The sequence below is a fragment of the Molothrus ater genome, chromosome 2 (assembly GCF_012460135.2).
Source record: "Molothrus ater isolate BHLD 08-10-18 breed brown headed cowbird chromosome 2, BPBGC_Mater_1.1, whole genome shotgun sequence".
Classification (NCBI taxonomy): Eukaryota; Metazoa; Chordata; class Aves; order Passeriformes; family Icteridae; genus Molothrus; species Molothrus ater.
The window spans coordinates 48,692,509-48,763,764 of NC_050479.2; the positions used below are offsets into that span (position 1 = coordinate 48,692,509).

A 71,256-nucleotide genomic window follows, 5' to 3' on the forward strand; every position below is an offset into this window, starting at 1 on the left:
GAATTTTTTATGCAATCACCATCTCACTCCTTCCTTCCTGCTCCCCACTAACCATACAGTTTTTGTTTATGCAATGAACAATAACAAGCCTGTTAATTTAAAAGTACTTTTCACATACCTACCTATATGCAAATACAGGGAGGATTATTTAATTCCACAAAATCTGTTCAAATCGCCTTTGCCTCCTATCTTAAAGGCATTTAGAAGTAACAAGAACATGTTTAGCTCAATAACTGGTCTTGAAAGGTATGCACAGAAGCAAGTTAAAGAAATCAATTTGTTGTCTGAAAGTGGAAGTCATTATTTATACTGGGTGGGCTTATGAGAGACCCTGTCTGTCTGGCACATGAAGGAGGTCATTTGTTAAGTCTGCCAGCCATGTGAAGCTTAACTGAAGATGCTGTAAAATTTCAAATGAGAAGATAAGTAAAACAAAATCAAATAGATATTGAAACTACTGGGTGAAGATTAAACAGGAATATTCCACATGAGTGCAAGAGAAAGAAGGAATCACAGCCAAAGTGCATTTAGACAGACTTGAAAAAATTTCCCCTTGCAAAACCCCTGAAACTGAAGAACATAAAACTCCAGAAAGAAAGGGCTTTTGGAGTCCAATGCACTCACCATTAGGAGAAGTTTTCACTGCAGCTTGGCACCTAGGTTTCTAAAATGTCTTTTTGTCATCTGTAATAGGACATGGCAGTACAAATTAACAAATAAACTCCACTTATTACCATAGAATGAGCTGGAAGTCTGGTTACAATCACTGTGGCTAAGCATATAACCTTGCCACCAGATTCATCTGTGTATTCATCTGTGTTTTTACAAGAATGAATATGATTTTAGGGAGGTTTTCCTTCTCTATTTTCTTGTGTTAACTACATAGTGCTGCAAAGCCACAGGTCCATCAGAAAATCAGATACACCCTGGGGCACTCACTTGTGCTGCGGCCAACCTGCATCACATAGCCCAGGTAACCATGTTTAAACCCAAACCCCACTATTCACTGTAACAAGGTGGCCTTCCTATCCAAGCTGCCTGCTGGGAATCAGAGATGCCCTTCACAAACTCTCATATCACCCCCAGGAGCAGTTTGAGAAAGCATAACTCACCATGGGCCAGAACCATGGGCAGAAAGATTTCCAGTGACATTTACCAGTGCAGATGTAGTACTAACACAATTTGCTTCTATTTGAAATAAATGTAACAAATTTTTTCAGGTTAGTGAGACCTCCAGAAACACATTAAAAATAGTTATCATCCTGCAAAGCTACTGTAAGTAGTTCAAAAAAGTAGTCTATAACTAGGTTACAGATCTCTGCAAAGCATTTATGCTTTATTTGCTGGCTCAATCACCTAAAAATAAATAAAGTTTGATATCATATGTCATTGTGAAATGAAATAAAAAAATGAGTTTTCACAAAATGTAACTTGAATATATGCTAGCTTTAAAAAAAAGTGTTTGGTTTACATCTGTACAGTTTTATAAGTCCAACCCAAAAACCCATAAAATTTGGACTTACATGTGTTTGCATTTTCCTTCAACTAGAAGTACTCATTGATATTAGGCATGGCAGTAAGTATTTTGGTTGATAAGCATTAGGAGTAGGACAGGAGGCCAGAGTAAATAACCACAAAAAAAAAAAAGGCAGAAAACATATTTCAACAAATTTAGTCCTCCCATAATCTTCAAATGACACAATTCCATAATTCCATGGTTTTGTCTTGTTAGTAGCAATACAAGTAATACAAGTAATACATAATTTTTGCAAATTAACTGTGTCTTACTTTCATCATCCAGTGAGATATGAGAGACTGGTCTAATCCATTTGTCTTAGCCAGCTATTTTTGCTTGGGATGAAATCTGAAAATTCTTGTCTCTTGTTAAGATATGATTACTGAGAGATGCCTCTGCCCGAATTAAGCTGCAAACAAGACCATAGGCCAAAGTCAATAGTACAGATTTAATTTAACCATGAAGAGATGGTAGAAAGCAATATAAAAGAGAGGAGATGGAGAGGGAGAGACAGACAAAGCAGAAGATGGATAGTCTCCACACATGGATCCAGCAGTGTTCCATGGGTTCTTCTTCACTCTGGGCTTCTAAGTGGTGGGGGTCCCAAGGTTGTTCAAAACTTTTCACTATTTATACATTTTAGCAAACAAATTGCCTACACAGTTCTCCCACGCTATTAGCTAAATTATTTCCTTGACTCTAATGCTAATCATTTTGCATGTTCAGTCTTCTTTTTTTGAGTTGTGGGTTTCTTGGGTAGATGAATTGAGAGCTGGTGATCATGGTCACCCCTGGCTGGAATTACCTTTTACCCATTCTGATCTGATTTCAGCACAGTTGCTGAATTGACTTTCCTTGTGGCCCATAAATTCTGCATTCTTTGTGTCCATTATCAGTGATGCACTCTTCTCCCCAAGTTTTGTTATCCTCACCCTAGGTCTGAGATAGCGCTCAGACAATTGTATCACCTTTATCTCTTATCTTACAGTCAAAGTTCCAGGTATCTACAGAGGCACATTTGAAGGGGTGGGGAGATGGGGGCACAGTTCAATGCTTGGTGGTAGTTAAAGATGCCATCTGTCCCAAAACTTGGGGTGATCTTTGTTTGACCAGTGATGTGCACGTGAGCAGTTGCTTCTTTACAAATTTTGCCACAGTGGGAATGTTTGTCTGACTGCAGTACCCAAGTTGTGCTAGCCAGATCTCACCTCTGCTGGGCCTGGAATCAGCACCATCCTATCACTCCCTTCTGTGCTTGTCTCATGGCAGCCTCCTTCTGTGGCTTTAACAGTGTTTGAGACAAGCAATTGTGGTTTTTAAATCTGCATATGTCTCTGCAGAGGAAATCAAGTCAGCCAGCTGATTAGACAGCCAGAGTTAGGTAAAACAAATGGCCTGTTTCTGTTACTTCAATTAGATTTGGAAATTCTCTCTAGGCATGAGGTGTGCCAAGTGCCTTTAAAAACCCAGCTCCAGCTCCAAATCTCTACAAAATCCCAACCACCTGTGTTATGAGCTCAGTCTGCAAGTACTTTTTTGAAAGTACTTTTCCACGCTTAACAAAGTCCCTTGGCTCATGTTAGCAGAAAATATTTGCCACCAACCCAAATGGTTCAAAACTGCAGATGCTGCTGACAAGCTGTCTCACCCCTGCAGGAGGAGTTCAGATGGCACAATAGTGCAGGACACTGACAAAAAACAAAAGCAAAGCAAAACCAATTCCATGGTTTTGTCTTGTACAGCCAAGAGTACCCAACAGACCTGAGATGAAGAAAGATACCTCTCAAGCCTTCCCAGCACATTTTGGGATTGGGTACTCCACAGTGGCTACAGATCTGATGCTGAAAAACTTTCTGTTGAGTGTCGTAGAATCATAGAATATTCTGAGTTGCAAGAGACCTGAACATCCACACAAACAGAGAGACAAAATACCCCAAGCATTTCTGAAAGTGGGACTAAATATTTCTACCCTGCGCTGAGAAAGAACCTGGGATGTTACTTTTCCCAATGGGCCTTGAGCATCTAAGCTCAGCCATGCAACATAGTTGTCCAACAAATCCTGTTGCTTCTTTGGGGATAGCCAGCTTACCACTTTTACTCAGAAAGAAAGTAGTAGACAACTATACATTCATCCTAGAAGAACAAAATCCCTACATTATTCTGGATATAGCTCAGGACCAATCACTGAGTCTTAGCAGGTTAAAAAGAAAAATAAAACAAAACCAAAATACAATTAATGTCTTCAGTATTTGCACTGCCAAATAGTCTCCTGTCTTCTCAAAAACTTTTGGATGATTCTGAAAATGCTCTACATCTGTTATGATGCTTATCCCACATCAAAGGATTATATTTGCCAAACACAACACACCATTCACACACATGACCAGGAAGATAGTATTTGTGTGTTGCCATTCACAAGTTAGAAAGTTAGTGATAGGATTTTAAAAGAACCCCATACATAAAGAGGAAAATAAGCATTAATTGCCAGGAAAAACTGACATAACAGATACACTCCAAAGATGTAGAGATTTTTGTTTAGAAAAAAGAGAACTTGGACAATTGAAGAAAGCAGGATTATGATGTTAATTCCTTGGTGAAAAGAAAGCTGGGTCAGTTCTCACCATCTTTTCTGTTTCTGAATTGTCTAGTACCAGTAAATTTTATTCTCACCTTCTCTATGTTTCCTAATGCTGCCAGCATGCTGTGCCCAGTACACCTCCAGTTCAAGAATGAGATTGTGATGCTGTGATTGAGCTGGTTACAGAGGAAAACTGACTGTGATAATTCAGATTAATGTACACACATCGGTTTCCTTGGCAAGCTGTTAACACAGATGCAGGTCTTTACAGATGCTCAGCTCTCTTTTTTGCTTCCAGAGTTTTCCCTTCTCTGATTCCCTGTCTCCCAGTGAGAATGAAAGGGACAGTGCCATCACAGGTGATTTTGCTTCTTAGTTGTTTTCCTTGACATCCACTTACAAGCCTAAAAGCATATTTATTCACTATTTGTTTTGCTGTCACAACTAAAGGCTTCCATCAGATACCAGAACCTCACTTTGAAACATACCAGAAGATTACCTCTGTCTCAGAAAGCTCTAGGGGGCAAGTCTAATTTACTTCTGTAGACTCAAAGACAGGAGAGAAGCTACTGGTGGAAATGTCATTCACTGGAGGGCCAAAACCAATAACATTCCACAGGAATGGAAATATAATTCCTTCCAAACAGGAAACATAGGAATGCAACTCATACAACCATAACTCAAAAATTTAAAAAAAGTCAGATTTGGGAGTGGAACAGCGTGGAGCCAATTAGCTACTTTGTCTGAGAGATACAGCAAAAACAGTGGCAGGTCCTAGTTAAGTTATTAATAAAATAATTTCAAGTGGCACAGAAGGCTGATCCAAACAGCTTAATTTACAGCATCCCAAACACAAGTTTGCAGAATCCAGGAATTCAAATCAGGGCTGCTCTTTTGGTGTATGGAACAGTGCTCCTATAGTGGAGCAAAGGTTAGGAAACCATGGCTCCAGAGTTACATCCAGAAAGAGACTTGAGGAACCCTGTGACAAACAACACTGAATTAAAATCCTTCATAAAAAGATCGTTAATCCTGAATCCCAAATTCAAAGGCTGAAGCATCAAGTTGAAAATATGTGTGAAGTTTTACTATTGTGAAAATGCCAGAACTGAGAGTCACTGGAATTCATGTTGTACACAAGAAAATGTAAGGGTTTTCAATTTCAATTTCCATGCTTTAGAACCACTTACAAAGCAGTGTGCAAAGACAGCAAGTAGCATAAGGGAGTTGGAGCCACAGAAAAAAGCATGCTCAAGTTGTTTGCCCTTACACTGCTTAAGCCAGAACTTACAGCAAGAAATCACGACCTATAATAGCACTGTCCATTATTAAAGTCCAGGGACATGTTCTGGCTGTATCTCAACTACACACTGGGAGCACTAGGCCACTGCATGCAGCAGTCTCACAAGTTTTTATGCTGCTATTATTACTTTCAGTTCAATATAAGGAATCCCAGACTGCTGCCCAGGCAGGATGTAGATGGATCCAAACTATAATCATAGAACCATTGAATCATTTAGGTTCACAAAGACCATTAAGATCTTCAAATCCAACCATTAACTCAGCACTGCTGAGAACACCACTAAACCACGTCCCTAAGTGCCACATCTACACATCTTTTAAATACCTTCAGGTGACTCAACCACTTCCCTCTGCAGCCTGTTCCAATCCTTGACAACCCTTTCATTGAAGAAATGTCCAATCCTCAAGACACAAATTGAGGCTGTTTCCTGCTGAGCTGTCCTTTGTTACCTGGGTGAGGAGACCAACCCCCACCTCACTGCAACCTCCTTTCAGGAGTTGTAGAGTCATGTCACCCCTGAGCCTCCTTTTCTCCAGGCTAAACAACCCCAGCTCCCTCAGCTGCTGCTCATAAGACTTGTGCTCTGATGACCCTTTACCAGCTTCACTGCCCTTCTCTGGGCACTCTCCAGTGCCTCAATATCTTATTTGCAGTGAGGGGCCCAGGACTGGCCACATTTGAGGTGTGGCCTCACCAGTGCTGAGTATAGGAGCACAATCACTGCCCTGCTGTGATACATCATTGCTGATACAGGTCTGGATGCCACTGGCCTTCTCAGCCACCTAAGCACACTGATGGCTCATGTTCAGACAGCTGTCAAACAGGGCCCCAGGTCTTTTTGTGTCAGAGAGATGTCCAGTCACGTTCCCCCAAGCCTGTAGTGCTGCATGGGCTTGTTGTGACCCAAGCACAGGACCCTGAAACTTAGTAGATGGGCATCTTTCTGGAACTCTTGAACAGTCCAAAAGACCTCACAGTCAATGTTACCTAATATTGGATCTCAACAGTTTTCCTTTCTCCACTAGGTACCCAAGTACCTAGAATGCCATTTTTTTCAGAAAACCTAGATCACGAGTACCTTGAGGCTGGGACCCAGAAAGAAATTAGCTTGATTATTCTTCACATTTCATTTCATATTCATGAACAAAAGGTATTTGTATTCCCTATGTCACATATATGACAGTGTTAACTTGCACAACCATGTGACAGGCAATAGTCAATCAGGTCATATTTGCCTTTAAAAATATTTTACCAAAAGTGGACTTGTACCACAATTGCAAATGTCCATGAGTCAAATGAGAGAAATTCATCTCAAAGTGACAACAATTTTTTGGGCCTAAAAATGTCAGGCACTGTTTTAAGCATCATTTCCCAATCTTCTCATGCTAGAAATGGGAGGTCTGAGAGAAGGAGAACCTTGACTTTTCAAGGGAATATTTCACATGTTTTTTACCCTGTAGTGTAATGAGGTGACATAGTTCAAGATCATGCAATGATACACATTCACAGAAGAGCTACCAAAGATGACGTCACAAGGGGAGAAGTTTCAAACATACTGTAAATAATGTTGCTAAAAACACTATAAAATAGTGAATTCCCTTAAAATAAATTGACTTAAATTCTTTCCCAACATGTGACTGCTTGGCATCATCCGAACTTTTCACTGTTATTCATCTGCAGATGACCTGCACAGCTTATTGTGAGGTTTTGCTACCTGCTGACTCTGCAGCTACACTAAACACAGGTTGATAAAATTCCCCACTAGACCATCCTGCAGTTTGTATATATAAAGGCTGACAGAACTTCCTTCAGGACAGATACAGATGTTGGCTTCCTCACCTGGGGCACATTTGGCCAAAATCAACAGCCTTTCACTCTCCAATGACGCAACATTATTTCAGTTGTTGACTCCAGCCAAGGAAATTGGGACAGCAGCAATGAAGGGGTGCTTTAATCCTTGAGCACTGATCTCTAAAACAGGAAGCACAAAGGTGTTCCAAACATGATAGCTGACATCAGTCTCTCCTTATATACTGACTGGATTACTTTTCCAGGGAAGGTTATTGGTTTTCTTTTCGATTAATATCACCTTCCTAATGAACACCTGAATGCAGCATGCTACTGCCCCTAAGAAAGAAAACCCAGTCTTGGTGATATTCCATGGATGCCAGGGTTTTGTCCACAGTTTCTAAAGTATCAACAGAAACAGTCAAATAATATACACCAGACACCTGGACCCCAACTGAGCAAAACACTAATTTTTCTTGCTTAAGGTCACCCTAAAAACAAATTAATGGATCTTTCTTAACTGAAGTGCTATAGAAATAGTATAGCCACGTCTTTATTCTTCAGACTAGGCACCCTATTACCCACTTAAACTTAGCCTATTTATAAGGGAAAATTTTGGCATTTGATTTTTTTGCTAATTATTTCCCTGTTAAAATGATAATGAAAAATATCCTCTTATTAAAAAGGTAGGAACATATGCTGGAAAAAATGACTATGTGAAATATGAGCAGTGACAAACTTGAAAAGTGGTCTCACAACATGGCTATTGACATATGGTACCCTTGGCAGCATAAGCGGTCATTTAATGAGGCCCATTGTAGGCTGTACATGTAACTTATGCTTTAACTTTTGTAAACAGCACCTAGTTGCTATGGCTTGAGGCTCTGTATAAATCATTAAACAAATATATTCAACAATTTATACAAAATCAAGAAGCAGGAAATCTCCATTTTCATATTTAAATCTGCCTATACATACATCATTATTTTATTAACTTCCCAATAGAGGCCCTCCATCTCATACTGTATTGACAACAGTTAGCTTTTTTTAGCCTATATTCACAGAATGTTGTATGGAAGTGTGGAAGCATAAGTTACACTGTGGTTTGTAACCTTTCTTCAAGTATTCAAGTCAAAAGGGGTCCATGACCAGATTAATAAAATGGCTCCTTAGAAGGAAATGAGCTATGGCCACAAGTTGCCATCAAATCAAGAATTACAGAGCAACCATATACAACCTTTTCCAAGCTCACATCAAGCCTCTTTCAGAAATTGAAAGAGACAGTCCTACAAAGGCTCGAGAACAGTTTTTAAACTTAATGTGAGTAATCACATTAGCATCAGTTGAACTTTTCTTGTGCTTAAACACGTATAAGTCTTCATGGTATTGGTATCTAAATTCATATGGTTAGACTTTATGGAATACAGAAACTGCAGAGTGCATAAGTCTGAAAAAATGTACTTCTGTCGTTGATTTTACACCCAAACAGTTCAGAGTTCTAATAAAAGGCACAGAGAATAATGGTATAAAATTATTCTTATCCCTAATTCTCAGAAGCATCAGTCAATGAGAAGAAAAGACTATAGCCTATCCATATTTAATTATAAAGAAGGTTTCTCTCTGATTAATTGAATCATTAAACATGCACAGATACATTTCATGGTATTAAATATTAGTTACCTTCCAGTATATTAAGAAGTAAAAATCAGAGTGGATTAAATGGGAAGAATTACTCTTAGAGTACATCTTGCAGTGCATACCACCCCTCACTTGTTTCCCAGGAAACCAAATGAAAGCATAGACATTTCACACAGAACAAGAAAATGTGCATAGGCTGCAGAAAAACTGGCAAAAAATCTTGACTTCTTTTTAATTTATTTATGGTTTAGCAATTGTACTGTTTAGTCTAGTCTTTACAAATGAACAATTTCAGCACTACTCATAATCTGGTGCTGGCACTTGGTGTCTCCATTAAAAATACAATAAAAACACTAGTTCAGGCATTAGGAGACATGGAAAAACATACTGAACCAAAATATTCACAGCATATGTTCATAATAACAGAGGATTTATCAAAACATTTTTATCTGAGAACCCATGTTTTAAGTGGCAAGTAACAAATGGCATGCCTCAGTTCACAGGTTAGCAAATGCCATACCTCAGTTCACAGGTTTGTTTATATTTATTTATTTATTTATTTATTGATATACAATTTACACCCAGAGAATTTATTTCTGCCCTATAACTTAATTAAAAGAGACTATAAAGGAAAAGATTAAAAAAAAAAAAAAAGGAAATTAGGTGTCACTCAAAGAAATGACAAGGCTGAGAGAATAGTTTGGAGCAGAGGCTTTGAGCTGCCATGCTGTGCCTTTCACAGCTGCCTGCACTTCATGTCATTAATAACCAGTAAATAAGATCTGCAGGTGGGCATATAGGGCACCCTGAGCCAAGAAGCTGTAGCTAGGGCTTCTGTCTCTAAGATGGGTGGCCGGGCTCATTTGCACAAGGCTGCTTATGTTTCCATACAGAAGTGTAACCCTACTTAGCATAGCTTCAGGGAAGCTGCTACAATAGAGAGAATGCTAATTACTGTAACCAACTGGCAATGATGCATCCAAAATTAAATGGCCTGTGACTGAGCAGATGAACAATTTTTATAGCCCTAAGTTCAGGGAACATGGATATTCTGTCAAATTAACAGACAGTCTATTTGGTCTTAATAGGTAAATTGAAGTATTTTAAAACACATTTAGGTGTGCTATTAAGTGCATATCAGTTATTAAGTGCAGTTCTCCTTTCAGCTTAAAGGTATACAATTTAAATCTAAAATGCCTGTAGTTATTACATTTTAAAAAATGAAAACACACAACCAACCAAACAAAAATAAACCTACAACACTTTCTAGCCCCTAAAAGCTTAATTTTCAGGTGAAACTGCAACATTGCCTCTGCTCCTACTCTTAGTTCCTGCACCTCTCTTTGTACTTAGGCAGAATTCCCACTGAAGTCAGCAGCAGCTTTGAGCATAGAGGTCTTCAGGTACAGACACGGGAGGCTGCCTCTTCAGTCTTCAATTCCAGTGAATGCTGGGATTTTTTTCTTTTCAGAACACTGTAAAATCAAGGTTTTCTACAGTGAACATTTATAAGAAAATCAAAACCAAGGCCAGATATAAATAGTCCTTGATTTTTCCTCATTGCACTTAGCAAATTAATTAGCCATACATTTCAGCACAGATGACACAGCAGTCTAGGTTTCCTATAAGCATTTTAAATAAATTAATGTATTCCTCAATCAACTTTATTATACTCTTTAAAGTTACCAAAGATCTTTCTCTGCATACTAGAAAATACTTGATAAAATGAAAAAAAAAAAGGTGAAGAAACAACATACAAAAAAGTCCCAAAAGGCAGATTTTATTGCCAGAGTACAATCCTTTTCAAAGGATGTTTTGTAGCAAGTAAGACTCACAAAGAAAATTATTGGTGCAGTATATCTGGCAAAATGGTTCATTTAGAGAGTTTTCAGTAAGCAAGACTGGTTCATTTCGGGAAAATACAATTGTAAGCAAGTCTGCCTTAGTGTCCCCCCAGAAAATAAACAGCTGGCTCTAAAATCCACTGCACTTAGGATACTTTACAGAAATGTCACTGAAATCAAGATCTTTAGTTACTGGGCAGACTTCACTTTTTTTGTCAATTGAATTCAAACAGACATTTCTTCACCCAGCTTTCTAATACCAAACTGTGTGATTCACCTTGTCAGCCCTAAGAGAAATCTACAATGACTGGCCAACTCACTCCAGCAACCCTTTATAGGCCCTGGATTAAAACTAGACACTTGTAGAATATAATTCAGCAAATTTATTTAGAATGTTTATCTGAAAATATGATGTCTCATATCCTAGAAAGCTCTGTTTCTTGGCAGTGACTCCTAGATGTGGTTAGTGAGATCTGCTTTTTGTTGGGTGAAAAAGAATCTAAAAAAATTTCTGACTCATTTTTCAGACAGCCAAGATGGAAATTGTGCACACTGCACTCCCTCTTCAAAGGGCTCTTCATGAGTTCCTTGAAGAGAGCACACACCAGGGAGCCCTTCTCAAAGCTACCAGGACACCACCTCCTCCACCCCCATGAGCACAGAGGGGTGGAAGGAGCTGCAGGGATGAGCTGCAAGGAGCAAAGCTGGCAAGAAGAGTGGCAGCCATCACTCAAGCCAGAATTTATGGATATTGACAACATCACCACAGCATCGCTGCAGTTTTCTCATTGGCCCCTCACTCCTCCTATTCATTGTTCATTCCAATCACTTCTCTCTTTACTCTTCTGTTTCTCCATTTCCTTCCTAACATACTCCCCCCCCAGACAGATTTGAAAAACAATAGCACAAAGCTTATAAAACTGCAGCAGTTCCTGGATATATGTTACATCCTTCCCTCCCTTCTTCTCTTGTCAATTTAAGATCTGTACAGCAGCCTATTTCTTGACTATGTTTTTTGTGAAACTTGCCTCAGAGGCTAAGACCACATTTACCTGAACTGTGGTGTCCCAGGAGCACTCTGAAGTCACATCTGACAAGCTATTATAAAATACTAAAAACAGGGTGGGAGATTTCTGTTTTAATCCGGTGACATTACAATGACAGACAAGAAGAAAAAATTCTTGAATATTTAACATCTTTGCTAAACATTTTTGCAACGAAGAGATGGAGAAACTGGCATTACAGTTTTCAGAGGTAAATGAGGAAGAAAAGATCTGGGGCTGATTTGGATCTATAGCATCTTTTACATCTTTCTGGCAGACACCTGGTCCTGCGAGGAGCCACGTATCATGCCCTGGTTGTCACTTCACTCCAAAGGTCTCTGATTTTGAGCCAAGGATAACCATATATATATATATATATCAACAAAATGTAAAATTCCATTTTTTTATATTTTTAACAAGAAATGTTTTTCAAATATCAGCTGAATTTAATCAATTCAATCCACTTAATGGAAAATTGAAAAAGGTGAATCTACTGCATATACTCACAGGAAAGGCATTGTTTTTCTCTTACATTATTCTGAAGTTTAAATAATTTCATTGAAATACACAGCTCTGCATATTCTAGACTAAAGGAACTCTGCACGTTTAGGGAAAGATTGAATTTTTTTAGAAAAAGGCATTTTCATAAGCTTGTACCTTATATTCAACTACCATATCCATTCTCAGAAGTGCTGAAGTTGTTGAGCAGTGAATTAGTAACACAATACTTCAGTGGGAAAACACCAATTGGGCCATTTTGCAGGTGTCTGCAGCAAAAAGCCAGGAAGAGTTGGGGCACTGTCACAATCATCTCTCTCTATTGCTTTGCAGCTTTTCTTTTTCTTCTTTTCTGCCAAGAAAGATTGTCTGGGATTACCAAACTCAACATAAAACACTGCTGAAATTCACAGTAGCACCTGTCAAACCACTGGATAAACTGGATAACCTGGTTCCAGCCATCACACTATTGCAAAGAACTGGTCAGAGAGTGACATATTTACTGGATCTCCTTGGCAACCCTCCTGTTTGAAGATGTTAGCTGCAACTGGCCTCAGAATCCACTTCTGATCACACAATACAGAGAACAGACAAGCATTTTTTAAGGTTACAGCTGAAGCAATTTAACATGTCCCCAGTTGCATCCCCGCGCTAGCTCTTCTCTGCTGGAAATGACTGTGCCATAGCAGACAATGCCCTTCTAGATTTGCCATAATGCAAAAAAAGAAATTATGTCCAGCATGTTCATAGTCCGTGGATAATGAAAGTAAAAAATGGTCTAACTTTGCAGCAAACAGATAAGTAGCAAACAGCTCAGAGATGAAAATATCTTAAATCTTCACAGCTATTCATAAAATAAATGGGCTATCTGAATGCCCTCTGCACATGTTTCTGACATGATCCTTAAAGGCTGACTTTTCTGAAAGTGCAGAAAAGCAGTGTGTGTGACAGATTTAAAGGAAGGGGTCTGATAACTTGCTGCAGTGTGATTTAATTTTTTATGGTAAATGAGTGGTATATTTGATTGGGGAATACATCAGCTTTCTGCAACTTTAGATAAATGGATAGTCACAAAAGTGATCCATTCTCCATCAGCCAAAAAAAAGAATGCTAACAGGGGTCTGCATGACTCCATACTGATGCTGGAGAGCACACCAGGACACTCTGCTGCTCATGATTTGAAGCTGTATTTCAGAGCCTCTCAGAAGAGCTGTGCCAGAATAAATAAGAGTTTTGGAGTGACAACAACAGGCAACCAGTTTTGATGTCAGACATTAAAGATGAATCATAGAATTTTTCAGAGCTGTAAAAGATAATAGTCCTTACATTATCCCATTACTCTAAAGTCCTTAGTCAAGTGAGATTTTAGGAAACATTGACATGCTTTTTCTACCAGAGCATAGGACAAAGAACCAAATGTACTGCAGAAGCCAACAAAGAAATTTGTCAATCTCAGCGTGAAGTACAGCATTCAAAGTAAAATACAAAGTAGGGGGTAGAAAAGGATGCATCCTGCATGAGGAATGCTTCAGGTCACTCTTCAAATGTGTCCTGATATGTCCCTATATCTGTTTCTTAAACTACAACATCAGGCATAACCACAAACACACACACAAAAAAAAGATAATTAATTGTCAAGATGGAGATTATTAGGTGCAACTGGACCAGAAATGTTAATAAAGATTGCTTGTATTGCTTCAGTACTGCTTCAGGTGTGATGAACATGCTATGAGGAGGACTGTGTTCCCTCCAAATGCTTGGATTTTTTCCTAGGCAGAAAAGAGACAGTAGCAAGCCCCGCAAGAGCACTCCCAGGTACCCTCACCATCCTAGAATGACCCACAAGGTCATGTGTGACCTCCATGACAGGGACTGCAGCAGGGCTGGGGACATTCAACCTATGTACCCACAAATATACCCCTCACATGGCTTGTGGGATGTCTGGCAGAGGCCAAGGGGCAGCCAAGTGCTGTATGACAACCACGAACACACCACCATCTGTGATGGACTACCAGGAATCAGGACATGGCCACAGAGGGCAGGAAGAGAAATATCAGAGCCCTCTTTACTCCTCTCAGAGAAATCCACACTTAGTCACAAATTACTGCTGCCTGGGATGAGTGGTATGTAGCTTCAACATGAAGAGGTGGCAGATGCCAGTCAGCAAGCCCTAGAGGATGACCCGTGGGCACTCAGGACCTTCCAGGAGGAGGTGACAAACCTGCCGAAAGGTGGCACAATGTGCAGTGGCTGCACTGTTGGCTGGCTGCTCAAATTAAATTTTAATAGAACTTTTAAAAATAATTTCAGTGTAAACCACAATGTATGTGAGTGAGCCTAAATTAATAAAAAACTATCTTTCAAGAATGAAGAATAAATGTAATCTGAGATCAATATTTATGAAGCTGTGATTAATTGACTGATGACCAAATGATTACAAACTTCTGTCTGAGGCAACTACTCAAATGTATTAGCTTTGACAAAAAAAATTTAAAAAAATACAAACTGGGTCAATGAAAAAATGCATTCCTAATCAATTTTTAATAGCACTTAAGATTTTATGATTTTTTAAACTTTCCTTTTAATAATTAATCAGAAAAATGAATCTAATTTAAACAAGGTGGTGTAAGGTATTCTGTATCTGTTTAATGGTGTTCTTAATGAAGAAATTCAATTAGGGCTGACTTTTCACTATAAATCTCTGGTTTTAAGGAATGCTCTGATTGGCTGGTAAACATTTGAGACTGGGAGAATAATGGAGGTGAACCACACTGCTCAGCACAATCTACTCATTAAGATTTCACACTGTTAATTCCAGCCTCCCCTTGCTTAACAAAAGGGAAGGGAAGGGAAGGGAAGGGAAGGGAAGGGAAGGGAAGGGAAGGGAAGGGAAGGGAAGGGAAGGGAAGGGAAGGGAAGGGAAGGGAAGGGAAGGGAAGGGAAGGGAAGGGAAGGGAAGGGAAGGGAAGGGAAGGGAAGGGAAGGGAAGGGAGACCATGATTTCTGTAATCTCTGTAACTTTATCAAACTTTTCTGATGTTTTGCTTCATTCTTCACTACATCCTAGGGGACAGATCCTCTGCTGGCAGCAGGCACCACAAGATTTTCTGAAAGGCTTTTGTAATTACAATTTAAATCAAGGCCTGTTGCATCAAACCACCAAACACTTGGAGCAATGCCAGAGATAAGGTAGCAACCAAAACTTGTAGAATAATGGCCTAAATTTGAAGATATTCCCTGCAGAAGCAGTCTCCTAAGTCAGTTAAATCTACGCAGATGGGTTAGCAAGAGACCTTCTATGCATAAAAGATAGCTAAAATTCACCCCTCTTCGCTGTTATATTGCCTATTTCACAAAGGCTCTCTATGTACTAGCCAGTAAAACAAGCAAATAAGATTAGAAAGTCTGTTTATCCATACCTCTTGATGGTCAGCACCTCACCTGGTACATCTGTGGCTCATTGCAACCAGCCTTCATCCAGTCTTCTGTTTGGTGAAAAGTCCATGGAAACATCCTTAAGCTTAACTATATGTGCAGGGTAGAAGAGTACTTACACAGCACAACAGTTGTGGAGCTTCTCCCTGCCCTCAGATGTCATTCTAGTATAATACAGTTTGTTTAGATAAAATATCTGAACAAGGATCTAAAGGGAAATCAGCCTCTTGCATGACCCTCAAAAAGAAAGAAGGGCACAGCCTAATGTCCTGAGTATGAAAGCTGCACCGACTTCGGGTACAACCCAGCATTTTCTATTTACTTGTTTGGCTCCTTGCTGACACATCAAGAAAAATGGAAAACATCAGAACTGCAAGATCAAAAAAATCTAAAAGAGATCATGAAGAATGGGGTTTTTCTTACTGAACTTCAGATGCCTAGAAGCAAGATATCTACATTTGAGCTAGTTCTTGAATTCCTTTGTGGGTTTGGAACCTGAGAGGAGAAATATTCTTCTTTCAGAGGGTAAGTTACAGCAGTTAAACTCAAAATGAAAACTCATCTTTTACTATTTCTTGTGAAGAAGACTAACTGCACTAAGCTTCCACAAGACTGTCAATCTCAAATAGTATTAAATTAACAAGTTATTCTCTTTCTCTGTCCCAGTTCTCTTACCCAATGGCCAGAGATTAATCTTCTGGCCTCTAGCATTCATTTTATTTCCTTTCTGGAAATACCAAATTTTTTTTACAGCCAAACCCCAAAATACCCTTTTAAAGAGAGAGAAATTTGTTTACATTTTAAAATGAAAGCCACATGGGAACTCCCAAAGAGCAGGTGGCAAGAGCAGCCTACAGTCCTCAGGCAGCATAGACAGGGATATCTGAGAGCTACATATTTCCACTGAATGGTCTCTGAATGGAAGCAGGTGAATCCCCAAGATGGTATCTCACAACAGGAACCAGTGAGGCCACCACTCTGCAGGGCTCCTCAACAGTAAAATTCTGAGCTGGGGGAACCTGTTTGCACCCTTTTATTACCACAGGTCTGATTTAGGCACCTAGAATCCAATGCTTCTTTACTCAGTTTGAGGCAAATTTCACTCTATATTCCCCTAAATCATGCAAAACCACCTGGGAAACCCTTTTATGAAAGCTGAAGATCCATCCAGTCTTGTTCCTGAAGAAGAAACTTTTCAAATCCAACTTGAACAGACTTCACTGTTGCAGAAGTGGCCACTGAGGGTGGATATCTATTTGGCTGTCATATCTACTTGTGTTGGTACAAGAAATGTCCTTTAAGTTAGGTTTTCATGGCATAAAGCCCCACATCCAAACGTATATATATATTTTCAAATTATTGGAAGCAATGTGACTGCATTATTTGTCACTGGGCTAATCAGCCAAGAAGACAGACATTTCATACCTACACCTGCTCCTTTCTGTCTCTACACACTACTGGGAAACATGCACAGATCCAAAATAAAGGAATTTATGTACTATATGCCAAAAATATGGTAACTTTATTAATCTTTAGAAAAGACTTAATTATCTCAATTTAGTACTCTGATCAGTTTTTCTTGTCCTGTATTGGTTTTTTCCAAGCTCTCATCAAAGACTTTTCACATTTTGTGACAGATGCTACTTTCATATTTCCACTATTAATCCTCTCAGATTTCTGAGATTTCAGGAGCAGGTAGTGAAGTTGCTGAAGTGTTTCACAAATGAAGCCCTAATCCTAGGAGATCATTCATGGTTAGAGTTTCAGCTTTTAACCCATCTTTTCTCTATAGATTTACCAGCAGTGCCTGTTTGATCCTTATGCCCCAGTGCCTCAGCAGAGGCATGCGAGGCATTCCAGGAATTTTTTTATCTGTTTCATCCTGGCTCCAGCCCTCTTGCAAAAGTATCCTTCATGCTATGTGGACTATGGTGTTCAATAGCCTGGACCCGTTAAACATTTGTTACCTCCTGCATTTACATGGTATTTCTCAGCTCCCCTCAGCTGCAGCAGATTGTTACCCCTCCAGCTCCTTTCTCCTTGCTCTCTGAGGTCTCACTTTCAGTACTACAGAATTAAGTATTTTCCATACCCCTGAAGAGTTGGTAACATCAACCCATAAATTTCAACAAAACCTGAGGCGCTACTAGATCACAAATAATTTTTTAAGTATTTCTTCACAGACTATGCATACAACTTCAGCAGAAATCCACTAAACAAATACGTTTAACCTTCTTAAGAGAAAACATGTTCCTTTTAGCAGCTTATTCAGAAAAATAAACTCCTTTACAAGTTATTTTTGGTTGAGAGAAAATGTATTCATCCCAACAGAGCTTGTTCTCTAACAGGTCACTTTCCAGTTACATACACTTTTTTGAAGCAGTGGAAGTCATGTCTTTGAAAGGGCTCCTGCTTTATCCCAGATTCATCTAAAAGAGTTTGACATGTCAAATGTAAGACACATTTCCTTGCTTTTGATTTCTCTTTCATGCATTTACCCTTTCTACTCTCTATATTGTCTTCTCACAATTTTTCAATAAAATAAAAATAAAGGTAAGAAAGATAAATAAGAGGGATTCATTGCATTCCTGTGTAGTTTGCTGGCTGCACAATAAACTTACTCAATGAATTCCAGGCTTCAGTGGTTCTCTTTCAAGCTCAAAAATCTCAAAAATTTTACAGTTCTCTTGAAAAAATTTCTCTGAGCAGCACGGTCAGTAAGTGCCAAGACTAAAAGAATCTCCTTGAAGTGGATGTCCACTCACTCCAGGCTAAATAATGGTACATGCATTATGTTGGTAAATGGTTCTTTTCTTATTTGACAGAAATTTTTCCTGAAGTTTACTAGAAAGTGTTGTAACACGTAAGCACTCAATTTTTATCAAGCACACCTTACTTAAATCCTCTCCTACCCAAGCATTGCGTTACCACCAAATCCGCTAGGTCTTGTCTATGCTGGAATGTCACCGTGGATTAGTTCCCTCGCTTTATTTGCAGTGACTTACCTATATCAAATTGAAATGCATCCATGCAACTCTGCTATGTCGGTCTAAGATACTTTCCTTGTTCATCATTGCATCCACAACTTTATGCTTGTTTGAATTAGCTGCTCAGCGTTATAAGCATTTATCTTGTGGTGCAATGTTAAATCACTCAGGTCTATAATTTTCAGCATGCTGTGGCACATTTACAAGAAACTACAGGAATCCTGGGACTGAGGTCAAGCGAGCAGGCTCCTAGGAGCCTCATATACCCCCAGCATTGCTTCCCAGCTGCTCTCCATCAGCCCAGAAAGTGCAACACAAAAACTCCATGATTTGAGGAGTCATTAGCACAAGCTGGGCAGCAGATGCAAAATTTTCATCCTTGTATTTGGCCCCTTGGTTTCCACGGATCAGAATCTTCCACAGGGCATCATCACACGCAGCACCTTGCAGGGCATGAGGGCTTATCCCAGTCCTCATTTCCATGTTGCCCCCAGAGCTGCATGGGCTGTACAAATTCCACCTGAGCTGCCCAGCAATTCGGTGGGCCAAGAAGCAAAGCTGCCCGTGCAGTGGGAGGGCAGTGTGGGAACCCAGCAGTGATGCCAGGAGAGGCTGCAGATGGACTACAGGTAATGGGGAAGGTGGGCTCATGCCCTGGGAGCTTCCCCTAGAACATGAGAACACGTTCCCATATCCCAGGAAGGACTTGTGGGACTGAGACCAGAGGAAGCCACCAAGTTGGTTAGAGGGATGGAGCACCTCTCCTAAGGCTAAGAGAATTGGGAATGTTAAGGCTAGAAAAGGCTTCAAGTGACCTAATTGTGACCTTCCAGTAACTGAAGAGAACTTATGGGAAATATGGGCCAAGACTATTTACACGGGCATGTAGTGACAGGAAAAGGAGGAACAGATTCAAATTTAAAGAGAGTAGGTTTATATTAGAGATTGAGTGGTGAGGCACTGGAACAGGCTGTCCAGAGTTGTGGATGACACATCCCTGGAAGTGTTCAAGGCCAGGCTGGATGGAGCTCTGAGCAACCTGGTCTAGTGAAAGGTGTCCCTGCCCATGGCACCGGGGTTGGAGCAAGACGATCTTTAAGGTCCCTTCTATCCCGAGCCATTCCATGATCCTGTAATTCTATAACTCTGTGATTCAGGGTAATTAACAGAATTAAACCAGCCGTTTATTTAATTCAGCATGATGAAACCTGAGCACAGCAAAGGTTTACCAGGGGGAAGGCGATCACCCTTTCTACCGCGTCGGCCTCCTCCTGCACAGGCACTGTGCCCGCGCTCCCCACGGCGCCGCGCTTCCCCCCAGGAATGCCGTGCGTAGGCTGAGGCCTCCACGGACTCCGGGCCGCCCCTCGGGGGGCAGCGGCAGCACCAGAGCAGAGCCGTGAGGGGCCACGGCTCCCGCCCGCCCTCCAGGGGAGCGCTGCCAGCGCGCACGGCGCTCCGCTCCGCCGGCCGGCGGCTTGGCCTCGCCGGCTGCCGTAGCGGGGCTGGCGGGGCCGGGGCCGCCCGCCCGCGGGACTTCCGTGCTGCTGTGGCCGGGCCGCGCCGCTCGGGGCCCGCCATGGCGCAGCACGGCCCCAGCGTCACGCTGTCCCTCACGCTGCCCATCACCTGCCACATCTGCCTGGGCAAGGTAACGCCGCCGCTGCCCGGCCCCCGCGGGCCCGCGGTGGGTGCGGGGGGCAGTGAGGTCCGGCCGGTGGCGGCAGCTCAGGGGCCCCGCCGCGGCTCGACGCTCTGACCCTCGCCGGGGTTGTGTCCTTTAAGGCTCCGGGCGGGGAAGGAAATCTGTGTGCGGGCCGTTCCCGGCAGTGGCCGAGGCTTGCTGGCACCCTCGGGATGTTGGGAAGCGCGCGTTGTCCCGGCGGGAGCGGCCCGGGAGGTGTTGAATGGGCCGGGGGGGCTCAGGTACGCGGGTGTGCAGCTCCCCAGGTGCTGGTGCTGAGGTTTGGGGGTTTCTCCCGGTACCAGTAGGATACTCTGTTATAAAATGCTCGGGGAGCTTGCGTTTGAGTGTGGTGCTGTGTCGCGGAGGACAAGTGAAACAAAGAGGGGGTGTGTAAGCAAGGAGGTTTAAAAAGTGTTGAGCAAAACTGCAGCAGTCTGAAGAAAAAGTTTCCGTTTCCTCTCTCTGACCCTTTCTCAGTTCCTTTCCCTTCTCCCTCGGGAAGCAGAGGGCTCTTGCTAGCCTGTTCTTCTCTAAAAGCCCCAGAGCTAATTTCATGGCTGTCACTAATTGCTTCTCAAATTCTTTGCGCATTCCTTACTACTCTTTTTTTTTTTTTCCTCGTTTTCTTTTCTTAAAGCTCAACAATAATTACAAGGGGAGACGTAGCCTTTTATGTTTGTTCTCTGGCATTTATCCTCTGGTTTGTTTTTACCTCACCTGTCCTTTACTCCCAGACCTTCTCTGTTGGAGTGATAACAAAAGAGCAAGCACATTTGATGTGTGAAGTAAGTGTGTAGCACTGGTAGTGAAAGTAGTCAGACGTCTCCCTTTTCTTTTGTCTCATAGTTCTAACAGTGTGTTACTTTTAGAAACCGTGTTTACTCGTTTCTTGGCTTTTTTTGTGGAAGCTGAACAAGACTTTCTGGCTGTTGTCCTGTTACTTTTCTTTTTCTGTTTATCTGTCTAATAGAAATGGAGGAGAACCCAAGTGTACTCTGTATGTAATGCAGCGTGGATACCTTTCACTCTGCAAAAAGTGGAAGGAATGACAGGAGGAGACTGAAATTAAACTGACAAAGATATTTGCTATTTGAATCCATTTCTCGTTACTTTCTGATCTGAGCACTTAACATTTTGGTTAGGAATTCATTCATATCTTGCTGTAAAGCCACTGTGTTATTCCAAGCCACTATTTCATACTTTCGCTTCCTTTTTAGATGTTCCTGCGTTTGTACTGCAAGAGGCTTCCACCCTCTTCCTTGCTGTCTTGCACTGAGATAATACATTCACATATATGAATGAGTTGTGAATCCATTGGTGATGCATGTAATAAAGATATTTGAATGCTTTCATTTTTAGACGTGTAAATCTAATTAAATTTTGGCAAAACTGACAGCTCTGACTGCCCTTTCTTTTTGATAGACATCTTTGTCTCTAGCTTGGAAGTTCATTGAAAAACTTCACCAGAAAAACCCATTTTCTTAGGATTAAGGTTAGAGGAAGGAATTTGTTTAGCTTGAATTAGGGAAAAAAATCTTGTCAGTTTTTACTATCTCTTGAGGGAAGCAGGGAGTATCATGGAGGGTTGACTTAATCTGATACTTCCGTGGTTTGTAGCATAGATTTCAAATCAAATGGAAGGCCCACCCTAAACTCAAAATGTGTCTCTTGCTATCCCTGCAAAATTTGCAAAGGTTTGACTGCAAGATAGGAACTATTCACTGAGTATTATGGTAAGAGGATAAAAAAGAAGATACTGCAGAGAAATTCTTTCAATGAGTTGGACGCTCATTGTTTTTAATGGAGCTGAAATCTTGGGCAGCAGGGACATATCAACCCATTTTGTTAATGTGAGCAATGTCAGAAAGTATATTGGCAAGATGTGCAATTTAAAATAAGAGTAAATTGCTTGGATCAATTTCATGTTTGTTACCTGAATGTTCTTTTGGTACACTCTGGGCTGTCTTCTAACATACCTGTATTTTTTAGATAGCAGATCAGGAGCCATCTGCTTCAGACTGTTTTACTTGTCCCAGGATGTCTGAAGATGTCTCTTGTTGGTTTTGGTGTCAACAGGTTGTTTGGGCTCGAGACACAGTTCCGTGTTGGTTGAAACACTGTCGGATGTCTGAGGATTGGTTCTCTGATGTGTGTCTGATTTTCCATGTGCCTGCTCCTCCATTAGTGCTGCCTGAAGGACCAGAAGTGCCTTCAAAGTGAAGTAGATGAGTACAGGATTGGATGTGAATCTGCATAGGAATGGCATTATGTTGGAGAGGAACATTAGGAAATTGCTCAAAATCACTGAGCTGATCAAGCCTTCTGAATTAAACTATAGTCTTTCTAGACATTATGGTCAATGAACGAACTGGAACTGTGCTGTAATTCAAGTAAAATGCTTTTTTAGTAATTGGTATGTCCTGATCCCCCACCCCCTCGGCTTGTCACAGTTAGCGGGAAGGGCAGTGGCACCACCAGCCATGGTGTGACATTTCTATAGTGGCTTTTGCTCTTCTGGTGTGCCTTGCTTTGTGTGGATCCTGAGCCAACTAAAGTGTAAAACCCCAGCCCTGAAATGAAACTTGTAAAGGTGTGTAAATCAGAAGCACTGTACCCCGGAGAGTAATAAATGTGACTTACTATTTTGCTAGAGATACGGAGTAATCATTCACATGCAAGAAGTGTGCTTCTGTGTCAGGTTTGGGGTAACTGAGGGTCTCTTGCTCCCTGGGGGGAAAACCTGCACTCATGAAATGTCTTTTCCTGTTTGGATTATTTTATGTTATTCTGCTCTGTATCTTTTCATCACCATCCATATAACTATTCTCAGGCTGCTTCACAGTAAGAAAGAAGTATGGCTAGAGAAAAAGTCTTTTTTTTTCCCGCTAGCTGCAGGTGAGAAGGCTCTTTTTCTTATAAAAGAAAGCAATAAGTAACAGGATTTTTTAAATTAGAAATAATGGAAATTTAAATGTTTCCAAAGCATTGGTGTGCTAATGCTTGCAATAATCATAAAAAAAGTCTTCTTAATTAGAGGTGAAAGTTCAATCTCTCTTTGTTCATACTTTTAGTAACTTGAGTTTTTGTTTATGTATAGATAACTTCCTTTGACTCTCTCTCAGGATTGTCATATTGGAGGTGTTAAAAATACTGTGAATCCTGTAAGGTAACAGAGGCATAGAGAGTGAATTGGAGAAGAAGGTAACAGATCTGGGCCTTAATTCATATCCATGAATATTTCAGTGGTTAAACAGTTGGGATTTAGCTCGTGCAATGCTGATCATATGGGTACAATTGCTACAGGACACGTCTGGTCTTCTGGCCCAAGTGGTTACTGACTGTCCTTTCCAGGTGCTTGCTTCTCTCTGCCAACATTTCATTTTTCCTTTTTAGTTTGACTACTTTACTAACAGAATGAAAGAGGAACATCTTGAAAATGATGAGGAACTTCATTTAAAGATGAAGATTTAAAGATGAAGATTCTCTTGAACTTAGGTTTTAAGTGCAGTACAGTAGAATTTACAACAGTGTATTTTCTGACACTTCTGTGTCTAAGAATAAGTTTCTTGGAAAAAGACGGGAGTGAAGGAAAAACAGTTATTTAAGACCCCTAACACAAATGCTAATGTTAACAAGTAAGAGATTCGAGAGTGTGTGTTACAGTAAGCTGTAGCCAACTGCAGTAAGGCATTAAGTCTTTTTCTTCTTTGTCATATTTGGTCCCTCTATGCACATTTACTTTCAACATTACTAGGCCTTTATAGTTAAATGACAAGAGAGAATAGTGCATTGTCATTAATATTTTCTAAAAGTTTGTTTACCCTGCTGTTTTGGAAGGGGAGGGCAAGCTTGAAAGAATCTGTGTCTGATTGGAATATTTAATCCTTCAGTTAGCTGCCCCATTCTTGGCTAATGACTTATTTAGTAGCAATGCATATCTAGCAGGAGACTTGAATTAGTGATTGCTGGTTCACATTTCAGCTCTGTGGTTTTGGCCCTGATCCTTTTAAAAGCTGCTTTGCATGAAGCTGATTATCCGCAGGCTAAAGTTAATCTGTAACACTTTATGTTCCAATGATACCTCTTCCACAGCAAAGTGTTGGATGGTGCCAGTAGAGATCCCTCCGTGCCTCACTTTTGAAAAGGCACCTACTTTGATTGTGTTCTGCCTTGGGAGGAGAATGCATTTCCCTGGAGTGGCTTGCTGTAGTTCATGGAGGTTGTGGGGTAAAGAAAAGGTGCTGCTGCTCCTCTGGTTATTAACAAGCTCTTGCAAACAAGGACCTTAGTTCTGCGGAAATTGTTATAGCTTTGGTGCCTTTAATAAGAGGGAAATCTGGTGTTGTGAGTCAGGAGATTGCTCCTAGCTCGCCCTGCAAAACAATAGTGTCACTTTCCTGCAAGGCCAGACTTGCACTGAGAGATGGGGTTGTGTATTTTGTATTTTGTTACTCAAAGGAATTTTAAGATATTCATAGAGTCTGTTTGTTTTTTTTTTTCTTTTTATTTCCTCTTTAATGCTAAAAGGTCCGTCATCCAGTTATCTGTGTGAACAACCATGTTTTCTGTTCCATTTGTATTGAAGTGTGGCTGAAGAACAATAATCAGTGCCCAGCTTGCAGGATTCCCATCACACCTGAAAATCCCTGCAAGGAGATTATAGGTAAGGACAAGTTTAGGCTTTGAAATAACTTTCTGGTATTTAATGCTGGAGGAGATTTCTTTGAGTCCAGAAATGCCTAGATACCTTTTCTTCTGTGTGTTTTTACCAACATCTAAGGAAGAATTAACTGAATATTTAGCCTTGTAGCTATTAGGGATGTTGCTGGAAAGTTCCAAACACGTTATGTATATTAATGGCTTGATTATCCAAACACAATAAGTACCCAATGGCTCTAATTGTTTTTAAATCTTGGTTGGATGGTGCCTTTAACTGAAAATTGCATTAAAAATGCATTCTTACCTATACATTGCAACCTGTTCACCTAAGAGACCAGCAATTATCTCAGAAGTAGTGTACTTCAATCCAGAATCTTGAATGAGTATGCGGGTTTTTTTACTTGTTTATTTGTTTTGTTTTGTTCATCACTTCCTCCTTTTCTTTTTTTAAGAAAATTACCCTTAGCATAGAAATAAGACGAAGCTACAATAACAGCATGAGGCTCTTAACTTTGCCAGAGCTAGGAAATACTGCAGTCTTTATTTGACATAAAATATCAGCCCTGCTATTTCGTTCTAAGAGAAAAATTTATCTGAATAATCTCACTTTAAAAACTTACTTAGTACAGTAACTCGTACTAATTAAATGTATGTTTGATACCCTGCCCCTTTCCTTCAGCTGTTTTTTTAGGATGGTCTTAAATAACATAGGATTCTGTTAAGGAGAAAATAGTTAAAGAATGTAAAATTTTCTTCCTGTTGTTAATCAAGATTTTGACTTCTAAACATTACTAGTAGGTACTCAAGTTGAACCTGTTTTGAAAGTGAAAGGACTTTAATCTTCCATGGTAGCCAATTGGTCCAATTTAGCTTTGTTTGTTGTTGATAATATGAAAAGTTGTATAAGGTGGATTACTGGTATTGAATTGACTGAAAAGGAAACAGTATCAGTTCTTCTTTTATCCTATTGTTGCTTTAGGAGGAACAAGTGAAAGTGATACTATATTTAGTCCAACAGTCAGAAAACACCTACGTAAAACAAGACTTGAATTGCTCCACAAAGAATATGAGGTAAGGACAAGGGGGAGTGTTGTGACTTTCCAGATGAACTGCAGCTGTTAAACTACAACATACAAATGGTCCTTTTGCTTTGAGTCCTGCTGGTTCTAATTTGAGTAAAGGTGTATACTGTATCTACATGAAACTCAGTTGCATTAAAATGCCACCTTTTGACTAAGGTTACAAGAGAGCATTTGCTGGTGCTGGAAGTGTCCCACTGAAGCCATGGTAATAGTCTTTCTAGACAACAGGTAGCCAAGTACAGCCAATTCTTTCGTTTTGTGGGAATTTGACCCCCAGGTGATATGGCAGCATTTTCTTTATGCATATTAGGTGTAGGGAACTTTTTGGTTTGTCTTCAATACCAACACAGACATTTTCTGAAATAATTCTCTGTTGCTCAGAGAGACTAAATTCTGTCTTAAAGAATACAGCTCACTGTAACCTTCTGGCATAGGTTAATTTTTAGCGTTATTGGTTTATTGTTTTCTGAAAGTGAGTAAATGCTTGAAAGTAGAGCTGAATGCTCCAATCTCCTGCTGGAAAAATACTCTCTTGGGAAGAAGATGGAAAGCTGTTAACAGAAAATGTGCTTAGTTTTTTTTTTCTCAGCTGTTGTTTCCTCAGTAGCAGCAGTGTGAAGACATCACATATTTTTGAAGGAAACCTAGAGAGGAGAATGAGGGAAAGGAAATGGACTCTCTATATCCTTACCACTGGGGAAGTAAGAGCTGTCTTTTATGACAAGCTTGCCCATAGCTCAGGTTCTTTTAGTCTCTCTGAGAGGAGTAAGGAAAAGATGCTTCCTGCCTTTCTGTTGAATCAACTCAAAATTCATACAGCTAGGATAACATAAATTTCTTCTAAAAAACCCACTTATTTTAAAATGATTGTTTTCATGGTGGGGACAGGGGCAAGCATGATTATTTGTGAAAATATGCCTTGGATTTATGTAAATGCTGTATATGGCCTCCTTAAGTAGTGTTACCATGAGCAACTCATACACTTGAATTGGTAAACAGTGTAGAAGACATGTTTTCAGGATAAATTATTTCTTTTATCCCTTTAACAAGAGGCTTTGGAAGGTTTTTGGTTCCCTGTGGCTTCAGACTAATACAGCTAGGAGCTTTGTTCTTTGCATTTTGAGAGTCTTCCCTAAGATGTTGCTGCTTTGGTGTAGCTCGAGAGGCCTTTTCCAGGCAATGTTCTGCCTCTTTTGAATTTGGAGACTTTCAGCATCCCAACATGTGACGTTTCAGAATAATAGGAGAGAAACAGTCTTAAATAACAGCAAATGAGTCAGCAGAGGACGACCTTAAGAACACTCTTGATACAGGAAATCCTCCCACAGAGTGCCCTAATAATAGATTCATGTTGCTGAATGCTTTGAAGCTTTTGGTCTGCTCGACAGTTTGTTCAGGGTCCTTTATGTAGTCAAGGGATTCCCTGCACTAAAACCTTCAGTATGCTTGAGTGTGCAGGTTGATTAAAATCCTGCCTAAAGCACAGTACATGAGCGTACTTAGATATATGTGTAAGTGAAGGCATGCATCTGGGCTTGCCAAAACCCGTGTTTCTAAAGTGCTATGGGAACTTGCCAGTATTATTTAATTAATCTCACAAATTATTTTAATTCCTCTGAATTTATGACAACTTTAGGATGAAATAGAATCCCTGCAAAAAGAAGTAGAAGATCTGAGAGGTAAAAACCTCAGTTTACAGATACAGCTGAAATCTCTTCTGGATCCTGCGGCATCAGCTTTATCTTGCCAAAATGAGGAAACTAGCCAGTCAGCAAATGAAGCAAGTACCAGTGGCCCAGAAGCCCCAGAGGAATGGAGCAAAAAGCTGAAAACTGCCAGTGATATGTGCGAAAAACTGATGGATAATGTGGACAAGCTAAGGGAGGTAATAAATGTAACAAACACATTTCTTCAGCTATTTTGTAGTGTAACTGTTTTGTGTTAGTTAAATGGGAGTAAGAGGTACTGTGACCTTCAGGTACTTCATAGATCTAGAAGAAGGAGGAAAAAAATTGAATTCCAGTGACTGTTGGCGTATCATAGTATTTCCATATAGCCCTTGCAAGTGTCAGATGTTATTGCTTGTTCCAGTGAGTCCTGTATGTGACTCTTATTCAACTCCTCTGTCACTCTATGACTGGGTAATTGGATTATAGTAGCACTTGTCGACAGTATTGATGACCAGATTTTTCAGGCTTGCAATAATCTATATAATATATCTATTTTGCAACATTCAGTGGGCAAACACAGTACAGTTGGCTAAGGCAGATTTTGCACTATTGCCCTCCCTGCTAGCCGATATTTTTGGTGCAATTTGCTGAGGCAGAGTAACTTGACCCTTTGACTGAAAATAGACAAGCTTCAGCATTTTATGACCAGAATATCCTTTACTGGAAACCTGCAGACTTTTTATACATCTTGATGTAATACAGAAGTAAATCTGATACTGCAGAAGCAAGGATGAAAGAGATAGGCATGTCAAAAAAACCTCTAAATAAATAGCTACAGGCACAAGTAAGATCACCTTAAACATTGAAGAAGAGTGAAATTTCAGATTAATTTGAAATCAAGGTAGAAAAAACTGGACTTGTATTTATTCAAAATGCTGCCTTGATTTCTTCTATTAACAATACTGGGTTACTTCCTGCAAAAGTGAAGTGCGGTGTGTTTAGGACTTTTTAAAAAAGTTTTAGCATTAATAGTGTTCACACTTTTTCTGTGCTATAGACTTGGAGGCACACATTGTGCTATTCTGTTATTTTGTTAATGTGACACTTCCAGGACCCCAGGAGCTTCAGATTCACTTGTAGGTGGCAAAATAGGATTCACAGCAAGAAGTTCTTGTCTGCCTATATTTTTGTTAGGTTTGTTTTCATCAAGTTAAATTGTACTGCCTCTTTCTTTTTTCTCTTTTTCTTTGGGATGACTAAGTTTTTAACTTTTTTCCCTAGGTAAGTAAAAAGAGCACTGTAACAGGAACTGAAGAAGGGGTTTGCTTGGATATTTTTTCAGTGTAACTTTAGCCTTAGCAAGAGAAGAGATTTAAGTGTATGAAATCTCTGAATTTGGTGAAGAGTTAGAAAAAAATAGAGGCTTAGATAGGTTTTAAGGAAGAATTCTTAAACTGTTGTCATAGAATCATTTAGGTTGGAAAAGACCGTTAAGATCATTGAGTCCAACACTTTTTTCCCATCTGTTCCCTGTCCAACAGCTGCTCAATTCCATAAGTACCTAAAGTCAGTTGGCTCTGGCAGACCTTGTCTCACTTGTCAGCGTGCACTGCCCATCCCTATTCTGAACAACAAGACATCTTTCCCATGCCCACACTGTCTGGAACCAGAAACCTTCTCCCTGAAAGTACCTGACCCAGGAGTTTCAACCAGACAGCACTTCCCAGTTAGACAAGATCCCTCAGTAAATGTGGTTGCCACCACTTTCTTTTTCAAATCTAGACTGAATCAGGAAATAGCAACCACCTTTATCATTTAATGTTCTAGAGCAGACAAATATAGGAATGCCCAAATAATGCCCATTATTACTTTGAGTGGAGTCATAAAAGCTATGGGAGTGGTGAAACAAACTCCATGGGAGAAAGCCTAGGCTAAGTACACTCATTAAAAATGCAGTTACATTAACTCATTAATGTAGACATTGTGCTATAAGTGGGGGTCCCTTGCAGATTACTGACTTGGAGGGTAGAGCACTAGAAGAAGGATACCAGAGGGGTTCAGTCCCACCTTTCCATGTGCCACATGGATGCCTTGCCTATCAGTGCTACACAAGTAATGAAGTTTTTTACTTTATTGTGTAGCTGGGGGAACTGTGTTTTTGGAAAGACAGAAAGGGCTTGGCCATGTTGTTAAATGGTTTGATGATGCTTTGGAACTAAGCGCTCCTGAATTCTCATTCATTGCTTTCAGGATAGTTTTTTGTGCTTTTATTTTTAAATATCAAGTAGTTGACACTCATCCCTGGGCTCACCCTTCCCTTCTTTGCCATAAGTCTCTAGCTATTCTTTCTGTACTTAGGAATATTGTTATGTTGGGGATAGGAGGTGTTTGTTTATATTTTTCTGCTCCATTTCTCCTCCCCCTCACCTGGAAAGGTTGCTAGGGGTATTTGTATGACCATTTAAAGTTCTCTGCCTCTCTTCTTTCACTGCTTGATGCTTCTGAATAAGTACATTTCACTCTAAGCCCAACTGCATAGCTCTTTCTTCAGATCTAGCTCTAGATCATACTTTTATTATGCAGTGGAAGCGTTATCTAATTGAGACTATGAATTACAAGTCCTGGACTGGTGGTGCTGTTTTTAGCATAGGGAGATGGAGCAGACTCTAGGAGGTGCAAAGAGTTCTGCTTGTTGGGATAGTGGCATTCGTTGTTCTGAAACATGGTGGCAGGAAAACTTCTCTCTATATGAAGTGTATTGTTAACAAGGGTGAGCTGAGCTGAGAAGAAGGAATTGACCTCAATTCAAGGAGTAAGAATGGTTGTGAATCAGGAATCTTAATCAGAATGTCTTGGAAGAAAGTGAAGAAAGACTGCAAATAGCTTGTCATAATGGATTTGTATCCACAGGATAACTATGCTTTAAAAACAAGCCAAAAACCCACAAAGTAATCTTGCTCTAATTTGGAATGGAGGAAGCTGTTCAACATAGTTTTGCTGATACCTGCACATTGTAATGTTAATGTACTTAACGTATTTAGTCATGTGGAAAAAAAAAACATGGAATTGCCATTAGGACATCTCCTTAATGACTTTCTGTGCTAACTAACATAGCTGTGTTTATTTCCCTAGATAGGACACTTGCAATGTATTTTGGGAATATAAATAAAAAATGTCTGTTCGCTATTCAGTTTTGCAAACCATTTCCCATGGTGATTTTTAAGTGGTGTCCCTGTCTGAAGGCTGTTTCCTGCCTGCACATTTCTAGTTCTGTCTCTTTAAAAAGGAGAAACAGCTTGTCCTATAAATATTAGAAGTCATTTCTGTTTCACTGTATACTTATTTTTTTCCTTCTCTTTTCCTTAGGCAAATAAGAAACTGAGCGTGGAAAACAATAGCCTTTTAAGAGAGAATTTGCGACTAAAAGCTGAAGTTGATAGTAGATCACCCCAAAAGTATGTGAATATTTTAAAAGCTACTATCTTTTATTTATAGACTGTTTAACTGTTGTAGGCCTGTTTAACCTAAAATTGTGGTGGTGTACATGGTGTTGCATATGTGTCTTCAGGTATACTTTGGAATTTTTATCCTCATGGACTTAGGTGAAAAATGAAACTTACAAAATAGCAGCAAGTGAGAAATGCAACTTAGAGAATCACAGCAAGCCCACAGTGAAGGAATATGACTTGACTACAAATGCTGTTCCTTTGTTACATGGCCAGGATTGAAGTACTGGATTTGTATTGAAACACTGGATTTGTGTCTGGGCAACACATGCAGAATTGAGCTTCTGGAGCATGAGAACATTCTCAGAACTGACATTTATGTTTAATAGTCTGTTTTAAACAGTTATAACACCAACAACAATACCCTCAAAAAGCAAAAACTGCACCATATTCATTAGAGCTAAGGTGCCTCTTCTTGGGAGGACTTTGTGAAGCAATATATTGATTTTTTGAAGTTCTTTTCCTTTCTTTCATTGGTTTTCTACCTTTATTCTCTCGTTTGTTTAGATATTAAAAAGCTGGTAGCTATATTGGCCAAAGGTTTATACAGAGCTTTTGAGGAAGGGGATTGGGAGGCACCTAGTAATGTGAAAAGAAAGTTCTCTGGATTTTGTTCTAGTTCTGGCAACATGCCTGCTGGAAGAGGAAATTCATCCTTGTAGAAGAGCTTACTTGCCACACTGCTTGTTATTAGAGACAACAGGAAAGAAGATGCATGATCCTTGTGCTGTGGATACATGAATGTACATGAAAGTACATTATGCCCTGATGACCCCTAATAAGATAGAGCCCTGTTTAAGGCCATGGCAATGGCTTTTATGGCATGGTGTATCTTTTCCCATAAGACTCAAGAGTGAGTTGGCAAGGATGGCAAACTTAAAAAGTAAATAGATATAACTAAATGAATCCTAGAAAAGAAAATCTAGAAGACACCACATAATTTAAATTGATTTTTACTTTTCTGATATCAGGTGAACTCCCCAGTGGAAACAATTTCCCTTTCTTATAGCTTGTGCATGCTTTACCGTGGTTGCCTAAAACAATGCTGTCACTTTTCTGCTTTAGAAGCCCAGATATAGCCAGATGTGATTACAAATTGACCAGTGTCAGGGTCTGTCTTGCAATCCAGATACCCACTAGATTGGCCTGTCTGTGTCTCTGCTATTATTTTTTTTATAATTATTTTTTAGTCTTCTGAACAAATGTCACATTCTGCCCGCCTATTGGGAATTTTCTTTGGCCTGTGATAACTCTAGATCTGTGCATGGGATTTAGGGCATTAATTGAATCAGGCTTAAACTGGGCTAGGAACAGTTCAAACACTTCTGGAGTTTGTATTTCTGTACCTGAGTCTGCTGTATTGAGTCTTGTCTTTGCTTTGAGCCCAGTGTGTGCTACAAGAATTTAAGTACATTCAAGGAAAAACTAGTCCTGAAAAAAACCCTTCAGCACAATAAATTTAGCAATTTCGATTCATCCAGCCTATACCCATTCATTCCTCATCACATCTTAAAGATTTAATTTGTCCAGGTCTTCTAGATACTTTTGACTTGAGAGAAAAAGTAAACTTGTGTTTATTTGGTTTTGCTCTGCACTCGAGAATCTCCAGTGTTTATGCCTTTCTGAAGTCATAATGCTTAGAACTGGTACAAGACTACAAGAAGTCTTGGTAGCACTAACGAGAGCAGAAAAACTGTCTTCTGTCCTCTAAAACATATCAATATCTTGCAATACCTTTTTTTGTTGTTTCCTTTTACATGACACTTCTAGCACAATGGCCAGTACCAGTTTTGCCAGATTGCTATTTAAAAAGTTACCTTTCTTACTCATTTTGCATTTGTGCTTTTAGTGTCCCCTTTCAAAATGGGAATTAACCCATTTATTGGCTTTCTTTAGGTTGATGTTTTGATGCATATCAAACTCTATTCTTTCAAATCCCAGATACATCCTTCAGATGGTGAGAAATCTCTCCTATCTTAATGTTGTTAGCATAATTTTTAAGTTAACTTTCATCCTTTTGGTCATTAGTCTGGTCAATATCCAGATCAGACCTAACATCAAGACATTTTCTAAATATTCCTTCAGCTCTGATGGCAAACTTTGATAATATTTAAAGGGTCTTTCAGCTAGGCTTAACAGTTTGAACAGGGCTTGGAATAGATAGGGTTTTTAACATGCCTATAAAATCAGAATTGAAAGCATAGGTATCAGAGCCCAACAATTTCACTAGAATTAAACTTCTGTGCGAGTACATGGATTTGCAAGTATAGTTGTTCCTGTGTGCTTTATTCAGAAGTTTTCAGAATGTAATTTTTGCGAAAGTGTCTGAGTAGGTCTCTAATGTAATTTAGAATAGCTACTGAATTGGATTTTTGTAATTTAGTGTCACCACTGTTGTTTCATTTTTCATATAGTCCTTAGCTTCAGATTCTCAGGTACAGATTCATGTTTAAACAAATAACTAAAGTAACTAAATAAAAATGTTATCAAAATATTTTGTAAAGGTTTTGTCAGTATTCAGTCCCTGTGTATCCCAGCTGTAGTTCATTTTGTGCATGATGACATTGGAGCTAAATAGCTCAACATAAATTGTTTTAGTGGACTTTTCTTTACAGGAGAGGGAACACTAATGGCAGGTGAATGATCCCTTTGTAACACAGACTCTTCCTCTTACATCACAGGGAAAAGTATAATTAGTCTCCTTCAGTGGTCAATAAAAAACTTTCCTTTTATCATAGACTTGGATTCTTTTTTTCTTTGTTCTTATCCATTAAAACCTGCTGAAAAATGTCATGTATGTCAATATAATCGATATTTCAGCCATGTCAGGAATTTTTATACATTTTTTAAACTGATGATGTTGATTTATTGATTAGCTTTTTATTTTTTTCCTGAAAACATTTTTGAGACTAGACCTTCACCAGAATACCATACCATCATATAGTTGGGACACAGGTCTGAAAGGCAAATGAGGGTAAGTTTCTAGCTCTGATTCTTGCCAAAGACCTGCATTAGTGCTCCATTTCTCAGGCAAATCAGGCTGATTTGTGGTTGTTGTTTGTTCTTTCTTTACCTTTTCTCCTGATAAATTTTCAGTGACTTCCACTTTCAGGATACAGAACAAAAAAACTTCTGAAACTTAAGTTTTGCAGGATAATAAAGCCCTATTACTTCCAGCTCTACTTGAAATAGAAAACTGTTAGGTCTGTTGGCAGGGCGCAGTGGATCTAAAAGCGTTTTTGGCAAAGGGATGTTTGCTTTTTACCTGAAGGAAAATAACTAGCAAGTCCATCTACTCCAGGGTATAGTGTATTTTATGAATGGTTAGATTCAAATCGTTTTGAACCAGACATCTAGGCTTCCTAGGAGTCTTTTCCCTAAATATTTAATTCCTTCTGCCAGTTAAAATCCCAGTCTGCAAAACTATCTGTAACATGCATAAAATTGTTGCATTATCTTTTTTCTCTGGTTTTGCAAGTTGTTTTATTGTTGCCATTTAAGGAGGGAGGAGCAGTTCTTCAGTTTTACTGTTTATCTTGTCTAGATTTGTGACTTCAGGTACACTGGTATCTAAACCTGTTGACCTGTTGATTTTCTTCGTCATTCTTTACAACATTAAATTTGTACCTAACTCAAATATTTCTGCACATACCAGACTAAAAAATTCAATCTCTACTTCACCAGACCTATAAATAGGCTTCTAAAAACCCATATCCAGAGGGTAAGAACATTTGCTGTCTTCCCTGATAGAAAACTGGGCTATGGTCTCACCTCTGTAAGTTTGCTGGTCCAGAGGAGTGACCATTTTTGAAGACTAGCTGCAGTGTGGCCTTAAAAGTAAAGTAGAGGAAAGTAGCATATAAATAGCCTTCAAATGAGCTCTGAGTTCTTGAGTCATAGCATTAAATCCTAGGAAAGTGCCCACTTCAGGCATGAAGATCTAAACCTTAGGCAGATGGGTAAGGACATTCAGATCACATTCTGGTTTTGTGAGGTTTCCAGGAGGATTGGGGTTTTTTTAGTAGTTCTGAAATAATTCTTTCTAGCTTTGGCTATTTGCTGACCCTGGTGATAATCTGCCTTTCTTACATGGAAAATCAATGATTCACTGATAGATGTTAAAATGCTTGGAGAGGCTTTGGATATTTGTCTAAATTCAGCCAATTCCCTTCATGAAAGGGGAAACTCACTTCAAAGAATGAACCTGACTTGTCTGTTCCCAGTGGACAGTATGTCTTGACTTTTTGTGGGTTTTGGGGCTTTTTTGCTTGCTAGGAATAGGCCCGCATCTGGCAGTAATGCTTTTTTTAGTTCTGATGTCTATGCAGATATGACACACTTTTAAGATAGTTGTATGAAACCTGGGATGTTGCCAAGATGTTTCTGCAGATCACCTTTCATAGGTGATATAGAGGGGAAGTGCAGAACTGGTACAACTGGTACATGATACTACCAAAGAATTGTAGTAAGTAGTGGTTCTTTCAGCTGGTGTGTTCTTGAATTCCCTCCCTTTCTTTCCATCTAACTGCAGAACCCAATGGAAAATGTGTATCTAAATGATGGGGATGGGTTTGGTTGTACACTCTGGCATTGCCCTAATCTTAGACACTAATAAGCCCGGAGCGTACCTTGTCATTTTCCACTTTTCACCTTTTGTTTCCTTTGGAGGATGCATCCTGAACTGCAGGGTGGTCCCCAGCCTGGGCCATCAGGTGATTAGAAGTGGGGAGTCAAATTCCATAGCACCCTTGCAGCCCCAGTCTTTGGGAAGTGGTTATACAAGAAAACTGTCCATTGCAGCTGCTTGCTATCCAGAAAGAGAAAAGTTTGTTTGGGGTTGTGTGGTTTTAAACTGACTCACGGGCTCAACCAGACAGACGTGCTGCAGTCAGTGGTCACTGATGTGTAAAATAAAACCTTAAAGCTGAATTTGCAGAACTGATAGGTAAGAAGAGAAGGAAGAAAAAACAAAAAATTGTTCTTCAACCTCACCAACAGTTTCTAAATGGACTTCTTCAGAAGTTGTTGTGGTTTAACCCCAGGCAGCAACTTAAGCCCCACACAGCCTTTCACTCCTTCCCCTTTTGGGGTAGAGAAGTGGAGAAGTAAAAGTGAAAAAACACATGGATTGAGGTAAAGACAGTTCAGTAGGGAAAGAAAAGCTGTGCCCAAGCAAAGCAAACCAAGGGATTCATTCACCACTTACCACAGACAGACAGGTGTTCAAATGTCTCCAGGAAAGCAGGTCTCCGTCTGTGCCTAACAGTGACTTCAGGAAACAAACACTGTCACTCAGAATATCCCACCTTTACTTCTTCATTTCCCAGCTTTTTTCTCTGAGTGTAATGAGTTAATGGTCTGGAATATCCCTTTGGTGTGTTGGGATCAGCTGCCGCAGCTGTGTCCCTTCCCAGTTTCTTGTGCACCCCCAGCCTTCTCACTGGTGGGTTAAGAAGCAGAAGATGCCTTGTAAGAACTGCACAGGAGTTGCTGTTAAACTGCACAGAAGCTGTAAGAAGTTGTTCTTACAACTGCACTTTTGTATGAATGGCGCAGGAGTAACTAAAACAGTCCCTGTGTTACCAGCATTGTTTCCATCACATATGCAAAACATAGTCCCATAGTAGCTACTGTGGAGAAAAGTAACTGTATCCCAGATAAAACCAGGATAGGAGTACTCAAACATAACTGAGGGAGCAGTTGTGGAATAATGCAAAGGAGGGTGACTCCAGCAATGTTGGTTATTCTTGCTCACTATAGGTGAGGGATGACTGCAGCTTTCTGATTGGTGTCAGGTTAGAATCATGCTGGACAAGAAAGGGACTCTGACTGAAGAAAGGTCCTGAAATATGAGCTTGAAATGTTCATCTAGCCATCCAGTGTCACTTCAGACACTGTAACATGTACACTACTGTTCCTGCGGCTGGTAGCTGTGATACAGGGTCTGTAGATTCATCCTTCCAGAGTGATATGTGGGAGCCAGCAGTCATGTAGAAGACTTTAGGTGATGTAAAATATTGTTAGATGTCTGTGTTAAGGATCCAAATCCCACTTGAAATGTGTTCCTGTTCACTTTATGAGTGATGATTTTGTTTTTCTGGGCTTGCAGTTTTCTATACGAAGGATGTACTTGAAATGCAGTGAGATCCAAAGTCGTTGTTTCAGTGATACAACTAAAGAACAAGACCCTAACATTTAAAAATCTGTCCATGTATGAGAATATGGCTTTCCTTTTGGTATATGTGTGCTCTTTACCACATGTATACTAAATACCTTAACTTCTACCAAAGAATTCATCACCTTGTTACCAAGTGTGAAATAATTCAAAGACTTCAGGAAATGTAATTTATCTGGATTGTCAGGTGAATCTTAAATTTATTTTCATGTAACTGTACTGCATTCTGTTACTATTGTCATAAGACCATAATTTTTTGACTATAGCAAGGCTCACTGTACATCTGAAGGGAAAAAAAAAGAAAAAATCTCTTACAAGTGGTTTGGTTTGGGGAGATTGGGAGAGTTCTGGTTTCTTTAATCAAAATATGAATGTTTTCAAACTCTCTTCTGGCTTGCTAGATCAGTCACTTAAGTACCTATATCTGGAGTAATTGGCTGTCTTAAAAATCTATGTCCTTAAAATTTAGGAAATAAATGTATAGAAGTCTTTAAGCAGGAGCAGAAAGCAAGTACTGTTCTAATGCCTAACTGCAAAAGTAACTTTGTAGGCAGCTTGTCATAAATTACATTTCTGAAAACCAAAATTCCCAAGCACATCCCTCTGCAACAATTAACATATTAGTGATGCTATTTGCCTTTGAACAACATACTGTATTTTTTTAACCTGAGGACACTTGTTATAAAAGTTACACTTGAGAATACAGTGCTTCCTCATAAGCAAATCTCAGGCTGTCACTAATGCTATTTGCATTAAATAAACATATTACACCATTCTTCCATTAAAAAGGAATTACCAGGTATGCATATAAATGTAAACATGTTTTCATTTTTATGTCAGCATGTCTGTTAGAGGAGACTCCAGAAAATCTTCCTTGTTTTACAAAAGCATTTTTCCCTCTCTGTCACTTGGCTATTCAGCTAAATTGTATTTTTGTGTCATCTTTCTGTCTTTTATTAGGGAATATAGGGTTTGCTCCTGTAAGACTGTGTGAATAAGTCTGTTAGAGAAAGGCAAAATAAATACCTCTGGATCACCTTAGGAAGTGGGAAAGCTCTTGCTTGGGCCCTGCTGTGCCACAGTGACTCTGTCCGTATCAAACTAAAATCTGTGTTCCTTTAACTGGAGGAGAAAATAAACCAAAATGTGTTGTATATAAGGATGGTCGTTTCATGTAACCCCCTTCCCCTGAAAATATAATGGAAACATTCTTGAGCTGTGATTCTTCTTTTCATAGGGGAGAGAGAAAATCTTCTGTGCCTTTTTTCCTATTTCCCTCTTGTGTGCAGCTAGAAATGGACCAACTGCTATAAGCAGTTGGGAAAACTTGTTTTCCAGAGGGCAAGCAAATGAAAAATTGTCTGTCTTCTTTTTTTTATGAACAGGGAAGATAACTGGGTAGAGATCCTGTGGAGGTGAAGGGGTCCTTGCCTCCATCAAGTTTCAGTCCAGCTAGCTTCTTTTGAGGAAAAAAGAAATCTTACTAAATATAAAATTTCTACATTGCCATTTCTTGTCTACAAGGAAGTGAATGGTACACACCAAAACTGTGTGAAGCTTTAGGCTGATCTAATTTAAAAAGTGGTCTGCTAGCTGTGACAGAAGTGACTTAGACTGTTCTGTAAATCTTATCCATCACTGAACCATCTACACCAAAGTCTTCAGAGTTCTTTAAATATGCAGAAGCAGTTAAACAGTGAAATATATCAGTAGATCTGGTCACTCCTGCCCAATTTTTGGGGCTTATGATAGCCCTTATTGCTTTCCCCAGCTGTCCAGTTAATTGTATTGCAGTTGTCAGCATACAGCAGCTTCCTGCTGCTTCGAGCTCACAACTTGAAGAAGCAGAATGTGGTTTGATTGTTTGCTGGAAATGCATGCATGTATCCATGGCTGTTTTGCCAGCATAGTTGGAGGCCACAGATACCCACCTTCAGATTTCACTGATCCAAGGGTTACAGTGGGAGCGTTTTTTGAAGAGATGAGCTAATGGAATGGGGAAAATGGAATGGAAATTCAGTGTGACTCTGAGGGAGAGACAGGCAGACAAACAAAGAAAAACACAGAAATTTCAGGCAATGTTTAAGCTGAAAGAGTAAATAGAAGCCTGTGCTGTAACACGGAGCTGCAAGATGGAAAATGGAAATTCAGTGTAGGCCCACATAGAGAATTATCCTTTCTTTGTGATATAAATAAAACCTTATTTGTCAGAGTTGCAGGGTGGCTGCAGGTCCTTCCCTCCTTCTAATAATATCAGAACTTTAATTGTTTTTTCTTTCTGTAAATTGAAAGCCTTGGATGCAGCAGGGAATTCCCTGGTGCTCACCTGTCAGTGACAGGTTAGAATTAGTCAGGGCATATAGCTGAAACTTTCACCTGCCCTCTGGGGAAGGTCAGTCTTGAAAGCTGGTGGAGGATGAGCAGAAGGCAAGTCTGTATCTTGGCAGTTGAAAATGTGCTCAAGCTGGAAACCCCATGAGCAGACAACTTTCACAAACCACAAGCAGCAGATTTTTGTATTGGAGTTAAGACAGAAATCAGATTGTTCTGGTTGTAAAGCTCAGAAAAGCAAGTAATTCAAAGTAAGTGGATATGCCATCCACAGGATGGGTGAGGAAAAGCTGTATATCTAACGGGAACATAATTGAAATTGTCTATGTAAGTATTTAAACCACCTCAAAGGACTAATGCAATTTCAGCATTTCATATCAGCATTTTGTTTTTGACAAGGTGACATTGTGAAAGAAATGTATTGTAAAACACTGCTGTACTGTAGGAAAATGATTGAATGTAAATATTTCAAGATGTGGACCACTGTTCAAATGTTATCATAAATCTTTGCCATTGTTTTAGGGGATAATTCTTCATGCATATTTGAGTTGAATTGATAGAACCAGCCCCTGGAAGGGTAATCTGCTTGTTATTGCCTTGCTACCACTAATACTTTAATTTTGTCTTTTCATGTATCACCTCCACCTGTATGTTATTTGTGATGATTTCAGGGGTTTTTTTTCATAACTAGCAGAGAGAAGTTCTTTTGTTTTCAAATTAACAGAGTGTTTAATAGCTTTGTTCTGTCTTGAAATGAGCTTGTAAACCTTCACAAAAGTGTCTTTTTCCAGCTTAATATTTTCTTTCTTTTTTATTGCAGGTTTGGTAGGTTTACAGTAGCTGCACTTCATTCCAAAGTGGAACAAAGTGAACGTGAAATGAACCGTCTGAAAAAGGCACTGGAAAGAAGTGATAAATACATAGAAGAAATAGAGTGTCAGCTTTTACAGCTGAAAAAGGCAAGCAAAGGAAGCCAGACAGTGAGTGCTGTTAGTGAGAGAGTGCTTTCCACAGATGCTGAAGGAGGTGAGAGCAGTGAAGATACAACATGTTTGAAAACCCAAGCTGAGGAGAAAAAGGCTTTGAATACCAGTCAGAGTCCTGACAGTCTTGAGCAGCTGACAAGTGGTGGAACTTGTTTAGGCTCTTCTAGTCAAGATGGCTTGAACAGCTCAAATACCCAGTGTGCCCCAAAGAAAGAACTATTTCCAGGATGTCACAGGGTTCTCCTGGATGAAAATAGTACAAATATGGATGCCTGCTTAGAAGACCAGTGGAATAAAATTGAGGAATGCACCCCATACAAAGATGAAGAACTTTATGATCTTCCACCACCATGCACTCCTTTTCTGTCTCTCAGTCGTCTTCAACTGAACACTCCTGATGGAAAAGAAAATGCAAGAAAACCATCAACATTCCTGAGAAAACTGAAATTTGAAGGGTTTCATGACACTTCAGATGATTGCAGCAAAGATTCTTCTGAGCACAGCACAAGCAGCTGTAATAGTGAAAAGAAGCTGAACTGTTTTACTGCAGGAAAATCAGGGGTTTGGGGCACCTGCCCAACAAATTTTGCTGAGAACTTAGATTTTGATGGATCAGAGCAAAATTCTGTAGCTGGTCAGTCAGATGAGACAGCAGCAAAGTCCAGTGATAAAACAACTTCTTGCTTACCTAAGAGGTTGCATACTCTCTGCTCTTCCGAAATGAACCGCACAAGAACCTCCAGCGAGGCCTCTATGGATGCTGCCTACCTCGATAAAATTTCTGAGTTGGACTCAATGATGTCTGAATCAGACAACAGCAAGAGTCCTTGCTATAATTTCAAGTCATCTGATATTGATGGTTCTTCAAAATCAACAGAATGCGCTAAACTTCTGAATGGAACAGAAAAGAATCTGGAAGAGATGAATGAGGAGCAGAGTATGAAGTGTCCAGAGACAAGCGATCTGGTAGCTGACAGAACGGGCTGGAAACCTGCTATGTTTTCTAACCTCTCCCAGTCTGATGTAGATATGAATGATCACTTTCCACTGTTTACAGGCCAAAATGTAGTGGCTACTGATGCCAAACCTCCAAACTCTTTATTTCAAAGGGACTTTTCCCCAAATGTACTGTTCAGTAACTCACAAAGGTTATTTGAGGAACAGAAGTTTGGTTCAAGTTTTTTAAAGATGTCATCTGATCTTCAAAGTCAGATTAATCCTCCTTGGGTGTCTTCCTTTACAGCTGAAAGGAAAAATAAAAATGTCAGTCAGTCAACCAAGAGGAAAATTCAAAACAGCCTTTCCAGTGCTAGTCCATCAAAAACCACCAAAAACTGATTCTGCTTAGGAAATCAAACGTGACTCAAAGTTGTAAACCTGCAAATGTTTAATATTTACAGGTGAACTTAATTTTTAATGACTTCCATGTAGTTCTGATCTTGTTGCTTTCAACTATGTGAAAACTGAACATTCGCCTGCCCATTGCAAGCTCTTTCCCAAGGAAGAACCATTCCAGATTCTTTTGACTGGGCATTTTATTTACCTGGGGGCTTGGGAGTTTTTGATGCTCTTTAAGTTATCAGATTACATGCTCTTCCAATTGTGAGCGCAGCTAATGGCTCTTTGACACTTCTAAGTGGTCTTGTCAAATTAGTCATTTATGCAAGAATTAGTTTTAAAGGTTACATTTCCCATTCCTAAAGATTACATTTTGTGCATGTAAGGCAGCTACTGGCCATATATCCTATGGATTCATGAAATTGCTATAAATTAATGCCAGTTTTGCCATAAAACCTGCCTCCCAGAGGAAATGTTTCTGCTTAGACTATTTCATAGCACTGTACTGTACTGTTTTAAGTGGGTGTAAGGTAGCAGCCCCTTTCTTTTCAGGGTCACAGCACTTCAGTTAGAAAACATCACTTTTAACACTGTAATTATGGCTTGTCTCTTTTTGAAGTTAAGCACAATTTTTAATTTAGTACCCAAAAATCATTGTTATTCTAAATGTGCTTAGTATGCCTGTATAGACCATAAAAATGGGTTTGTATGCTAATGATTTGTTTACCTAATGTGCACTGAACATCTTACATTAATACTGTACCATTTTACATTAATACTGCATGCTTTTCTATGTGAATTGAATAAAACATGTTATAAGCACTGTAATCCTTCATGTTGCCTCAAATATTGAATTAGCAAAAAAAAAAAAGGGGGAAACTTTTTCCCTAATTTGGAAAATACATATCTAAGTTTTGTAAAGCATAAACCTGAGCTTATTCACAAAAAAAAAAATTTAAAGATCTCCCTTCCTCCTCCTTGTTAGACATAGTACCATTCCAGTGTCAGCATCGATGCGGTTGATGGAAATGGCTTTCAGCCTCTCTGGAGGTGACTCTTCCAGAAAGTATTGCATAGGTCAACATAATGTGATGGCCTGCTACAGGCAGGAGACCTAATTAAGCAGCAGAGCAAAATTGGTTTCTTTGCATTATTGTGTTTTAAGTTCTTTTTAAGGCCATATTTAATTACAAGATGCAGAGGGGTTTTTTTTCCTATATAGGACTCTGATGGCATTTCTTAGAAACAGATGTCCTCGCTGCATCAATACCTATGATATGAAAAATCCATATGCTGCCTTTTGTCCCTTTGAAAAGAGTGATAGCCACTTGGAAAATTTCAATGGTCTGGCTCATCTTGTAGAGTTAGGTTCTGTAAGCTGTTTGAACAAGAACTATGCCTCCCATTGTAATGTGAGCATGCATTTGTGCAATTGATGCGTTCATTCTGAACTGGGACTTTTCTTTTTTGAGCTTTACCAAAAAATCATCATTCAAGCCATACATGCAGTCATGAAAACTCAGACTGCAAACAGTCCAGTGTTTTGTGGTGACAGGCAGGATGGCATTGTGTTTGCATATACTGCTTTCAGTATACCACCTGAATTTTTAATCTTCACAGAAAAATCTTGTTCAATTTTAATATATATTTCAGAAATTAGGGAGGTCTCAAAACCGAGTCTAAGTTATCTGTTACTTGATTTGACAAGTTTTACTAAGAGTCAAAAAAATGCTGCCTTGCTTCAACTCTTTGGGAGAAGAGACAAACACTTTATTAAAACATCCTTGTGTTACAGAGCAATCACAAACACACACTAAGTGCTGTGTGTTGTGGGTTTGTTTCATTTTGTGAATTTATGGACTTAATTTTACACTCTCATTTTTCATGTTTCACTTCCAGCTACAGAGGCATGAATACAACTGGTGTCATGCCTGAAATCAAACTAGAATAAAGGAGGTTTTTTTTCATGTTACTCATCCTTTGAGCAGGAACACCACATACAGGCTTGCTTTTCAATACAGATGTTTTGACCACACATGTCTTGCAGCTTGAATAGATAGAAGAGCCAAGCCTAAGGTTAAAAAGGTTGCATTCCTCTTGTCTTAAAATTTGGTAGTGTGATCAGTTCAATATCAACTCCAAAATTTCAACTAAAAATGTAGTGACTGGGGTTTCTTCAGATACAAATTTCTCAGCTGTACATGGGGTTTCAGTTCTCCAGGCTGTGTTCAGTCAATGTCTTCCTTGCCTAATCTCCTGCACTTGATAAAGTGGCCTAAAGTAGAGCTCATTGCTGCTAATTTTTCATGGTAGTTACCTAGTTATGTGGTAATGTAGAACTGGAGTACACAAGATCTACTGGTTTAGTATTAAAATATTTATTGAGACAATAGACATTTCCCAGTGATGTCCAGATGGGATTTATTATGTCTAATGATATTTAATAACTCATAAAATTTTCACTTTATCTAGTAATACCTACTTGTAGGTATTACTACTATGTGTCTTGTACTAAATGCAAGACAATTTGCATATTTTAACACATGAGAATGCTCTCCAGGACTTTAGCTCAGAGAAGTGAGTTTGCTACCAGTCTGAGTTTGTTGTTAGTGAAATCTTTTGGGTTATTTGTAACAGCAGGAGTGCTAAGGTCAAATTTTTACTTAGTTATCCTCAGTTTTACCTCCACAAAGTCTGCCAAGTGACTTGCTTATGCACCATTCCCTACAGGCCTTATTTCTGCTTGGTATTGCTTCCTCAGGTGAGGGGCAACCAGAATAGCTCTGCCTACAAGCACCAGACACAGACTTGGGCTGTGTTGGGTTTTAAATGTGCACTATTGTCTCTTCATGAAGAACCTTTAAAAAGGGGACAAGGGGCACAATGCACAGTTTCTACATGCAGTACAAGCTGTGCTAACTTGGTCACTCATCCTTCAACCTTTATTTCTCACCTTTTTCCCTCACTCAATAATGCCCTTTCAAGGCAGTTTAAACTGAGTCTGATCCTATTTCTTGCACAGCATCCAAGTCATGCCTCTGACTCCCAGCAACTGTAGGCTTGAAATACAGCCCTTACACACCTCTTTTGTGCTGTGGTTATGGTTAAAGTTTTGCAAACTGTGGACACTCCTTCCTTGCTACTTTTTGGCATAAGAGCATCCCCATGTAAATGGACTAAGGCTTCTACACTTTTTCCTTCCCAGGTTTGAACCAGGGAAAAGCAGCTCTGAGGTGACTCAATATGGAGGTTGGTGGTTATTCCAAGGATTGCCCCTCTGGCTACTAATCCAAGTCCAGCCCTTCCTGCACCTTGATTCCTTGCAGCAGTCCTCTGCTGCTGTGACGAGCCACCTGCTTGTCAGGCCTGGCCTAAAGGGGTGGCCTGGCTGTCCTGCCTTTGTGGCCCAGCATTGAGGTACTGCCTCAGTGTCCCTCAGCCCTAACAAGAAAAGCCATCTTCATTAGCTGGAGGGTGAAGAGAAAATCACAGATGGAGCTTGTGCACAGAAGCACAGAAAATCACACAAGATGAAGCTTGTGTGTGCTTTGACAGCTGTGAATGTGGTGAGAGAGAGCAGGAGAGTGAAACTGGGATGCGGAACAAATGAAGCTGAGTATTCCTGGTTTTTTTCAGCTTTTCTCAGTAGAAAGCATTATCTCCTCCCTAAAGCTCTGACAGACTGTGTGGGTGCTGGTTTTCAGGGAAGCTGAGAAGACAAGTAGCCAAGCTGCTCGTGGGGCCATCAGGTGCCCGTTCCAAGCCAGCAGAAAGTGCCGGGGGAACCCAGGGACGGGATGAGAGGAGTCCCTGTCCCTTTCCCGAGTCACTCTCCCCTTGGCAGCATGCCTGGGAAAGCAGTACGGACTAGCCACAGGGCTGGGCGGCTCCGAGGCCATCCGGCTCTCACAGAAAACGGTGTCGGGCGTGCTTTTTATCCTGGCCGCCTTAGAGCTGTCCCCAAATTTTGGGGAGAGAAGTGTTGGCGCTGGCTGCCAGCCAGGAAAGCGGCACAGAGCCCCTGTGCCCTGCCCAGAGGGGGTCGTGGAGATGCGCCTGCCCCATCCCTTCCCACCAGGACCTCCACCTGCTCAGCCAGGATTCCAGCTCGGAAAAAAGGCCGGGGGAGGCCGAGGTGTCCCGTGTCCGTGGGCCGCGGGCTCGCTCCTCCCCGGCGCTGTCCTCCCCGGGCTCCCCCACCCCACACAAACCCTCATTGCGGGTTTTTTTCCCACCTTCACTGTTAACAAAACGCGGTGATTAAGACTTGAAACCAACAAAGAGTTTTTCTTCCACCTTAACCTTGCACACAATCCTTTAACAAATTAATTAATCCTAATGAATTAACACTTCATTTATTTAAACGCGCTACAGTTCATGAATTAAATTTTCATGCAGTGATTAAAGGCTGTTAAAATATGCATGATTTCGTTAAAATTTTATAATAAATCAGGGCAATGTGTTACATGACAAGGCAACTACTTCCCAGCCCCTCGGAAGGTGCTTTGATTGGCGCGGGGGGCGGGGGGAGCCGAGCGCTCCGCTCCCCGTTTGGGCAGCCGAGCGGAGCCCGGGGCGCGGTGAGACGCGGCTGGGACGGAGCCCTGTCCCCGCGGAGCGCCCTTCGTGCCTCTCGGGGGGCGGGAAGCTGCGTTTTCCTGCTATCCCACCGAAACGTGGCGTCCGTGCAGTGCGAGGGACCGTGGACACGGGTGAAAGCCAGCAGCCGGTTTGCCCACGGAGCGGGGATGCAAGGGAGCGGGGATGTTTCTGGGAAGTTTTGCCGAAAGGGCTTCTCGGTGCGCTTTTTAAATCCTCCGCATCACTTGAAATAGAGAGCGAGAAACTTTATACTACCAACAGGACCTGTAGTGTTTTCCACCGGACCTCTCCCTAGCTGCTCCGGGCTCCTTCCTTTCCCGAAAGGGGACGTTGTGAACTACCTTGGGACTTAAATCATCATCAAGCGTTTCAATTTTTAATATGACAACATTCTACACTTTGGCTGCAAAAGCAATTATTGCGGCTTGTACATCAGTAATTAGCAGGTCTTTGCTGATGTAAGGAAAGTCGTCATTAGGACAAGGAAATACTTTTTGTGCATTCACCCAAGGGTTGGTTGTGTTTTGTTGTGCGTTTTGTTTTTTTTTTTCTTCTGAAGGCTAATTTTGATCATTTAAAGGGAAGATAGCTTTTACTTTAAATGGGATATTGACTTTCTGTGAACTTCACCAAATTACATATGTACTGTAGGTTTTGTCTCAGTGCTCCCAGTGACACTCAGGGTAGGACAAATACCGCGACTGCAAAGTGTAAAGCTAACATTTGCTAAAATGAAAATATCCAGAGGGTTTAGAGTGAGCGGTGAGATCCACATTAGCATTTTTTTTTAAATCGGGACATATAGCAAACTATGATCAGACGTTAATAGTTAATATCATAAGCTTTAGTATATTCATCTTTGGGGAATCCTAAAAAGAGAAATCAAATACAATGGGTTACAGTAATTAATTTATAAATCGTTTCACTGTGGGAATAAGGGGTTACTTTATTGCTTTCTCGAGATAGGCAGTTCAGTCAATTAAGGAATTCTGCCTATTTCTTGCATTTGAAGCCGGAGAAAACTACGGGAGACAAGTAAATGTGTATATATATGTGCCTCCCTTGCTTTATTGAGCATCTCGGGCCATAAACGTGGGGCTACAGCATGGTCGTGTCGCCAATGAGCTCGCTCCTCAAAGCCTGCGAGTTTATTGCCATCAGTATTCATGAGGCTGGGCGTACCCACGAGGAATAGAAACAACAGCGAACATTAAAATAAAATCTATTACCAGGCCGGCGCGATTCCGAGCCCGGCTCAAGCCGTCTGCCCGGGGAGCTGGCGGTGTGTGGCGGGGACAGGGGGGCCACCGGGGGCTGGTGACAAGGGGTGCAGGCTCCCGGCGGGCCCCGGGGAACCCCCTCGGGCAGCAGCCCCTGCGCTCGGTGCGGCCAAGCAAGCAGCAGGGCAGCGCCGGGACCGGCTGCTGCAGCCCCTCAGTCGCGGGAGTCACGGTCAGGTGGCAATTTTTAGCGATGCTTTAAAAGTTAGCCTAAAGTTACCTCTTGAGAAAAAAAAAAAAAAAAAAAAAAGTCCTGTCCTGAGAAGAAAAGTTTTTCCTTCGGGATAAGTGACAGACCAAACGGTGCTCCACGAAAACTCCTCTTGTCCTTCTTCTCCCCTCTCCTGAAAGATCAGACTTGGCTGCAACTCCCTAAGGAGGCATCTGCCCCCGGGGACGCAGTGAGGAGCGGGCGGGGGCAGCAGCAGCAGCCGCCCCAGGAGCCGGCAGCAGCAGCCGCCGCCCGCCTCCTCCCCGGGGTCGGGAGGCTTCGCTCCCCCGCACGCCGCCACCCCCGTCCCTCGGGCGGCCGCCACTCGAGCGGCTGCAGTGATGGAGCGAGGAGTCCCGGACAGGGGGTGTGTCTCCAGCCGGGCGGGACTGCTTCCCCCCGAGGAGAATCCAGTAGGATGCATATCGCAAGCTGCAGAGACGGCCTGCCCACCCCCATCCCAGGGTTCAGAAGACACCTCGGAGGTGGGACCCTTAGAACTCCTAAAGGTCCTCACCTCCTCAGCCTCCGGCTAGCGCTGGGGGTGGAGGTGGGAGAAAGGCTGAATCCTCTGCCTTTCTGGCCTTAAAAAATAAGCCAGTGAACAGAAGGGGTCGTTTTTAAAGTACTGGTGGGGGTTGATGTCCTCCAGCCAAGGAGAAGGTCTCGCCCAGCAGCACCTGCCATAGCCATAGTATGTTCCCATTCCTCTGGTTCGGAGCTGAACCCGTTCCCTACCCTGGCTGTCTACACTCCCTGCCTGCCCTCGCTGCCCCGAGCAGCCCCTGCTAGCCCAGAAGTTGAAGACCCGGCGCAGAGGCAAAGCAAGTGCCCGGTGGTACGTGGGCAGGAAGGCAGGTCACCGCTTAGCCTGGAAACCCTCCCCTGGCCGCCTGTGCCACCGCTCGCACCATTTTCCCTTCTCGCACAGTTTTCCCTTCTCTCAGCGTTTTCCTTCGGGAAACCTGATGAACTTGGTCTGACAGCATCCTGGAGAGTGGGGTTTGCCAGAGGCACACTGATAAGCACCCATGCATCCCAAACAGAACAGCATCCCTCGCGTTCCTCCACGGGACGAGACGTGATCCCGGTAATCCACCTCCCTGCCCCGCCGAGCTCAGCCCAGGAGCACCGCGGCTCTGGGCTGGATCTCGCCATAGTCGGGAACGGCAGCCTGCTCGTCTCGGGCCTTGCTCCTGGAGCTAGGCGCTTTTCAGCAGCTTTGGCGAAAAACCCTGATGTCTCTCACTTGCTTACTCCCCATCCCTTTCCCAGGAGCGTTTTCCTTTACAATGGATGGTAGCTGAGAAGTGGCTAGAATAACTCATGGCTTTAAAAAAAAGTCAATACATACACATAAAGTATGGTTTGTGGATTCTGATACAATGATTTCGATAAATAAGGAGAGCCCAATCCCAGTTTCGAGTTCACCCCCTTCAGAGATGAAGTTGCATTTCGTTACCCCAGGGGACACAGTAATGGATGGAGACCTGGCTCCCTCTCGCACAAGTAATTGGCAGACGTTCCCTCCTTCCTCCTGGACTGGCTGGGGAGCTTGGGAAAGGCTATGAGACAAATGTGTCTTCACTTGGGGTTGTGGTGTGTGCTCTTGTGTGCGCCTGTGTGTTTTCCTGCGTGACCTTTCGGCTGTGTTTATGCGCATAAATAAGAGGCGCTCAGGAGAAACGGAACAATTCCGATGCACTCCCTGGCTCTCACATCCCTGATCCAAACACCCCGCTGCCTCTCCCCGCTGCCTGCTTGCCTGCAGCCCTGCTGAAACAAGCAAGGCAGCATCTGATCGGTCACCGAGGGATGGCTCCAGAGTGCCCCAAGGGACAGACAGGATTCACCTTGGGCCGCTCGCTAAGGATCCGAACTAATCTCACAGGCGCGGTAGCAGATTGGCTCCTTCCGTAGTTTTGCCTCCGGCTTCATAAGCAACTACAAGAAAAATAGAATCTACTCTAAAACGGGACAGAAATCCCAAATCACTCATAATACCAACAGTGTCACTCCTCAGCTGTTTGATTCAAAGGCAAGAGAATTCTAAGGATGAACCACAGAAAAGGGAGGGAAAGAAAGGAAGGAAGGAAGGAAGGAAGGAAGGAAGGAAGGAAGGAAGGAAGGAAGGAAGGAAGGAAGGAAGGAAGGAAGGAAGGAAGGAAGGAAGGAAGGAAGGAAGGAAGGAAGGAAGGAAGGAAGGAAGGAAGGAAGGAAGGAAGGAAGGAAGGAAGGAAGGAAGGAAGGAAGGAAGGAAGGAAGGAAGGAAGGAAGGAAGGAAGGAAGGAAGGAAGGAAGGAAGGAAGGAAGGAAGGAAGGAAGGAAGGAAGGAAGGAAGGAAGGAAGGAAGGAAGGAAGGAAGGAAGGAAGGAAGGAAGGAAGGAAGGAAGGAAGGAAGGAAGGAAGGAAGGAAGGAAGGAAGGAAGGAAGGAAGGAAGGAAGGAAGGAAGGAAGGAAGGAAGGAAGGAAGGAAGGAAGGAAGGAAGGAAGGAAGGAAGGAAGGAAGGAAGGAAGGAAGGAAGGAAGGAAGGAAGGAAGGAAGGAAGGAAAGAAAGAAAGAAAGAAAGAAAGAAAGAAAGAAAGAAAGAAAGAAAGAAAGAAAGAAAGAAAGAAAGAAAGAAAGAAAGAAAGAAAGAAAGAAAGAAAGAAAGAAAGAAAGAAAGAAAGAAAGAAAGAAAGAAGAAAAAGAGTTGGTGATTGTTTTCTGCTTCAGGCCACGCCAGTGCAACTTGGGTTTTCCCACGGAGCAGGAGTTGGGGCTGGGCAGCAGGAGGAGATGCAGGAGGAGATGCAGGAGGAGATGCAGTCTCACGCACACGCACGCCCCGCGTGGGCGCAGCGGCTGTAACCCGCGGCGCCTGGCACAGCAATAGGTGCAATAAAACTACACGGCGTGGGGGGAAATTAAATTATAGGGAAACAGTAGCTTCTGAGTGTTTCAAACAAATGTCTGCCGCCGCCCGTCTTCTCCAGGAGCCGGTGTACAATTCGCGGCAGGAGCGGGCAGCGGCCGGAGGACGCCCCTCTCTCTGGCAGGGCTCCGCTGCGCGGAGGGGCAGCGCACCTTTGTGCTCCAGTGCCGAGGGCCGGGCCGGCTCCCTGCGCCGCTCCGACGGCAGGGCAGGGAACGGGCGCCCAGCCCCGCATCCCGCCCATCCCCGCCCCATCGGGGCGCCCCAGGCCGCGCTGGCGGCCGCGCAGCGCGCACGTGTGGCAGCCACAGGTGCCGCAGCCGCCCGGTGCTCGGTGCCGCTCGCTATAAGAGTGGCCCCGCCGCCGCCGCCCCGGCGAGACGGGCGAGGGCTGCGGGAGATGCAACAAGGCGCGGGGAGGCAAGGACCGGGGGCGGCGAGAGGAAAAGGAGGAGGAGGAGGAAAAGAAGGAGGAGGAAAAAGAGGAGGAGGAGGAGGAGGAGGAGGAGGAGGAAGGGGGGGAGACAGCTGATGTCTGTCAAAGCCGGAGCCGCCGCGCTCTCGCGAGAGCCCGCCCGGCGGTAGCCACGGGATGCGGGGCTCAGGTGCGGGCAGAGCGCAGCGCAGCGCGCCCGGCGCCGGGCAGCGGCAGGCAGAGAACTGAGCCAGGGAGGGAGGGAGGGAGCGAGGGAGACGGCGGGGGCCGGAGGGAGCCTTGCCGCCCGCTCGCCTACCCAGCCCAGCCTCGGCCACCGCGGCAGCAGCGGCGGCGGCGGGGGCAGGGTCCGCTGCGGCACCGCCGCCACCACCGGCTCCGCCACCGCCACCCGCCGCTGTCAGCGGCTTCCCCCGGCGGCAGGAGAGAGCCCGGAGAGCACTTTTCCCCCGACTTTAGGAGTGTTTGTGGATTTACATGCCAAGCCTTCAAGATGATGTCCATGAACAGCAAACAGCCTCATTTTGCCATGCATCCCACCCTACCTGAGCACAAATACCCCTCTCTACACTCCAGCTCGGAAGCAATAAGAAGAGCATGTCTACCAACTCCACCGGTAAGGGACAGACAGCTGCAGCTCTCTTCTTTCTTTCTCTCCCTTACAAGCATACACTTTTCTTTCTTTCTTTCTCTCTCTCTCTTTCTGTATACTGCATGTATGTGTATGTGCATTAATAAAAAAACCGCTGCGAGGCACATTTTGACAAGCGGCGCTTAATGTTTTTTTCATGTCTTCCTCTGCAATCATCTGAGCGCCTGTGATCTTTTTTGAAAGCGGTGTTCACACGAGTCTCCGACTTCATCCACTTTCTGTATTAATTTTTATGACTCGGCCTCTGAAAAGGAATGCGTTTTATGTGCTCTTGTGTTTGACACAATTCCCCAGCTGAGAGTTACAGATCCATTTCTTCTCTTCCTTTCTCTTCTCCTTTCGTTCATTTCCCCCCACCTTTTAATTTTTTAATTTATTTGTTCCTTTCATTCCTTTCTTCTCTCCTTTTCCGATTCCCCCTTGCTTCCTTACCTTTCTACTCTTTGCTTCTTTTCCCGTTTTTCTCCCTCTTCTCGCTTCCTTCCCCTCCCATCCCCCCATTATTCTGACCCATCCCCCTGTTTCCCCTCACTTCCCCGGGCTGTCGCCTGCTGTACCACGCTTTCCCCAATCTCTTGGCTCGATCCCGTACTTCCCTAACACGCTGATCCTCCTGCCGCCTTCCCGGCCGTCGCCCTAACTTTGCCCACGTCTCTCTCCCCTCCCTCGACTTCCCCCCTCCTTTTGCACATCGCTCCCGCAACCCCACGCTGTCCCCCGCCCGTCCCCTTCCCCCTCCGCACTTTGCCCCCTCTCTGCCCCCTTGCCCTCCTCTCCCCGCACCCCGCTCTGTTTTGTGTCTCCTGCAGCTGCAGAGCAATATCTTCGCCAGCCTCGATGAGACCCTGCTGGCGCGGGCCGAGGCTCTGGCCGCCGTCGACATCGCCGTCTCGCAGGGCAAGAGCCACCCGTTCAAGCCCGACGCCACGTACCACACCATGAACAGCGTGCCCTGCACCTCCACCTCCACCGTGCCCCTGGCGCACCACCACCACCACCACCACCACCACCACCAGGCGCTGGAGCCCGGCGACCTCCTGGACCACATCACCTCCCCCTCCCTTGCGCTCATGCCCGGCGGAGGCGGCGGCGGAGGCGGCGGCGGCGGCGGCCACGACGGGGCGGGCGGCGGCGGCGGCGGGGCCGGCGGCGGCGGGGGCGGCGGCGGCAGCGGCGGGGGCGGCGGCGGCCTCATCTCCACGTCGGCCCACCCGCACTCGCACATGCACGGCCTGGGCCACCTCTCGCACCCGGCCGCCATGAACATGCCGTCGGGGCTGCCGCACCCGGGGCTGGTGGCCGCGCACCACGGCGCCGCGGGGCAGGTGGCCTCGGCGGCGGCCGTGGTGGGGGCGGCCGGCCTGGCCTCCATCTGCGACTCGGACACGGACCCGCGGGAGCTGGAGGCCTTCGCCGAGCGCTTCAAGCAGCGCCGCATCAAGCTGGGGGTGACCCAGGCCGACGTGGGCTCGGCGCTGGCCAACCTGAAGATCCCGGGCGTGGGCTCCCTCAGCCAGAGCACCATCTGCCGCTTCGAATCCCTCACCCTGTCCCACAACAACATGATCGCCCTCAAGCCCATCCTGCAGGCCTGGCTGGAGGAGGCCGAGGGCGCCCAGCGGGAAAAAATGAACAAGCCCGAGCTCTTCAATGGGGGCGAGAAGAAGCGCAAGCGGACTTCCATCGCCGCCCCGGAGAAGCGCTCGCTGGAGGCGTACTTCGCCGTCCAGCCCCGGCCCTCCTCCGAGAAGATCGCCGCCATCGCCGAGAAATTGGACCTCAAAAAGAACGTGGTGCGGGTTTGGTTTTGCAACCAGAGACAGAAGCAGAAACGGATGAAATTTTCCGCCACCTACTAGGGGCGGGCGGGAGGGGCGGCCCCGGCATCGGGGGCACCGGGGGGGCCGGGCCGGGGCCGCGGGGGACGCCCACGCACCGCCACCGTCGCCTGAGACGCCGTGGGAGGCTCCTGGGGACCAAGGGACGATGTAGAAATTAAACGCGAACTACTCGGGGAGAGGGGGGGGCGAGCGTGTGGGGGGGTGCGCTATCAATTATTAAAACAAAAAAGACACCGGGACACCAACGAGAAGAAGGAGGAGAGAGGAGGTAAAAACGCTCTAGAAGCCCAGGGGGGTCACTTCTGCGGCCCTCTCCCCTCTCTGCCCCCCAGCCCCCCGTCAGAAAGCGGGAGAAAGAGCAACTTAAAGCGTAAACACACACAGACACACACCAATAAATACCGTGACAGCAACAGCCACAAACCGAGAAACCTAAGTCACAACTTTCCGAAGGAAAACAAAACCGACCAACAAACCCGGAAGGCGAAACTGTTGGTGATGATGATGCTACGTTTGGTTTGGGTCTCTTTTCATTACTTTCTGCTTTTTTTTTTCTTTTCCCTGGCTTAGTAATGAATGAGGACAGAGGTGGTTTGGTGCGGGGGAACTTTTTCTTTAGTTGGCTTGGGTTTGGGTTTTTTTGTTTCTTTGTATTGATCTTTATTTTTCTTTGTTGTTTTGGTTTTTTTTTTTTTTTCCTGTTGTTTTTTATTTTCCTTCGAACGCGGTTTTGAGCGAGGCTTTGGCGATGGGTCTTGTCTGTGCCGGGGGAACGCTGAGAGCAGGGCAAGGGCCAGGAGCGGGGGAGCGGACCCCCGAGGCTAGGGAGCAGTCCCTTTCCTCTCCGTTGTTGCCTCAATAATCCTAGCTAGCTCAAGGAATACAAGGGGAAAAAAAGTTACTCCACAACCCCTTTGTCTCTCCTCCCTCGCCTGCGTGGTTTGCGTTTCCAGCTGTGTCCAAAGACAGGTCCCTCTCTTTGCAGAGATGCATCTGGAGGCAGATGCCAAACCTGCCAGAGCGGGCATGCTCTCCAAAAAATTATGTTCAGACTCATTAAGGCTCATGGTTAACTATGTTCTTTCTCCTCCCTCCCTCCCTCCCTCCCCGCTGCTCCCAACCGCATGCCCCCCGGCATCCCCACCAAATCTGCTGGATTTTGGTTAAGGTCCCCCCTTGGTTTCCTCCGACGGCTGGAGGTTATTGCACCCGGTAGGCAAAAGAAATCACCGGTGATGGGTTTGGGATGACATTTGTTTCTGAGGGATGTGCATGTTGGGAACAAACACACGACAAAAAAACCACTTGGGCTTAAAAGTCGTTTATTGTATACCATAAACGTTACGTGGAGGAAGGCTTTTGGAAGGGGTGTGTGGGGTTCAATTTGCACTATCACAGTCTCCTGGATTGGAAGCGATGATGTTATTCTCTAAGAACCATGCTGGTATTGCTAATAATCGTCAAGGTGCGTTACATGTCTCACGGATTGAAAACAAACAAAATTATCAGGGCTTGTTAGGTAAAAAAGAGGGTGACGTGCAGAAGCCATCTCTGACTCTGTCTCTTGCCGAGAGACTGCTGAGGCTTTCGAATAAAAAAGAATTTCTGGAAAGAAATACCATTCCGTTTAAATCAAAACAATCAATAGACTGAAATTATGCATGACATGACCTGAAAAAAAATTTAAAAAGAAAAAAAAAAAGAAAAAAAGAAAAGGAAAAGAAAAGAGGGGGGGAAAGGCATAGAAAGATCCGTGATAAAGTCTCGATATTATTTATCTATTTATTTATCTATTTATTTATCTATTTATTTTATTAATATTATTATTATTTTGTGTATCATTGTTTGCAGCGCAAACATTCTATGCATTTTGAAACTGAGCACTAAATAGACTAGCTTCTGGTAGAATCTTTTGTGGATGGTGTAATTTCACAGTTTAACTGCCTGTTTTCACTGAAAACACAAACGTTCTTGTCACGTTCTTGTATTTAGATTTAAAAGAGGGGGAAAAAAAAGAAAAAAAAAGATAAGAAAGACGATTGTAAATATTTTCTTTAATGCACAAAACAACAACAACAACAACAACAACAACAACAACAAAAGGTTACAAACTGCAACCACGTGTGGATCCTGAAATGTCTCACTGAATAATCTACCTGTCCATGTATGTTTGCTGAGCTTTCTCCTTGGTTGTGTCTTTACTCTATTTAATTTCTATCAGAAATATTTCTGTACGCCAAAATACAACAGGGAGATGTGTCCCAGCATACTTACAAATAAAACAAACGTAAAAAGAGAATAGTTATTATTATCATTATTGGGTGCATTTAAAAAAAAAGAAAAATATTTCCACGGCTGGTAAATTCAAGGTATGGCCGTTAGGCGATAAGACTAATTCTACCAAAAAGAAAATAATGAGAGATGTATTTTTCTGCTAAATCCAGAAATCATTACTTTGAGATAGCTCTTATGTGAAAATCGGTGCTCTGAATAAAATTAACTATATATTAGCTGCGTGTGTTTCTTGAAGTTTATTCTATAACTGCAGAATATAAATCAAAGTAAAATTTTAAGAAGGACTTCTGAAGTATTTCTTTTCAGTGTGCTGGAAAGGATTATGCACCTACAAAATATGTATAAAGAAGAAAAGCTTGGGTGGTTTCAGGTTTATATGTTGTTCTGACTGGCCTAATTGCACTTAATTATGTATCAAGATACTTTATTTTTATTTTGGGTTAATAAATATGAAAATCCTAAACTGATCTCTCCTTATGTTGTGAATGCAATTGTTCATTAGGAACGTATAGGATGCCACCTACTGCTTCAAGTGATCAAAGAACCTCTTTCTATTTTCTGATGACCTGTGACTAGATCAGATGCCAAATGTAAAAAGTTACTTAATAGCTGGGATTATTTCTTCTGTAGATATATTTTAGCCAAATCTTTTTAATTTTGCCGGTAAATCTGTGAACCAAGACACGTGATGTTCAGAAAAGAATAATACGTTTAAAAAAGCTGTGATTTTAAACAACTGTTGATGTTAAAAAAAAAAAGCACTAAAGGTATTTTTAAAAAAACCCATAGATCTCGTCCACCGGAAATTTACTTGTTTCTGTTGTTATTAACTTGAAATGTCATCAGAATTTTTAATAAATGCATTTGTAAAAATATTATTTTATAGAAAAGTATTACCGGATTTCATTTTTTGGAGAGTCAGGAATGAACAAATAAAAATAATTACAAATGCTGGGTTTTCTTTTTCATCTGCCCCAAATGATTGAAATGTTGAAAGTGATACCACATTTGTATCATTCAGTAATGACCGATGTATGTATTGAAAAGTTGAGGAGTTTGTTTTGTAATAAGTACAATCCTTATCGAGTACAAAGAAAAAAAAGTATGTTAATAAAACAGATGGTGAAAAAAAAAGCTTTGCAGAGTTTCCTATTTTTCATGGTAGGAAACTGTGCAAAACCAAAAACGTCCCGCTTTCTGTTAGATGAATCTGAATAGTTCATAAAGCCACAAAATTCTCGTGAGGTTTTTTTAATAAATGCCAAGAAAGACAGAAAGACAGAAAGACAGAAAGACAGAAAGACAGAAAGAAAGACAGAAAGAAAGACAGAAAGAAAGAAAGAAAGAAAGAAAGAAAGAAAGAAAGAAAGAAAGAAAGAAAGAAAGAAAGAAAGAAAGAAAGAAAGAAAGAAAGTTAGTTTAGAAGGTTTAACCTAAGGACTAATAAAACTTTTGCGTCCGAGGAAAAGAGTAAGATAAAAGACGAAGAGGCAGAGCATGTGTTTGCATTTATTCCCTAACAGTGCGCAGCTTCTCGCATAGAGAAGAGCCATTTGTGGCCAAAAAGATGTAGAAATCCCCCCCACCGCCCCAGTGCCAGGGGCCGAGGCCGCTGCCGGGCGGCGGCTCTGACGACTCCTGCTCTCCAGCCTGCGCCCCTTGCCGATGAGCGTTTCGCTGCTGTCATCCCTTGAATGGCCTTTTCCTCCACAGCCGAGGTATCTCGCCGCTCTCCTAGTGTTTCCTAGTGTGATTTTCCAGTCCTAAGTCTGCTAGACGCGGTTTGGCTCCCGGAATTTCTGCCTAACACTTGCTCTCCGCTTGCTTTCAACTTAGATTAGGCCATCATAAGTGAGTAACAGACACCCACTGCCACGGTCGTATTGATTTTTACTCTCCTGTGATATTAAGACTAATTCGGTCCTGGTTCAACAAGTAAAAAGGCTTCCCAGAAGGAGAATGAAGTGTCCTACAGCACTGACTTTATGGTTTATGTGCCTCCCTCCCCGCCTCCCCGTGTTACCCCTTTCCTCCGAAGAGAAATAGATTTGTCGAAAGATAATTATTTTAACTCTGACGGACTCGAGCGCATAAAGCTTGATAGCGCCGGTGGTGCCCTGTGTTATTCTGGCATTTCCCAAACGATTTTAAATCCCTCCAGTTATTTATATCTCGCTTTTCAGCCGGCGCTATTTTTTTTTTTAATCTTTATTATATTTACCTGCTGATTCCAAAGCGGAGGCAAGCCTAATTGATTTTTAAAAGATCAGCAGCAGAATTCTAATCCGCTTGGGAACCTGTTTCCACCTGCCAGACGAGGGTCTGATTATGGGTAATTATGTTATTTAAGAGTTGATAAAATAGCGGGGCCCGGCGCTGCCCGGGCCCCTTCCTTCCGCAGCCGGGGCGCGGAGGGGACCCGCGCGGGGAGAGCGGGCGCGGCGGGGCCGCCGCCATCACGTGCGCCGCTGCAAACACAATTACGGGGCCGCCGTTAATAATTCATGGGCTGAGATTTAGAAAATTAATAAAATGAATTATAACAAGAGGCTAATTAAAAACTTTAGTAATTGTTGTCAAGACAGCTTGATGGGAGGCGTGCTGCACGACGCTTCCCTCCGCCCCGTCCTCCCCTTCCCTTCCTTCTCCGTTCCGCTTTTGGGAAGCTTTTTCTTTTTCCTCCTTTGCGACCCCTTCGCACCTGAAGGAGGCTCGGTTTGGGAGAAAAGCAGTGGATGAATATATAGGTCAGCTGAATATATAGGTCCCAGAGATGAGACCGAGGTGGTAAAACTGCAAGCAAGTCTCTTCGCATCGTAGCAAGATAGATAGGCAGGCGGCGGGTGGGTGGGTGCCTGGATGGATGAATGAAACCCAGGGCTCAAAAGTTAATTTAAAATAAGATGTCACATATAAATCTTTGAAGAAGCACTCGTGGCAGAAGGAGCGCCAGCACCGGAGGGCCCAGCCCCGCCGGCGGGCGGACGGGCAGCGCTGGGGGCAGCAGCGCCGGCAGGGCGAGCAGCGCCCGCGGGCACAGGCGCGCACTTTCCGCCTTGTCTTCCGCACCAGCGAGGGCAGCGGCGGGCGGTGCGGGGCCCCCACCGCGCCTGCTGCTCAGCGGGGGCGGAGGCGCCGCGGGATGCTCGCCCTCCCCCGCCGAGAGCCTTTCCGCCGGCTGGTTTGAGATGCAACTTTGAGGCGGACCGAGCGCGGCGTTCCCGCGGGCAGAGGGGCCCGGGAGCCCGGTCCCTGCGCGGGTGCGGGTTTATGGCCGTGTCACCAGCCAAGCCCTGCTCCGGAGCTCGCCGTGGCTGGTCGTCCAGGGACAGCTGCACATGAAAAATCTGCTTCCCAAATTGGAGTCACAGCCCCTCTGGGAAAGCAGACGTCCTCCTTTGAACTGCTTTTTAACTCCTTCAGCCTGCTTACCTAAGTGTACCAAAGCATCTCTAACTCTGGGGGAAAAGTGGTTAAACACTTTTTGTTTTAATATAATATTAAAATTTATCAGGCAGTCGGGGGGTAGGGAAAATTACTTTTAAAAAATGATGTCTTAAGACGTTAATCACTCTAAACGCTGTACTTAAAGTATTTAAAAGGTTTTATATAAAAATTAATAATTTTTTAAAAGACACTCGGCCCTGGTACGTTGAAGATAAATTGTAACTTCTCACTGATTTCCACAAGCGAGCCATAAAAGCCTCCGAAGTGCCTCGCTGGGTGAGAGTGCCGAGCGATCCTGCCGCTCGCACGGCTGCAGTGCGGGGCGGGTCCCGGTGCGGGGACAAATCGCCCCGAGCCCGGGTCCAGCAGCGGCAGCAGACAGACGGCTCATGCTGCAAACACCGCCGTAAGGAGAGGGCTTTTCATCCCCTGCCCGCGTGGAGGAAAGAAATTTAAAATTGTGAGGCAGAGCTAAAAGATGTAAGAACTGCGTGTATGATTTTTTGTTGTTGTTGTTGTTGTTGCTTTTTTTACTTTATTTTAAAAAGGATGTTCCTTGACAAGAAGATAGCATGTCAACATGAACACATCTTTTTAGGGGCTGCTCGGAGAGGAGACGAGGCGCCAATATACATAACTTAGCCCTTGATTATGGTCATTATATAAACCGAATTACTAACAAAAGTTTGTTTAGTAACTAATTATAGCTCACTAAATCTCTGCCTCTCTTCACTTCAGCATAATGTATACAAACTTTTGTACACGCGGATCAGAATAAAACAAAGTGTTGACAGCATCCAGCAGTGGAAATTCACTTACACAAGACTTTTTTTTCACTGAAGTGTTGACAATAAACATTTAATGAAGGCAGAGACTTGGATGTCTCCAGACAGTGTCAGAATACTTTAAACAGACCATTAGCATGGCTTCTTCTACTTCAAACAGAGCACACTATACCATAACATTATAAAAATACAAAGTATGAAACAAATAATCTGTTTATACAGATATTTTAAGCTGTTTTCACCAGCTCTGACATCCCCTGTATTTAGTAACAGAAACTTTCTCATTTCAGATTACTCGCGCTTAAAAAATGTTAAATACAGTTAATGCAATATTAATCGCCCTTTGGTGATATAAAATGCAATATTTTCAGGCAGCTATTGAGCTTTTCTAGAGGAAGAGCTGATGAAAACAGTCACAGCTGAATAGTGGAGAGAAAAAAGCTCTGTATTTATTGCTTTTGTTTGGCTTTTGGCTACAGAGACAGGAACATTCTAATGGGGTAAGGACATTTATTTTATCTGCAATCTATTGCTGCTAGAGCAGGAGTGGCAGATGGGGTTTGGTGTTATATTCACAGAGTAATTTAGAGCAAATCCTAATAACTAATAATGATTTATGTTAATTTCAATCACTTATGTGACTTTATTAAAGCACTGCTGTAAGAGGAATAGGAGGGGAGTGGGGGGAGAGGAGATACGGGAGGGAGACAAGCTGTGTCTGTCTGAAACCGAACCGCGTGCTTGAAAGGTTGCTGTGGTGGGCTCCAGCGAAATTTCTGACGCGAGCAAGCAGGTTTTGCTTTTGAGACTCTCTACTGCCGGGGCTAATTTCTTTAAAAAAAACCCCGTGTAGAAACCCCGGCCACGGACGAGAGGCAAAGCAGAATAGAGAGGGAGCAAGAGAAGAAGAGAGCGTTCGAGGGAGACTCGTGTTATGCAAAATGTATTGATTGTGTGTGAGGAATCTGGGATGTTGATGTGCTGGGCTCCCGAAAGAATAAAGGGGGCCACTGGCGAAAGAGCTAAGAAAGCCCCAAATGTACATACAGGATACAAAACTTTTATTCTGGGCTGCTTCAGCGTGGTGGAGATCTACAGTTCTCTACTCACGTTGCATCGGCTTTACTCCTCACCGAAAATCTCGAGGAGGATTTGCCCCACGGGATTTTGTATTCTTATTAGGGAAAAAGAAAATAATCACAATAAAAAAGCAGCTACGGCAATGACCCTTTTGCATTTTCCCCCATAACCTTCAGTTTCATTAGCAGCTGCTAACACTGAAATGTGCACACACATAAAAACAGGCACACGTCGCTGTGTGTGCATTGAAAGAAGAGATATTGGTGAAAGCCAGGAAATCTCAGAACAGCTAGCACTGCTCTGCATAGGGTCGGTTTGATGTAAGAGAGAGGAGTACTTACAGGATTTTGAAAGGGGGGGGGTGCTCTTTGCTTCTGGCAATTTACTTTCCCAGGTACCTTTATGCGCTTTTCTGCCTTAAGGCATATAGTCTGAAAGTAAAACAACATCAAAGCTCCTTATTAACACTATTTTACTGAAATCAGAAGATGAAGCCACCTGAAACGTTTAATCTGGTATTAGCATTTATTTCCCAACTAAACAGCCAGAACAAAGTTAAAAAGAGTCGGGGCAGCTATCTACAAGGCAAAGTGCAGAGGGTGATGTATGTTTCTGTCAGAACCCTTGAAACGTATCAAATAAACCTCAGGTTTTGCTGCATTCTAAGCCACTTTTTGTCTAATATAATTCCTCCTTCCAAACACCACGGCTGGGAACAACCTGTCTCCCACACCGCCAGGTGCATTAGGTGCGAGTTCCCTAACTTTTGGATCACTGGCAGGAAAGTCTTTTCTGCACTGCGAGATGGCACTGCATTGTATATGTGACCGGATTCCACAGAAGGCAATTTTTGTGTACTCTGTGGTAGAGGACTTATATACATAGAAACATCTTTTTTTATCTAGAATAAAGAAAAGAAAAGAAAAGAAAAGAAAAGAAAAGAAAAGAAAAGAAAAGAAAAGAAAAGAAAAGAAAAGAAAAGAAAAGAAAAGAAAAGAAAAGAAAAGAAAAGAAAAGAAAAGAAAAGAAAGAGAGGGAGAGGAATTCTTAGATTATGTACAAGGAGTAATGCCGATGTTGCTTTCCTGCTCTTCGTTTGAAAGCGGCTCAGGACTTTCAAATCCGCCTGGGCGTGCACGCCTGCTTTTTGAACTCCAGCACGGCGGAGACGCCGCGGGCGGGCAGCGCGCAGGCGGAGCGGGGGCAGCGCGCAGGCGGAGCGGGGGCAGCGCGCAGGCGGAGCGGCGGGCGGAGCGCAGCTTCAGCACCACGGAGAGCTCCTGAGGGCCGCGGCGGGCGGCGCGGGGCGAGGGGAGGCTGTCTGTCTGTCTGTCTGTCTGCCTGCCTGACTCTCCCCCTGTCCGTCTGCGGCTGCACAGAAGCCTGTAATATGTTAATAGCCGTAGGGTATGCCCGAGGTGCCATCTCAAGCTGCTTCGCACACCATATGTCAGGCCGTTAGCCGCATGGATCTATTAATCAAAGGGGGAGAGAGGAGAGGGGAGAGGCAGGGAAGGGGGAAGGGAGCTTTTCATACCCCACCCTGTGTTGCTGTACACTTTCTCCTTTCATTTCTCCCAGATATAAAGACCCGGAGTACCTCGAATAGGCAGCTGTAATTCTCTTTTGATCTGCTCTTTCATAGCCTCGGTGTAACCAGCTCGGGTTAGTGGATAGCGATATTTGAGGGAGGAAGGGGGAATGCGTCGCGTTTCCCCCGGCAAAGGATTTGGTTTTAAAGTGCTGCTCAACTTCTGTGACAAAGGGGGTCTCTGTCCACCCCTTCAGCCATCTCCTTGCGGAGGGTGTGTCTGAGGAGAAGGCTTTTTCTAGCGAATCAAGCATCGTCTCCCCCGCAGGCAGCCAGAGCTCTGGCCATCCTCACCGCTTTTATATCTGCCCTATTGCCTATTGCCTCACATCATTTCTTCAAGGAAGGTTTGTCCCACGTGAGATCCACGAAAGGGTTGGATCCACAAAATTACCGGGAGAAGGAGAAGAAGCAGTCTGTATAGGAGAGTGCTGTAAAAGCTCTTGTGTATGTGAATTTTTCATGCAGCCCTCAAAGCCCCCACATAAAATTCTGCCTTTCAGGCTCAGTGCCTGAGAAGATGCACGAGCTCTCAGGTCTGGTTTCTACTTTTGTTTGGAGGACAGAGTTTTGGGGGGATTTTGTCTTCAGGGTTGGAATGAACATGCTCGCACGGGCTCCTCCTGGACCTCGTTTGCCAGTCCGTAGGTGACGCGTTGCGGCACAGCCCCTGAAATTGACACTTCCCACCTAATTCCGAGGCCACCGGGTTATTTTTTTTTCTCTTTCACGGTGACCGAGAGGGAGCATGAAAGAGACTGACCTTTCATTCAGATACCTGCTGCATAAAGTTTTGAATTTCTAGATTATTATAAAAGCAGCAGCTCAGGAAAACGGCTCAGGAAAGTTACTGAGTGGTGGAGGAGGGGAGGGCAGGATCATTTCAGTGTGCCAGGATCCTGCAGCAGAGACCCTGCGGGTGGATGGGGCACGTTCCCTACCCCTGATCTCCAGGTCAAGTGACACGCATGTGTGTGATGCAAATGATGGCAAAAACACCCGAAGAAGAGGAAAGGATGCAGGCTACAGCTAACACAAGGATAAGCTTTGTTGTTTTGCAGGTTTATATAAAAAGCACAAGATCCCCTAGCTGGTTGAAATTCGCTCTGTTGGTACAGAGCATCACAGAGAGGCAAGTAAGAGGGAAGAGGCACTTGAGACTATTTGTGCAATTGCAGACATAGGATAGTAACCCTATTGATATGTATTGTAAGGTACAGTGCATAGGTTATGTTGAAGTCAGTCTTTAAGTCTTTCGACTTATTTTCTAACATTTTTCCTCTTTCTGTGGCTGGAAAAATAATGAGTGCATCTATGCTTAGATCTAAAGCTGGCACCTATCTTGCAGAACCTTTGCTTTAATACAGATTGCATTAAACCTGCGAAAATATGAGTGCCTCTCAAAGCAGTACTTCACATAAAGACAGAGGGAAATGCAAGGGCTGAGCGTCAGTTGATTCTGCATTTCCACCTAGCAAAGAATCTCTTATTACCTTTAAATTTTGGTGCACACACCACCCATCATTTTCTTCCTCTATTTAAAAGGTAACCCATATATCTGTCGTTTTAGGTTTCCAAAGACTCGTAACTTAATTCCTTCAGGCTATTCATCAGCACAGTAATTAAACTAGCAAATGGATGTAAATAAAGTGAAATTGGTTTCATGACAGATGAGCCAAAGAGGCCTCTGACATGAAACAAGCCAGGACAATAATTATTTCTGCACCGGGCTATATGAGGAACTCCATCTAGATTTATTAGGTGCTGCAAGTTATTTGCTGGGAGAAGGCAAGACAGGAGGACTCACTTTAATTTGACGGGATTTTTTTTTTCCTTTTTGCATCCTAAGTAGGTTAGAGAGATAAAAATCTGGAATTAACTTTGGCAATACTCTGAGATGCCTCTACCCAAAGTAAAAACACGGCAAGGAAAATAGGTAGTACAGGAAAGGCTTATTAAACAATTTCTTCTCAAACGCTTAATAGGAGAAAATCTACTTTAAAACACTCCTCACGAGCCATCCCCTGATAAAAAACAAAAACAAACGCAAAAAACCAAAAACAATCCAGACCACCGTGACAGCCTGCATGTGCTTCTCTTTTCTACAAATATGCATATGAAACAGTAGAGGCAATAGAAAGAAGGAAGATTTGGAGACCTTGGGAATTCTGAAGAGCTTCTCTTAAAAAATAAATAAATTATAATCTCGGCTAAATGGTGTCTGTTAAGATCACTCCACTCCCTTTTCTCTGCCAAGGAAAAGTTTATTGCTGCGGAGGAGAGAAGAGAAAAGGGCTGTGGAAGGGAGGGTATGGATTCTGCAAGGCTCAACTGTAATTGGAGCCATCAGGTCCAGCTTGAAGTGGAAGTAATATACAGAATAAATAAAAAAAGGGCTCTCACAGCAGGTGCAGATTAGTCCCTTTTCCCCTGAAAAGATTAGAAACTGACTGCTTTATGCTTAAACGTACTCTCAATTATTTAAGCGCCCCTTCGTGATTAGCAAGTAAAAGTAACGCTCCAGAGCGCTGAAGAAATGAAGCAAGAATAACACGGCTTTCGCCCGGCTCACGCAGGCTCTCCAACACACGGCTCGCTCCCTGCCGGCTGACAGCGCCCAGCCCCGGGAGCTCTCTTTGGATACACACACCTGTAGGGTGGGAGCGGGGGAAGGAGAGAGGGAGGGGAAAAAGAGGGAGGAAGGAGAGAGGGCAGATTCAGCGTGGTAAAAATTCCTATATCAAGGCAGTGCAGGCTACTGCCCAACCTGGTTTCAGAGGCGACTGGGATCCGTGGACAGATTTTCACAGGAATGCTGAACCCTCAACATATTTTCCACTGGGAAGGGGAAAAAAAAAAACCCAGTCTCACACCAAAATCCCAGACACAACCCTTCCCCCCCACTCCCCTCCCCAGGCATTCTCTTTGAATGGGCTGGAAATGAACCGCGGACGCCTGTGTTTGCATACGGCAGTTTGATCAGGGTTCACATCTTTCTGCAATCAAATCAGAGGCGTTTTCCTCCCTTCTTCATGGAGGGGACTATGATAACTGCAAAGCCGAGGAGAGATCCTAAAGGGACTGAAATCCCCTTACGTCTGAAGCTGTCCCTTTTAACACACACCAGACTAATTATTTAAAAGTTCTTGTAAAATTAGAAGACATAGCCCAGTCCTTTAATTAGAATACACTGTGAATAGGGATAGCATATGGAGGGGAATGTCAAGAAGAGGGTGCCAGGGGCAGATCCTAGGAAATCTGTATTCATTTCTGCCTCCTATTTGTTCAGTAATCTCTACCATCATAACTAAATCTTGGAGCACTGATGTAGTTCGAGTTGTTGTTGACTCAACGTCAAAATTCAATCACTGGGGGTTTTGCATCAGCCGGGCCACTTATTTGTCTAATAAATCCGTCATTTTGTAAGAAAAATATTTGAGCAGCCGTACTTGACCTCTTGGTATCCACAAGCCACATTTATTTCTACCAGTTTACAAATGCAAAGTGGAGATGATCATCTTAATGCCTCGAGGTACTGTGTTGATTTCTGATTGGATTTTAGATGGAAATGTCTATTTTAAATACCCCGTGATTAAATTGTACATATAATAGAATTCATGCCTCTTCAAACCAAATCGTGATTTGCGAATCCCGAATTTATTTTAAAGGAAATATTATTTAAGCAAAGATGGTTTCTTAAATGATTTGTGACACCCCCCGCGGTAAGATTTTATTATAGCCGGGCGTCTTTCTCACTGGAAAACTATTTTGACCCTGGAGCGTTCGTATGGCTGGAAAGGTGTCAGATGGGGTGAGGTGGTAGAATTCCCATTCGAAGGTCCTGCCTGGCCCCTGCCATCCCGCGCTGGATGATTTGCTGCCTGTTTAGATGCATATTTCTTCCGAAAAGGGGGCCTCGCTGCACGGGTTTAATTGCTACTGGGGGGAAATAACTTTCTCCAGAGCTTTTGTGTTGCGGAGCGGGGGAGATGGGGATGGAAGGATGGGGCGGTACAAGATCAGTGTCCGGAGAGGGGAGGTTTGGGAGCCTTCCGCCGGGCGGGGGCCGGCTGCAGCCACGGCCACATGCCCCGGGAGCCCCCAGCGCTGCCCGCACCCCCAGCCCGGGCCCTCCCGCACGGCCCCGCTGCCCCCGCGCCCGGGCAGTGCCAGCGCCCCGCGCCTTCCCCCCGGCAGCGGGAGCTCCGGGCGAGCTCCTCTGGGAGCGGTGGGGGCCGGCGGGTCTCCTGCAGCGAGCACCCCCCACCCACTCGCCGCTCTGGCTCCCACCCCTCGAGTTCTCCCTTTGGGCGGCTGTCGGGGTCTGTCCGTCTCCATGGAAATCGAAGGGGCGGCTGTCAGCCCGGGCAGCGGTCATTATTCCCGCATTAGAGCCAGCGATCGATTCGCTCCCCAGCACCCACTCGCGCTGGACCGCTGAGGGCCAGGCTGGAGCCGCCGGCCGCATCCCGGGAGCATCCCCCGACAGTCGCCGCCTGCGAGCTCCTGCAGGAGAGGCCGATGCAAGGAAGGGGGGAAAAGGGAAATATTCCAGCATATTGGAAATATTAATGTTGGCTTGTAGGAATTAATGTAATGGGCCATGGTTATTAACAACTTATAAAGGCTTAAATCAATATAAATTAACTTAATTATGATTTCTAATTGCATTATGCATGATCAATTTGAAACACTACATTAAAGATAATTAGAGCAGGGTGCTAGTCACTAATCACTTCCCTAATAGCTTAATGAAAAGGAATGCCATGTATTACCTGTGGGGTGGACCCATGAAATAATATAAATGCTTGTTTTCCAATGGAAAATAATTGTACCTTTTAATGGACATTTTAATCATTTTATTATAAGCACGGAATGGGTTTGGGCTTTTTACATGGCCTTGGTTAAATTTTCCTGGTGTTGATTGAAGTGCTGATGTATTACGAGTCCACCTATTGATGACCCAAAGGAGGACTAACTTTTATGTAAAAGTGTCATGCTGTCCTCAGAAGCTAGTGCCAAGAGGTCACAGTAGATGGAGGTCCTAGCTTAGCATAATGGGTTTAACATTTCCATGACATCATCAGGGAATCTGAAAAGGAGTCTAAGGATAATCAGAGTGGTCATTCAGAAGCAGAGTAAATATTTTATGAGGATATATAGAAGACAGGAAGAAGGTTGTCAGAAAGGTGAATCTCTACTTCTTCATGCTCTATGAAGAAGGTTTTTCACTTGGTACCAATTTTGATTGAAAACTCGTGTATTGTTAATAAAAAAAAAGGCAAATCATGACCGTTGAAGAGGTGAATTCTCTTTTAGGGGATGATCTAAATAAATTTGTATTCGTGGTTGTCTTGAAGGGTTACAGGTTATTTTGCTCTTACTTTTTATATAAATACATCCTTAATTGATTATTTGTCAGGGATGCTGTCACTTACTCAGGGATCTTCTCCTACCTTAACAATAAAAGTTCATTCATTGCTAAAATTAAAAGCAACCAATGTAAATTAATGACATGGGCACAGTGTGTCAGATTAATTGAAAATGTCTTCCCTATGATTAGCTTTATTTTCTTATCTTTGCTTGATAACTGAAGCAGTAATGCAGCATATGCCTTGGTTAGACTCATTATATAATTCATAGTTTTCTGAGAAGTAATGTGTAATTAGGGAAACTGAGATTTGAGGAGAACAGTAAAGAACAGTAGCACGTAATACTCACATTTGTCACAGCAAGACCTGTTTGAAGCATTTTCCTTCTTTCAAGTCCTGATTGAGACCTAGAAGCTTTGGGATTCCTGAGGATAACACTGAATAAAGCATCTGAATAAAAAGAAGAAGTGAAAAATAGAGCATAAATGTCACCCAAGGAGTATAGCCCTTCAAGGCTAAGTTATTAGGAACATACTGATTTTAGTACTGAACCATGACTGCAGACGGCTCTGTGGATGGAAGGATTCCAAGGATATACAGCTGTTCTTTTCCACAAAGATTCCTGTCTAAAAGTGCATAGCAGAATAGCTGTCCCCCCACTCCACCATGTCCTGCAGAGGGAAGGTAGAGGCAGAAATAAGCTTACTTTGCATAAGAATTTCTAAGTATTTCAGTGAAATGGGACAAACTGCAGGATGAATCTGGTCATTCCCTCTGTTGTTCACAGTTTGAAATGATGTGGCCTCATACTGCCAAGATCCAGGGACAAGATCTGAGAGCAATTTATGGAAAGGTTTTAAAAAGCACAGTTCTCCAATCTCAAACTTGCTATTTTTCATAACAACAACAACAACAATAACAACAACAGCAACAAATCCTTTGCAGAGGCCCTTGGTTCTTGAAAGGAAAGCTCTTCTATATGGAAGTAGAAATAAAAACATATGGCATCTTACACCTCAAACGAAGGGTGGGACATCAACACGGCTTAAAATATCCAGCTGAAAAAAGCCTGATAAATACCAGTGGAGGCACATTATTGTGGCTTCTGTGTCCCTTCAGCTGCAGTAGCTATTCCAGCTGTTGTCACTTTCTTACATCCTGACCCTTGCTCTAAATAAAATGATTTCCATGACTTAATCTGTCACTAGTGAGGAGTCCCCATGCATTGAGTCTTTGGTAGCCAAAGAGCTCACAAGGAGAAAATAGCCTGGATTTCATAAATAGCCCAAGGACTAAAGCTTGTATGTAAACTCATGTTGAGATATGCCTTAATCTTCTCTTCCTTGAATAAATATTGCACCAGCCTATGTTTTTCCTTTCTGCACCAAGGCTGGGGAAGTCTTATCTACCAAAAGGTGCAAGTGAGGTATCAGCTTATACATCTGCTTCTAAAAATATTGATTTTCCTCTTTTTTTTTTCTAAGTAGAAGCATAAAGAAAATCTTTGCTTTTTCAGGGGACCCTTGGTTAGAAAAGCTTCACCTCTACGTTGTTGAGTGGCTAGGTTGAGAGCTACGTGGAGTCTGTTTATGCTGTTTTTTTCATATAGCAATTGATTTTAGATTGCACTGCAAACCAAGGAGGGAGCATGAGTGCTGTTTGTATGCCAGGGAAAGGAATAAAAATAACTCTGTGAGATAGAGTGACAACTGAAACAAATATATTGCTTTGTAGCTACAGAACAATCCTGTGCTTCTCTCTCTAAACTAAATCCAGTTGTTAATAAAACAAATACCTTAGTGGTTCAATCATCTTAGTGGTTCAAACATGTTTTCATGCTTTTGGAGACCTTCTGAATGTTTGGCATATTTGCAATGGTGGCAATTCACCAGAACCTTAAGATTAATTTCTGTGAATTTTTACTCAAGTTTTTTTGTTAAATGCAAAATTGATATTTTTGTAATCTAAAATTAAATAAAAGGATAATTTAAATTCATTTTAATAGCTATTTTCATAGTTTATAGGTATTTAAATAATCTATATTTTTTTAAAATACATTTGCTGCCTGGCATTTCAAGGCTTCCCATTTTCTGATTGATGGATTTTTTTGCGAAATTCACTGACAGCTGCAGGCAAATGTTTGCAGAAACTTTAATAAAGTCTTTGTTTTTTAAAGCTTCAAAACGAAACCTGGAGGCTTTAGTTTTCAACAGTAGCACTAAGGACATTTTGATCAGTGGCTGTTTTAGTGCAATTCAGGTATGATAATTGTGTCTTACCAGGTTGTCATTGTGATTGTGCTAGTGAGCTGTCACACTTGGTGTTAATGTGTTGGGTTGCAATGCTATATTTAAAAAAAAATTAATGGTTCAAAGACTGTATCACAGTATCAGCTAATTGGACACTGGGTACCATGATATTTTGAAAATACCCAGGGTTGTGCCTGAGAAGTTTCTATGTAATATGAAAAAAAGGAAGGTCTTTTTAGCATCCATGGGAGACTGAAGAGGATGAGGCTCTTAGCATGTAATTAAATATTAATAATAGGGAGAGGTTGGACTTATTTTTATTCTCTAAAACATTGTTAATAAGTCTCAGTCTGGCACTGAAAACATTAGGCACATTACTGTGTGTCTCACCTTCTTAACCTTGTTTGCATGTTTTAAGTAAACATATTTTAAGGAT

At 42.6% G+C, this 71,256-nt stretch overlaps 2 protein-coding genes across 5 annotated transcripts; both read left to right on the forward strand.

The window, feature by feature from the left end:
• Positions 1-20,159: 20,159 nt before the first annotated feature.
• OBI1 (ORC ubiquitin ligase 1) lies at positions 20,160-42,892 on the forward strand. Of its 2 annotated transcripts, none has more exons than XM_036390525.1 (6): positions 20,160-20,281; positions 24,845-24,980; positions 25,956-26,047; positions 27,695-27,943; positions 31,095-31,183; positions 40,561-42,892. In XM_036390525.1, the coding sequence occupies exons 1-6, from the start codon at positions 20,210-20,212 to the stop codon at positions 42,062-42,064; spliced, it is 2,142 nt and encodes a 713-aa protein (XP_036246418.1). In that variant the 5' UTR covers positions 20,160-20,209; the 3' UTR covers positions 42,065-42,892. The 2 variants fall into 2 exon arrangements, with proteins under 2 accessions (XP_036246418.1, XP_036246426.1); XM_036390533.2 differs by lacking the exon at positions 20,160-20,281 and adding an exon at positions 20,429-20,556 and having other exon boundaries at positions 24,903-24,980.
• Positions 42,893-52,001: 9,109 nt separating this feature from the next.
• POU4F1 (POU class 4 homeobox 1) lies at positions 52,002-54,019 on the forward strand. Of its 3 annotated transcripts, none has more exons than XM_054514027.1 (3): positions 52,002-52,124; positions 52,970-53,232; positions 53,332-54,019. In XM_054514027.1, the coding sequence occupies exons 1-3, from the start codon at positions 52,002-52,004 to the stop codon at positions 54,017-54,019; spliced, it is 1,074 nt and encodes a 357-aa protein (XP_054370002.1). The 3 variants fall into 3 exon arrangements, with proteins under 3 accessions (XP_054370002.1, XP_036243791.1, XP_036243784.1); XM_036387898.1 differs by having other exon boundaries at positions 52,970-53,231; positions 53,325-54,019; XM_036387891.1 differs by having other exon boundaries at positions 52,970-54,019.
• Positions 54,020-71,256: the final 17,237 nt, after the last annotated feature.

Excerpts from the sequence above, each read along its gene's own strand:
- OBI1 (XM_036390525.1), top strand. The coding sequence starts at position 20,210 with ATGGCGCAGCACGGCCCCAGCGTCACGCTGTCCCTCACGCTGCCCATC. Across the intron at positions 20,282-24,844 it reads GCCACATCTGCCTGGGCAAG|GTCCGTCATCCAGTTATCTG; the intron begins GTAACGCCGCCG and ends TAATGCTAAAAG. Across the intron at positions 27,944-31,094 it reads ATGTGGACAAGCTAAGGGAG|GCAAATAAGAAACTGAGCGT; the intron begins GTAATAAATGTA and ends TCTTTTCCTTAG.
- POU4F1 (XM_036387891.1), top strand. The coding sequence starts at position 52,002 with ATGATGTCCATGAACAGCAAACAGCCTCATTTTGCCATGCATCCCACC. Across the intron at positions 52,125-52,969 it reads CATGTCTACCAACTCCACCG|CTGCAGAGCAATATCTTCGC; the intron begins GTAAGGGACAGA and ends TGTCTCCTGCAG.